Below are 72,089 nucleotides of genomic sequence, written 5' to 3' on the forward strand. Positions count from 1 at the left end.
CAGTTGAGAATTCTTTTTTCATTTCTGGAACCCAATTTTAATAGGGTTATTTGTGTCTCTGAGTTTAATTTCTTGAGGTCTTTGTATCTATTGATTTATAGCCCTCTATCATGTGTAGGATTGGTATAGACCTTTTCCCAATCTGTTGGTTGCTCTTTTGTCCTAATGACAGTGTCCTTTGGCAGGCAGGTTTCTATGACAGTGAAGAACTCTCAGTTAGTGAACTAGAACAGTCACTGGCTCCTTACTGACTTCCTTACTTGTCCTTTACAGTAATTGGGGGAACTGAACAACCATGTTCTATCCCTGCAAGGCATGTCTATCTACAGTCATGGTTCTAGAGAGACCTATCAGTGATTCGGGTGATCTTCCCAGCAACTGTATGCTGATGGTGTTTGTAGTTTAAATCCTGGCTTCTGTAACTACAGGCTATGGTGTTGTGAAGCCGAAATACACCATTTGCAGCTCTGAATAGGCCTGAGGAGACTGCCTCCATGGATTTCTGTCTCATTTCTAAGGGAGAGAGAGGACATCAGCACCCCCTGCTAACCAGAGCTCTGGGAATGCTGACACTCTTGCTTTATCTCTATATAAAGCTAGGTCAAAAAATCACCTGTCAGGTATGTTCTTGAATATACTTCAGTGTGCTAGCATTGGAGTAAAATGAAATATGTTGCAGGAGATGTGAGTGAAACACATGAACTCTTCCTTTAAAGATCAGAAAGATGAGTTATTCACATTCAATTGACTGTGTATGTTTCTTGTCTTTGGCTTTGACCATGCAGATCTACTGTCTCATAGTTCATTGTTCATATGTCCAAATGGGGGGAAAGCACCACTCACAATTGTTCCCCATCCTTCATCCTATAGTGTTAGATTTAAGTGCAATCCTCCACATCTTATATTCTAAATCAACTGCCCTAAATTTCTTCAAAATGCACATCTCTATTATCCGTACACTCTGTGTGTTTGTGTGTATGTCTGTGTGTGTATGTGTGTCTATGTTTGTGTATGTTTGTGTGTATGTTTGTGTGTTTGTCTATGTTTGTGTGTATGTTTGTGTGTGTGTGTGTGTGTGTATGTGTGTGTGTGTGTGTGTGTGTGTGTGTGTGTATGTGTGCTTAAATGGTTAGTTCATACAAGTTTACAGAATCCTTGTGACGGAAAAAAAGTCAATGTAAGAAAACTATAAACTGTGGATGGATCAGAAACCATATGCTCTCCGAAAACATGACCTTCTAGAAAGAGTAGTATAATCAGAAATAAGAGAATAAACTTGAAATTAAAACTTGGAAGAAATACCATGTCATGTCTGCATTATCATTGTGAACTGTGACATTGTTTTCTTTGTTCTGTGGCCAAACAGAACGGCTCTGAGGCGAAGTTGCATCCTGTGGATCTGAGAATATACTGAAGGTGACTGCCAATTCAGTCACATGAAGAATGTGAAAGGAATCAGAAGGCAGTATCAGGCCATTGTGACATTGCCCTCCCAATGGAAACATGGAAGTGTTGACAATCACAGAGTGGGAGTCTCATGTCTGAACTTTGACACCCAGTTAGGCAAAGTGTAACCTGTCAGTTCACTTCCTGAGTACCATGACAAGCCAAGGGTAGGCTCAGATGAAGCACCATTGAAGATAGATTTTGTCCCTTGTGAGCTGCATCTCAGGGTATGTGGAAGATCATTCAACATCCTGTGACATGGGAGATCAGAGTAATAAGAGACAGACAGAGGGGAAAATCAGAGTCTGTTTTTCTGGACCATCATAACTGCATTATCCAGACTAAGGATTTGCTCATGGAAGTCTAGTATCTCACATTGGTATAGGCCAATCTGTATGGTGTCTCAATAAGACAACTGACCCCAGGCTTCTTTCTTAGTTGCTAGAATTTATAGGCAGTCCTATATAATTTGTCTTCTAGATTCACAAATTCTTTTATGGCTTCATATTCACAAGGCATATACTTTCATTTTCTCCCTCTGTATGTATGTTTCTCTGTCTCTCTGTCTCATCTCTCTCTGTGTTTGTCTACACCTCTGTCCTATTTTTCCTCTTTCCTACAACAGTCTTTACAAATGGTAACATATTTTAAGCCAGTTTACGTGCTTGCTTCTCTCATAAACACCAGTGAGATCTGAACTTGTTGTCCTCTGGAAAAGCAGAATTAGAAATATAGTTGACATCCAACTCTACTAGACTAGAACTTAAACAACTGAGAAGATGCAAAATATTCAACAACTCACCACAAGCCTAGTGTCCAAGGGGCATGTATAGAAGTAAAATTTACAGAGATCCAAGAAATGCATGTCAGGCTGCCCATGAGCTGGCTTCTCTTTCCTGGGACTGCCAGCATCAGGATAAAGGTAGCTTGGGGCTTTAATAAACATGTATAGTTTAAGAATACCTGGTCTCTTCCCTTCCCTTCCCTTCCCTGTCTGGATGTTCCTTATGGATATTGTACATAAATGTAGTAATGACACCCTTCCAAGTATATAGAAGTTGTCACATGTGGCACCCAACAGAAGAATATGACATTTCTTCCCTGGTTGAAGCTCCTTATCAGTGATCTACAACATCTTTTTCCCCATGACTGATGTTTTGTGAGTGTGTGTGTTTGTGTGTGTGTGTGTGTGTGTGTGTGTGTGTCTGTCTGTCTGTCTGTGTGCCTGCCTGCCTGTCTTTGTCTGTCTGTCTGTTTCTTCCCCATGATACCTCTCCACAGTTCAGCTTGACCTCTTACTCGTACATTCCATGGTTGACCCATCATGCGTTCTGTGAATGTTTGCTTTTGCTCTCTCAAATTACACCTGCATTAAGCAATGCATCTGTAGCCATACCTGTGAACAGCGGGTCACATCACAATAGCTGCATTGCTAAAACATTTTATTATTGAGGGTCTGAGCAAAGTTTTTATCTGAATATATGTAATTTTCATTACTTTTCACTCCCCCACCCAAACTGTACTACTCTGGATCTTCCCCATGTCTTTGCTTACTTGTGTTTATCTTTGAACCTGGTCTACTATGAAGGCATCATCCCAACCCTACACCATTACTTATAAGGAGCAATGGATGAGGATATTGGAGAAACTGATCATTTAGCTACAGAAGATGTTTCTTTAGAGGGTTTAACTGTGTGGAATCATTGCTTCATTGACAATCATCCTGACCTAAGTTCTCAACCTCCTTTCTTCCTTGTCATTTTGAGTGTGCTACCTACGGTGGGGAAGAACCATTTCGGGGCTTTGTTTCAAAATTGAGTATTCAATATCCATACGTGAAGGAGGGAAATAATTCAATAAATCAGTGACATCTCTGTCTTTAGAAGGGAGACTGATTAAAAGTCTTCCCTTGTGTCTTAGATAAAGCTATTCAAAAATTTTACAGAGGCAGTTTGCAACCTATATTTAGCACAAAGAGATTGATTCCCCAATTCACAGATTCTGATCAGAAGCATTGAGTATTAAGAAAACTATATTAGAACTCACTTGTGTATCACATGACTGTATAACTAGGTAGACACAGCGAACATGACATTCAGGAAGCATATCCTGAACTCGCCAAGAATGAAGGGAGTCTATTTAAGTGATGAAGTCTGGGCATGAATCTCAAATGTCCAAAATAGCAGGTGGATTTGCATTTACATAACAATAAATACTTGATGAGAATTCGGACAAAATTCGAATCTAAATACTCCAAAAAATTTTTATCATTCAGCTCTGAAACCCCAAGGAGAGGTTAATGGTGGATATTAAGAATTAAGACTGTATCCCAGAGGTATAAGTAAATGGTACAATTTGAAATGATTAGATATATTAAAGAGGCATGCAAAACAAAGTGGTTCATGCTATCTTTGAACGAGTGTGCTTCTCAAAAATGTAGCACAAGTTACTGTGAAGTGATCTAGACACACACACACACAAACACACACACACACACACACACACACACACACACACACACACACACACACTACAAATAATTGACTCACACTGTCCTGTGTGTGGCAGGCTGGATTTATCCAAGATACCAGGTGTGTACTCCACAAGTAAGTTAAACCCTTAATCATTGAAAAAATTTCATAGGCAAATGGGTGGACACGCATAGTACACACTCATTGATAGGTAGATATTAGCCCAAATGACCAAATTACCTAAGATATAATGCAAGACCACATGAAACTCAAGAAGGAGGACCAAAATGCAGATGCTTCAATCCTTCCTTAAAAGAGGAACTAAAATATCCATAAGAGGGTTAGGGAGGCAATGTTTTTAGGAGACAGAAGGAATGGCCATTCAAAGTCTGCCAGACGGGGCTGGGGATTTAGCTCAGTGGTAGAGCGCTTACCTAGGAAGCGCAAGGCCCTGGGTTCGGTCCCCAGCTCCGAAAATAAGAACCAAAAAAAAAAAAAAGTATGCCAGACATGTTGCGCATTTTATATATATATATGTGTGTGTATGTATATATGTGTGTGTATATATGTATATAATATATATGTATATATGTGTGTGTATGTATGTATGTATGTATGTATGTGTTTATGTATATACCAAAACACGATAAGATGGATGAAGCTAAGAAGTTCATGCTGACAGTAACTGGATATAGTTCTCTCCTGAGATACGCAGCCAGAACATGTGAAACACAGAGGAGAATGCCAGCCTCAAATCACTGAACTAAGAACGGGACCCCCTTTTGAGGAATTAAGGAAGGGACTGAAGGAGCTGAAGGAGCTTGCAACCTCATAAGATAAACTGCCAATCAACCAGAGCTTCCACATACTAAAGCACTACCCAAAGACTTACTTGGACTGACCAAAGGCTCCAACTGCATATGCTGCAGTGAATAGACTTATTGGGGAACCATTGGAAAGGGAAGTCCTTGGTCCTCTTAAGGTTGGACGCTTTGTGAAGGGAAAGTACAGAGGGGTGCTTTAAGGAAGGGGAATGGCTGTGGAGGGGACAACCATTATGGAAGGGGAAGGCCAGAATTTAGGGCTGGTGGACAGGAATCCCAGAAAGGAAATAACATTTGAAATGTAAATAATAAATGCCTAATTTAATAAAAATTGAAAAAGTTTAATATTACAGTTCTAAAATCTTACTGTTCAATAAATATGGCTTTTGAGATATTAAAACATTTATTTCCTATGAAAATTAATATTGAATATGCACATGGAAGAAAAGTGTTTCACCACTATATTAATTAGTTATTTGGAGCCTAAGAATGGAACTCAAATATTCTAGAACTATTTTTCAGAATCATTTTAAAAAGTTTTTGAATTATTTCTAGCTCCTATCTGAGCAAGACACTTCTTATTGACTTTGTCCAATTGCTTTTAAAAAAGATAAAGAAAAGTTACTTATTCTTTTTGCAAATATTGTTACACATATTCCAGCATGGGCCCAATATGAATTAGGGTGGTTATTATAAAGGTATTATTAACCTATTGTCTTCATATAAAAGAAAATTTTGTAACTATTTATTTATTGGTTCTTTTGATTTGTTTTATTGTATGAAATATCAAAATATACATTTGCATCCCATTATCATTTACTTAAAATATTAATTTCATTGATTCTAATATGGCCCAGATGCAGTGGACAATGGTAGAAATGTAAGGACTGTTGAGAAATGTACAGTCTCCTCTTTGTTAAACTTGGCATGTATCAAAACAGAAAGGTAGAGTGACTAATATTGATATGTGTAAATGAATAAATTACATATGGTATCCTATACTGTGAAAATGATAAGAAAGTTCAATATTTTAGATTTTTAATATTTAAAGGAAACAAAGTTATTTTAGATTGCTTTTAATGGACATCCTTCTGAGGAGATAATTGGGCCATAGTAATCACGGCCAAAAATATGATACACTGCTCTGCCAATTATTTGAAATTAATAATACCTGGAGTAGGCAAATCCTGGAATAAGTTTCATCAACAATTCTCCTATCTGTTTAGAGATTGGATATGCCAAAGATGAAAAGGGTTATCTTTGGTTTCTTATTGAATTTTATTTAATTAAAAGAATGTTTTCAAAAAGAAATATTAAAGAATTTAGCCATACCTGAACAGATTTTTGTAACAGGTTATTGTTAGTGTTCTCACTCTGTGTAATTTTGCTATAGAGTCATGCAATATTGTTAATGTATCTGAGACATTCATCCCATTAAATCGTCCAATAATCTTCAGAATGTTCAAATTACCAACATCCATATTGAAACCTGTACCAACTTTTAACTTATTTCCTTTTCTGCTCTTTTACAATTTGATGCCATTTTTCTAGTATTTACCATGGATTTATAAATAACCCTGTTTCTGTAACCCACTCAGAATCACTTGTGAGTATTCTTCAACAACTTTCACTCAATATGAAAGTTCAGGTCTTTTACACTTTTTGTTTACAATTGCATGAAGCACTTCCCTGCCCAAGGTCGTCTTCTACAACTCTGCTTTCTCTTCCAGAAGTGTTCTTCCTATGATTCCTGTCACATAGCCAGGTTTCTGTTTTAGGTCTGAGTAGAACTAGCACTTTGTAACAACTTTGTTTTTCTTGTCTAAAATTTCAATGGAAAAAACTCTTGGTACATAATTTATTAGGGGAAAAATAGATCATTTTATTTTCTCAAATAAAGAGCAAGTATAAAATGTTTGATGTTGAAAATGGTCCTGAAAACATCGAAAGGGATAGTGATCACATTGGTGACAGAGAAATAATAGATATCTGTATGAGAACAATGTTAGTAATAAAAAATGATGGATCATGATTAATTTTCATGAGAGCACATGAGGATTTGTTAGAGACTAAAACATTGTAGTAGGATTTGAGGTAGAATGCAGAACAGGGTGGAAAGTAACTGAAGATTTGAACTTGGCGACAAAGTATGATGTTTTGCATTTAAGTAACAAAGACAAGATGATGGGAATATTTGACAGATTAATGTAAAGTATTTAATGTTTCTTAATTACCTTAGCGGAATTTTCAAATAGACATTTTATTTCAAAGATTATGTCTGATATATCTCCCTTTAGGTATTAAAATATGAACATAATTCACATTTAAAATTTTGCTTCATATAAGAAGATATTTTCACATTTTAATACTAGTTATTTCATTATCGATGATTCTGAGTATGTGTTATTTGTTTACTTTTCATCTGTGATCTTTCACCTTTGTAACTATGTATGTATGTATGCATGTATGTATGTATGTATGTACGTATGTATGTATCTAGTTATCTATTATCTATCTATCTATCTATCTAACTATCTATCTATCTATCTATTGCTCTAATCTATCATATATAGCAATCCATTTGACATATTTTCTACCTTACGTAGGTCTAGTATCCTGAAATTTTATCACATGCTGGACAAACTAGTTAGATATGTCACATGCTAAAACATATATACAGTGACATTACTAAATTAAATCTTTGTGTTTTATGAAATAGATGAGGAAATTTGATAGTATAATAATTAACTATTTACATTGAATCTATTTTCTGATCTGTGATTTTAAAATGAATCAAAATTTATAAAGCAGCTTTTAAAATTCTTGAGTACTAATGCATTTAGCAAAAACGTTTCATAAAATTAGAGAATAGTGTATTTGTACGTTACTAATTTATATGTATATACTGTACATATACACATACAAACAAATATATATAAACATATATATACACACATATGTTTATTTGTGTCCACATACACATATATATATGCATATACACATACACACATATAATAAGATATATACATATGTCCTTATGTACACATACATGAATAGACATATATACACATATACATACATACATGCTTTTTCAAAGTAAAAATCTTGATTTTGGAAGAATTTGCATAGGCATGACGTATATTGTTTAGCCAAAGAGGGGAACAATAATGTTATTGCTAAATGGTCCTGTCTGAGAACTCATTTTTGCTTGTATAATATGATGATTGTTTTAGCAATCTGACTTCTATGTACTTGGGGATTGATATGATGTCCTTTGCTTCTCTAATTCACTCATACACTTACTCCAAAAATAAGTGATTTCCTATTATGTTTCCAGTACATGTCTAGAGAATAGACTTATAAAAATAAATTTATAGTTTCTGCTTTCCTTCAATGGCTTCACCATCTAATGAGGATATAATCAAATACCATTATTTATTAAGTACATAATCTGCACAAATTATTTTATTCCTATTATATCAACTTACACCTCCAAAAATTCATTTAGTAATCAGTACACATCTTTTTTTAAATACAAGAAACAACAGTGTGAAAAAGTCCTCTTTAAAATAAGAGAGTAATGGAGTTAAAATTCAAGTTCACATAATATATTGCTCCAAGTCATTTTTAAAAATGTATTATATTGCTGCGTTGAGTCACCAAGATAAATTAATTGTAACTATTTTGTTAGTAAAATATAAAACAAAATAAAATATAAGGGAAATATAATAATAATATACAATTACAAATTGTTTTTCCACTCACATATTCCCTTGTATATCTTTACATTTAACATAGAACTAGAGGGATGTGGATTTAGCTCAGTGGTAGAGTTCTTGCCTAGCACGCACAAGGCCCTGGGTTTGGTTCTCAGCTCCAGAAAAAAAAAGAACAAACAAACATAGAACAAAAAAAAAATTAAAACCTCTACCACAACTTCCCCCTACCCTGAGATCATTGTTTGGAATGAAATTTTATAGATGGAAGGTGAAAAAAAATGAATGTATGTAACACTTCTAGTAGGTACTTGAAAAAACATGTATACTTAGGTTCAGGTTCTAAAATATAAAACTTACTTATCCCTACAACTAGATGGCATGTGCTTTTGGCCAAACAGAAGAGGAAAATTAACAGATGAGTTCCATGTCTTACACACATTATTTTGTAAATTTGCTTGAAATCTTAGTTTTGATAATTATCATCTTAACCAAAGGCAGCGTCATGCTTACATATTCAAAAGCACCTTGTTGTCACCTTTTGTTAACTAACTGTATTTTATTTCATAAAGAGTAAGAATATTGATGTGGTTTTAAGGGTTTGTAGTATCATTACAGTTCGTAAGTTGTGTTTTTAAACTTTTTATATTGGAAACATGGTCAAAGCATCTAAACTATCTTAATTTTTCTTATCTGATCACATATTGGATTACTCACTTCAACATTAGCTTCAATAGCTATAAATGATTGAAATAATTTCTATCCCTTTGAGAAGAAAATGATGTACAGATTACTCAGCTACAGTAATGTATTTGTAGCAGCAGCAAACATTTCAAGCATCTTATATTTTTCCAAGGGAAAGTTGACTACACAGACTATGGTAAACAAATAAAGCAGCAGCCACAATGTTTGTGCATCTTGAGTCTTTGCTGATTTCATTTCCCTGAGATGGGCACAGCATAGAACTTCTCCCTGTCTATGCTACTTACAAAAGCCCGGCTGTTTTTGCTAAGTTGTGCTACTGCTGCTGTTTCCTGTTTTTTATGACAATTCTACAATATTGAACTACTAGTTTATTCATGAAATGTTTGCTAATGGAACAAGCTGCCTCTGCTAACCTGTGAAATGAAATTCTGCTTTCCAGACGAAACAGATGGGAGTTGCTCCAATGAACCTTTTTAAACAGGTCCACCACCACTATCCCCAATTCCCCCATCTTTTTTTTTAACCTTGGGTGGGAGGAGGGCTACAAAGGATGTTAACGCTTTTCAGAGTCATCATCAAACGTTTCTCTTTGGAAAAAATAAAGTTTTAATTTGAAAATTTATCAGCTGTGGTCTGTCTTTTGAGTGTAATATCACTCAGGCATTTGATGTATGCTGCATGGAAGGACCCTGAGAATGCCAAATAAATGAAAAAAGACAGGTATTTTCTGGTCCTGCATATATCAGTGTATATAAAGTTTTTGTCAGCAGTGGTTAGAAGCAGGAGGTTTGGGGTCTGTGGGGAGGGAGAAGGAAGATGTTTACTATGTTTAAAATGCATGGCATCTCACCTTCATAAATTCAAAGATATCTGGGTCAGAGAGGTAGTGAGAGATACACACCAGAGATGCTGAGTACTATACCAAAAATGGTAAAGTGGTAAGATTTGTGCTGGATATATTTTGATACCAAACCAAAGCAAAGAAACAAAAACAAATAAAGAACCAACTATGAGTATGTATAAAGATCTGACTGGACAAACTTTGATTGAGGCACTCAATGTTCAATACTAAATAAGCAATCTAAAATAAGTGATAAGCCACTAATTCATGGAGCTGGCCAACAAGTAATATTGGCAATAGTATTTTGAAACAGCATTGAATGCCATGGCAAGTGTTCATTGCAAAATATATGGAAAATATTTGCATGCTTTTTTTATTCAGTGGGAGCCAAGCTCAGGGTATATATATTGAGGCATTTGTATATACATTCAGCTTCCTGAGGTCCAGGCTCACTGACCATTGTATACCTGCTGCAAGGATAGCACAGACAGCAGTGAGTCATAATAAGCTACTGTCCAGTGAATGAAGAAGGAAGTGAGGGACTAAATACCAATCAAAGAATACACATGGAGGCATCCATGGCTTCAGCCTCATATAAAGAATTGGATGGCATGGTATGGCATCAATAGGATGAAAGGCCTTGGTCCTATGAAGTATGGTTTACCTAGTGTAGAGGATTCTAGAGTGTTGAGGTGTGGGTGGGCATGCAGGATTGGTAGCAACTCAGAGAAGCATGGGGAGATGGGAACTAGGAAAATGTATAAAATTCGAAATGTAAATACATAAAATATCCAATTAAAAAAGAAGGAAATAAGTGAGAAAGGAACAGGAGGTTTACCTCAAAGGAATGAGAGAGCTTCTAGATGCTGGTATAAGTTAAAAGATTCAAGAATCTTTGTTATGTATGGAATGTAAGGGTCAGCACACTGTAGTATTTCATGTTTTTAAAGAAAAGTAATTGAAATAATAATTCCATATTCTTATATGAACACACAGAATAATTGGAAAGAAAAAGTGACAGCTGGTTTTATTGGTTAAAGAATCATTGGGATATCTTCCAATATAGCTTAAATCACTCTAAGAAAGATATTTATGGGATAAGACAGCAATAGAGAGTTTTGGGTCAGTGTTGTGATACAGGTATGTTACATGTATTTTCAGTCACATACACACATCCTTTTAAACTGTGAAAATATAAAATTATTAATTGACTGAATGAAATCCTAAGAATATAATTCCTTACATGAATCAGTACTGTCTGTGTATATGACTTTCACACTTAGAATAATATTAGGAGATAAATTCATTTAAAAAATTGATAAAAGTGCTGTGCTATAGTGCTGGAATACGGCATCTAAAGTCTTACTGTCTGAGATGTAATCCTGGCTCTCCATTACCTAATCCTAAAGCAAATAAGAATGTAAAGAGACAAGTGGCTCTGAGAAAACACTCACTATAAAATATAAAATGTCCTTTTACATTCAAAAGGATACTATAAATAATTTAGATCTTTTTTTTTTTTGTTCTTTTTTTTCGGAGCTGGGGACCGAACCCAGGGCCTTGTGCTTCCTAGGTAAGCACTCTACCACTGAGCTAAATCCCCAGCCCCATAATTTAGATCTTCTTAAAGGACATAGGATGATGATTTTAGAATGGGTTCATATTGCCATACAATATATTTTATTTAAAATTTAAAGCTCACACGTGTAAAGTTTTGTTTGGTCAGAACTGTTTTCCAGCTAGCCTGCATTAATTTTCTACCTGACTTACCGCTTTAATTCTAATTCACTGATTTTTTTTGCAACCTTCTAAGTTTCCAAATTTTTGTCTCCTCTATGATAGCCCCAACCATATGTGTGTGTGCGTATTTGTCAAACATGTAGAGCCAGAATAAATCTGATGTGTCATGATGAATGGAATTGCAACAATAGATAAAGTTTAAAGGATATATTTTGATATTAAGTACATGCATAAAGGAATCTCTGTAGTACATATATTTTTGCAAAATTTGTTTATAGATAATTTGAGATAAAAATGTAAAAGCATGTTATTTGAGAAAATGAGAATACTGATTGCTAAAATGCCAGAAAATATAAGATACTTATTCTGAATTGGAATGGAATGCAAAATAAAAATTCACAAGAGTAATTTGATGTGACGGCTACTGTGTATGCAATATTTCTATGTCCCAGAATTATACCCTTATGTTAGTTCTCCTTGGTACATTAAAAAGCAAAATGAACAAACTTCATTTTATTTCTTGTAGGACAGTTAAAAAAGAACCCAAAAGCTAACCTTTTAAAGTCTTTTAAAACTTATTGTGCATTAGATAAATATCTTTTTTAATAAGAGTAGAATGACCTTTTTCTAAAGTACTTTTGCTACCTTGAGACACTCAAAAATGAATTATTCTTTCTTTTTCCAAAAGCCAATACCAACGTACATGAAGAATGTCCATCATTAGTGAGAAAGATAATTGCTGCATTTCTACAATAATCCTTTCCTATGGTAAGTGAAATTTTATCCAGGTGTTTCAGAATTAATCTAACTATTGTCATTTCCATCAGTAGATGTAGAAGAAACCAGGATATAAACAAATGGAATTCACTGCTACAGTAAAAACTCATTAAAGGAACACCATATCTGCAAGCTATAGGATCTTATCCAAGCAATTCCAATTGACATTCTTACACAAATTATTTTCATAATAAATGTAGTAAACAAAATACTCCCATAAAACAGTAATAACTTTGTAATTAAGTTCACATTAAATTCAAACTTTCTCTCTTGAAATAGAGTGTTATTAATTAAGCTATTATTACTTTGGAAGGAATAAAAGAGAAAATAGATTGTATTGGGTAGCAGGCAACAATCAGAAACATCACCTACTTTGTGGTAATAAAATAGATATGACATTAATTTCTTCCAAGAATATTTAAACAAGATTCTCTCCTTTTAATATTCCCAGTCTCTTGATTACTTTCTGGATATCACAGATCCTGTAACAGTTGGGTTAAAAAGTGTTCACTATGTCATGATAATAATCTTAGCCTTAGAAATTCCCTCTTGGTTGCTACCTCTGAATAAGGAAGTTTGAATCAGATTATGGAACTTAACTCCACAGAGATGTCATCCTTCTCTAAATAGCATTTGCACACTTTTGTCCATAATACTGTGTCTTAGCCAGAGTGTCCATTACTTTTATGAAATACCATGGCCAAAGAGAAAAAACCCAAGTTGGGGAAGAAAGTGATTATTATAGTTTATATTTTCTATTTTAAAAAAAATAATATAATTATAGAGTCCAGATTTCATTCCTCTCAAAGCCCATACTCTGTTCTACATCCCATACCTACTCCCCACATGCCCATCTGAATGAAGCTGTCTCCCACACCACCCCCAGTCTACCAGACCTCTACACTCCCTGGGGACTCCAATCTCTTGATAGTTAAGTTCATCTTCTCTTGTTGTGTCCAGAACAGCACTTCAGTCTTAGAGGCCTCATATCAGGTGGTGCATGATTCTGCATTGATGACTCAATGTCTGAAAAAACATTGGGCCAGGTTAGATAACAGTGCTGGTCATTCTCCAGGGTTGCCCCCCTACTCAGCTTTCTCCAGCTTTTTCCTAGTTTGACCACAGAGCTTAGCAGCTTCTGTTTATTGGCTGAGTGTAATTGTCTGCATCTGACTGTTTCACATGCTTGTTGGGTATTTCAGAAGGCAGTCATGTCAGGTCCATTTTATGAACATGACAAAGAATGAATAATGTCCGGTCTTGGGAGCCTCTACTTAATCTGGTTCCCAGATGGGGCAGGTCACTGGAATTCCTTTTACTCAGGCTCTTCTTTGGTTTTGTCCATGAAGTTCTTTCAGACAGCAACAAATATGGGTCAGAGTTTTGATTTGTGGATGGCAACCTTATACCTCACATGACGCTCTCTCTTCTGCATGGAGGTAGTCTCTACATGTTCCCTCTACCCACTCCTGGACATTTCTCTAAGTCCTGACAGTCGCTTACCTCTCAGGTATCTGGAATATTCTAGAGCCACGCCCCACCTCCAACCTTTTATCTCCTGAGGTTGCCTGTTTCCATTCATTCTGCTGGCACTCAGGGCTTCAGTCCTACTCCCAACCAATACCTGACCATGTTCCCCTCTTTCTCTTACTGTCTTCTTTATCACCCAGGTCCCTCATTCTTCCCTCCTGTGGTTCATTTCTTCTCCCTCTCAAGTGGGATTGAGATTCCTCACTTTGGCTGTTCAGCTTGTTAAACTTTTATTTTTCCTTTTATAAAAAATGAATATTTTTGTTCACATTTCAAATATAATTCATTTTCCCAGTTATCCAATCATAAGACTCCTTTCCCTTCCCCCACCAGTTCTTCTATAAAGGTGTTAACCCTCAACAACCATCCCTTTCCCAGCACCCCCTGACATTCCCCTACACTGGGGGTTCCAGCTTTGGTAGACCTAAGAGCTTCTCCTCACATTATTGTCCAACAAGAACATTATCTGCTACATATGCTGTTGGAGCCATAGTTCTGTCCATGTACAGTCTTTGAATATTGGTTTAGTACCAGAAAGCTATGGGTCATTGTCATTGTAGTTTTTATGGTCTTGAAAGCCCATTCAATCCTGGAAATTCTTACTCCAAATTTACTAACAAGAGGTTCCTTTGCATTCCACAGGTTTGCCAATAACCCTCTCTTCTATAATTGGCATGCTCTACCTGGGTCTTTCAAGAAAGATCTATATCCGTTTCTTGTCAGCATGTACTTCTTAGCGTCATCAATCTCATGTAGTTTTGTGGCAGATCTATCTATCTATCTATCTATCTATCTATCTATCTATCTATCTATCTATCTCTATCCCTATCCCGATCTCTCTCTCTCTCTCTCTCTCTCTATATATATATATATATATATATATATATACATATATATATATATATATATATATATATCTCCATCCTGCTATTATGAATATTGAAGTTGAGGTTTCTCTGAATATCAAGACATTCCTCTTCCTGCCCATCTTCCTGAATCTTGTGTTTGGACTGAAGAAAGAATCATTGTAAAACCTCCATAACACTTAAGTCTGGCCATGGGAACACAGGAAGGTAGATATTATAGAACATATATCAAATGGGACTAGACATCAGCATTCTACAGTCCGGTGTCCTTTGCTTTACTGATGTCTCATAATTTTTGAATAACATAATTATTTTTTACTTTATCATTTCAAGTATGTACACAACCTTTACACTGATATATTCACTCTATAGCTGGGCACGCCTTGTTGCTAATTCATTGCAAAAATGGATTGCAAAACAGAAGTTTTGAGTACATATTCAGAAATATATACATATAAAGTCTCCTATAAAGAAAAGTACAATACAAAAATGAAGTACAATATTCAATCAATTAAAGATATGTAGGGAAAATATTGACCTTTCAGGAACAGATACCTAGGAAATTGAAGTGTATGTCACAGGAATGGACCTGGGAATTGAATTATTATCCAGAATAAACTCCTCCAACCCATGTTCCTAAATCTTTCTACCCATGCCACGTGCCTGACTAACTTTCTCCATTCAGAGCAAGAAACCAATAATGAAGGAAAAAGAAGTCTCTAGCTTTAGAGAGATGGTTTCCCCTGTGTCACAGGAGACATACCTGGAAAAAGGCACTCTCAAATCTGTTCAATGTAAGGAAAGCTGTTCAGCAGGTAGGACATGGCAGTTCTCAGAGAAATCATCATTAGGCCCTGTCTGAAAAATATCATGTAACCTGGAGATCCCTATCTTCTTCTGTGTAGTCACAAGTGTCTGCAACTTCCTCTCAGATATTCTTTCAGTACCTCTAGGATTTACTAATTGGCCTCTAATTCAGAGTAAACAGCCATTTGGGAAGGAGAACAAAGAGGATGAAATGATCAGATATGGGGAGCTCGAAGGAAGGTGGCCTTCTGTCTTGGTATAAAAAAGGAAGAAATATATGGTCCTTGGTATAGCTCAGTGAGTACTTGGTAGGGATTTAGTGGGATTGTTAAAGAGATAGTCTTGATCTGAGCCTCCCACCTACAGGAATCAGGAGCTGGGAGCCTCTCTGACGCATCTGGACTTCGCTGTTCTTATGGTTACTGGAAATCAGAGAGTCTATATCACTAATTTCTTATTCAAAAAGCCAAGTGTTGGGAAGGGCACAGTTGTTTTCCTGAGAGCTCATGGTCCTACTCGTTTTGAGAAGAAGAAAAAGGTCCTAAGGAAAAAGGGAGAGACAGGTATTGTGCCCCTAGCTCAGAGTAAACTACTCCATGTTTTGGATATCTGTAGTGCTGTCTGGGAAGCAGCAGTGCTATTAGTTGAGACTTCATCATCTCAGTATTTCTACTAATATTTCCACTGACTACCACTTTACTTTTCTGAGTCAATAGGTATGATTAGCTGTCAGTTGTCTCTTCTTTTATTTCTTTCATTTTTTATGTTTTAGCAATTTTTATTGCTTTTTTTAACTTGATGTTTCTATATTTACATTTAATGTTATTTCGTTTCCCATTTTCCTGCCAATAAAATTCCTACCCGCATCCTTCCCCTTCTTCTCTAACACCCCTGACTGCGCCTTCACTTTCCCTTGAACTGGGTGACAAACCTAGAGAGGAACAATAGCTTCTGGTTCCATTCGTGATGAACAAGGCCATCTTCTGCCACATGCATTTTGAACCATAGCTCTGTCCGTGTACATTCATTGAATATGGGTCTAATACCAGAAAGCTCTGGTTCATTGACATTATTGTTCTTGTGGCACTGAAAGCTCCTTCAGCTCTTGTAATCCTTTTTCAAAATCTGTCAACAAGAGGTCTATTTCACTTCACTGGTTTGCCACTAGCATTCACTTCTATAGTTGACATGATCTACCTGTGTCTCTTAGGAAATATAGATATCCGGTTGCTGACAGAATGAACTTTTTAGCTACATCTATCTTCTCTAGGTTTGTTGGCTGATTATATATATATACTTTTGGTGGCTCCTACAGCTATGTGGTTTGGTAAAATGGTAACATGGATTCTGAGCAACTAGGGCAAGAATGTAGAGTTCAGAAATGACAATGCCAAATAGATTCCCTCCTGTTCTTATGAACCTATTGAAGTTGAGGTTTTACTGGTTTTCTAACCATTCTCTCTCCCAATCCTCCACTGTCTTATTATTGGCCTTCAGAGAGAATCATGGTAAAACATCTGACACTCAAATATAGCAATGGGAATGTAGGAAGGTAGATATTGTAGTACTGACATCAAATAGGACTAGAGAACTGAATTCTATAGTAATTTTGTCATTTACTTTGTTGAAAATGGAATTGGAAACAATTTTTAAGTACACATACAGGAATATTAATAAAGTCTCTTATCACGGAATGTACAATGAGAAAGTGAAATACAATATTCATTCAATTAAGGTCTGTAGGCATAATATTGTCCTTAGCGAAATAGAAAAATCTGGGATATTGAACTGTATGTCACAGGAATGAATCTGGAAATAAAATATATCTAGAAGAATCTCCTCCACTCTATGTTCCTAAATCTTTTCTAGGCATGCTAAGCCCCTGACTAACTTTGTCCATTCAGAGAATGTAACCACTAATGAAGAAAAGAGAGATTTAGAGAGATGTAGTATGTAAAGGTTTCCACTGTGTCACAGGAGACACTCCTGGAAAGGGCACAAATCTGGTCAATGTAAGGAAAGCTGTTTAGCAGGTAGGCCATGGCGGTTCTCAGTGACATCATCATTGGGTCTCCCTGAAAAATCTTTTCTATACTAGAGAGACTTCGCTTCTTCTGTGATGTCACAATTGTTTCCTGACTGAAACTGCCTCTCCGATATTCCTTGAGTAACTCTAGGGTTTACAAATTGGCCTCTAATGCATTGTAAACAGCCATTTGGGTGTGAGAACAAAGAGGAAGAAGTGATCAGACATGGGGAGTAGGAAGTTGGCCTCCTGTCTTGGTATAAAAAATAAGAAATACATGGTCAATGGGAATGCTTCTTGAGTCTTGGAAGGGGTTGAGTAGGTTCACTGAAGAGAGAGCCTTGATCTGAGCCTTCCACATATGGAAATCAGGAGCTGGGAGCCTCACAGAAGCATTCGGACTTCCCTGCTTGTTATTTTTCTTGGAAGTCAGATAATTTATATAATTCTTTTCTTTATCCCAAAAGCCAGTTGTTGGGAAGGGCACTATACTTTCCCTGAGAGTTCATAGCTTTTATCCCATTGCCAAGAAGGAAAAGGTCCTAAGGAAGAAAGGTAAGGCAAGTATTGTGTCCTCAGCACAGAGGAAACTCCTCCATGCATTGGATTCTAATAATGCAGTTTGTGTCTGGCACTGATATCTGGGAGGGAGAAGTGCTTCTAGATGAGACTTCATCATCTCAGTCTTTACACTAGTATTACTCTGACGACTGTTCCCTGAAAATGAACCCTAAAAATTCTGAGTCAATAGGTGTGATTAGCTGGCAGATTTCTTTTCTTTTATTTCTTTCATTTAAAACAAATAACAAATTTTATCACTTTTTAAATTGGATATTTCTAAATTTACATTTAAAATATTATTTCCTTTCTCAGTTTCCTGACTATAAGATACCTTTACCCTTTACCCTTCTCCTATAACCCCCCTTACTGGGTCATTCCCTTGAACTGGGAGTCAAACCTAGGAGAACCACGGGTTCACCTTCCATTGTTGTTCAACAAAGCCTTCTTCTGCAACATATGTATTAGGAGCCACAGGTCTCTTCATGTACATTCTTTGAATATTGATTTACTACCAGGAAGCTCTATTTCATTGGCATTGTTGTTCTTATGGGGTTGAAAGCACCTTCACCTCTTCTAATCCTTTCTCAAAATCGACCAACAAGAAGTCCGTTTTCAGTTCAGTGGTGTGCCACAAGGTTTCATGTTGTGGTTTGCCCTGAAGTTATCTGTGTTTGATGCTAATTCCACTGCCCCAAGTTCAGCTGCATAGTCCGGTACTCAGAACTCAGGTTACTCCACAGAACCACCTCCCCATTGAATTTGTAAAGTATATGTGAGTAGCACGAGCAGGATAGAAGAAGGGATATCATGGGAGGAAAAGGAAGAATGGGCAGGAGAGAAGTTTGAAAGAAGAGGAGGAGATTAGAGGATAAAAGAGAGACAGGAAGATAACAGAGTGAGAAGCCATGGTAGGTGAATTTAAGATTCTGCTCTTTGTATTTACATGCCGTTATTAATGTTCCTAAGGGATGTATGGTACCCAGCATTGTATGTTTAAGTGGGCAATTATATCTAATGAACTGGATTAAAGATTATTGCGTTGTGTGTTTTTTATGTGAGTGTTTGAGTATAGGAAACTGTGTGGCGGCACGAAAAACTGTACAGCCGAGGAGTGGGAAGATGTTTCTTCCAAGATATCTAGCAGAGAATTTCAGACACTTCGGGGCCAGAGTTAGCATGGTAAAAGAAAATTTTACTTTTTTATTTTTTATATTTTTACAAGAACACATTCACTTCTGCATATAACATGCCTTAGCTGTGTCTCTAAGGAAATATCAATATCTGGTTCCTGGCAGAATGCACTTCTTAGCTTCATCAATCTTATCTAGTTTTGGTATATATATATATATATATATATATATATATATATATATATATATATATATATATATATATATCTCCTTTGGGTATCTCCTACCGCTACTTTGTTAGTGAGAATTTTCACACGGATTCTGAGCACATAAGTTAAGAATGTAGAATCCACAAGGACAATGTCAAATAGACTCCCTCCTGTTCTTATGAACATTTTGAAGTTGAGGTTTCACTGGAGCTCAAGTTATTCGTCTCCCTGTCCTTCCTCTTGCATCTTATTGTTCCTGAAAAATGAATCATGGTAAAACATCCACAAACCTCAAGTCTGGCTATGGGAACACAGTAAGGTAGATAATACAGAACTGATATCAAATGGGACTCGAGAACCTAATTCTATAATGCATGTTGTCATTTGCTTTTCTGATGTCTGGTAATTTTGGGATAAAATAAGTATTTGGGAGTTTATTATTTCAAGTAGGTAAACAATATTTACACTGTTATACCCATTCTATAGCTGGGCCACAATTGTTGCCAAAATCATTGCAGAAAATGGAATTGGAAACAGAGTTTTTGAGTACACATTCAGCAATATTTTTAAAGTCCCATATGGAGGAATATACAATAAGAAAATGAAATACAATATTCATTCAATCAAAAGTCTGTAGGGAAAAGACTGGCCTTTAGGAAACAGAGAAAACCTACAAAATTGAAATGTATTTCACAAAATGTACCTGGGAATAAAATTAATTCCAGAAGAATCTCTTACACTCCATGGTACCAGATATTTTCTACCAATTTTAAGCCATTTTTTCCATTCAGTGCATGCAGTCACTAGTAAAGCAAAGAGAAGTCACTTGCTTTAGAGAGATGGAGTATATAAAGATTTACACTGAATCACAGGGGACATACCAGGAATGGGCACCCTCAAATCTGGTCAATGTAAGGAAAGCAGTTCAACAGGTAGGCCATGGCAGTTCTCAGTGACATCATCATTAGCCCTTGCCTGAAAAATCTCTTGTAATCTGGAGAGCTTTATCTTCTTCTGTGATGTCACAATTGTTGTCATGACTGCATCTGCCTTTCAAATGTTCCTTCAGTACTTCTAGGGTTTAGTTATTGCATCTAATTCAGAGTAAACAGCCATTTGGGATTGAGAACAAAGAGGATGAAAAGATCAGAAATGGGGAGAAGGAAGCTGCCTTTCTCTCGTGGTCTAAAAAATGGAAGAAATATGTGTGCTCGGGAAAGCTAAGTGACTCCTTGGTAGGGGATGTGTGGTTTTGCTGAACAGATAGCATTGATCTGAGCCTTCAACCTATGGGAATCAGGAGTTGGGGTCCTATTAGAAGCATCTGGACTACTCTGTTCTTATGGTTCCTGGAAGTCAGAGAGTTTATATCATTCATTACTTTATTCCAAAGCCAAGTGATGGGAAGGGCATAGTTGTTTTCTTGAGAGCACATGGCCTTTATTCTTTTTGGCAAGAAGAAAACAGACCTAAGGAAGAAAGAAAGGCCAAGTATTGTGTGTGTAGCTCAGAGTAAACTCATCCACGCTTTAGATATCTATTGTGCAGTTTGTGTCTGACACTGATATCTGGGAGAGAGAAGTGCTTCTATTTGAGACTTCACCATCTCAATCTTTGCACTATTATGTCTCTGACTACCATTCCGTGACAGTGACACATTAGATTTCTGAGTCACCAGCTGTGTTTTGGTGGCAGTTTTCTTTTCATTTACTTCATATATATATATATATATATATATATATATATATATATATATATGTATATCCATATATATTATATATATTATTATATATTATATATATATTATTTTTACAAATTTTATTTGTTTTTTTAAACGAATAAATTTCTATATTTACATTTAAAATATTATTTCCTTTGAGAGTTTCCTCCCACAAGATCCCTAACTGAACCCTCTCCATTTCTTCTATTATCCACCTTACTGTACCTTCACATTTCCTTTAACTGTGAGTCAATCCAAGGAAGGACCAAGGCCTTCTACTTCCACTGGTGCCCAACAAGGCCATCCTCTGCTACATATGAAGTTGGATGCATAGGTCTGTGAAAGTACAGTCTTTGAAAAATGGTTTAGTACCAGAAAGCTCTGGTTCGTAGGCATTGTTATTCTTATGGTGTTGACAGCTCCTTCAGCTCTTGTTATTCTTTCTCAGAATCTACCAACAAGAGGTCCTTTTCAGTTCACTGGTTTGCCACTAGCATTCCCTTCTCTATTTGACATGCTCTAGCTGTGTCTCTCAGGACATATTTATATCTGTTTCCTGGCAGAATGTACTTCTTAGCTTCCTCACTCTTATCTAGTTTTGGTGGCTCCTACATCTCTTTGCTTAGGCGGTTAGGTAGATTTTTAACATGGATTCTGTGCACCTAGGCCAGGAATGTAGAATTTACAAATGATGATGTCAAATATCATCCCTCCTGTACTTTTGAAGGTATTGAAGTTGAGGTTTCACTGTTCCTCAAGCCTTTTTTCTCCATGCCCATCCTCCTCTTTCTTATATTTCGCCTAAGAAAGAATCATGGTAATGCATCTAAAACCTTCAAGCTGACCATAAGAATACATGAAGGTAGATAGTGTAGTAAAAATATCAAATGTGTCATGAGAACTGAAATATATTTCAAATATCTTATATTTTTCAAAGGGAAATCTGGCTACACAGACGATGACAAACAAATAAAGCAGCAGCAACAATATTTGTGCATCTTGAGTCTCTGCTGATCTTCAATTCACTGAGAGAATCACAGCATAGAACTTCTCTCTATCCAGGCTACTGACAGAAGACTGCCTGTTTTACTAGGTTGTGCCAGTGCTGCTGTTTCCTGTTTGTTATGACAACTCTACAGAACTGAACTACTACTGTATTCATGAAATGTTGATAATGGAACAAACTGCCTATTCCAACTTGAGAACTAAAATTCTGCTTTTCAGACAACACAGATGGGAGTTTCTCCAATGTACCTTTATAAAAACGGCCACCACCCCTACGCCACAATGCTCCCCATCCTTTCTTTTACCTCAGGTGCCTGGAGGGCTACAGGGAGGTTAAAGCTTTTAAGAATCATCAGCAAATATTGATATTTGGAAAAAATAAAGTTTTAGTTTGAAGAGTTATCAGTTTTGGGCACTCCTTGGGGTGTAATATCACTCAGGCATTTGACGTATGCTGCATGGAATGACCACGAGGATGCCAATTTAACAGCAAAAGACAAGTATTTTCTGGTCCTGCATATATCAGTGTATATATAGTTTTTATCAACAGTGGTAAAAAGCAGGAGGTTTGGGGTCTGGAAGGAGAGAAGGAAGATGGTTACTATGTGTAAAATGCATGGCTTTTCAGCTACATATATTCAAAGAGATCTGGGTCAGAGAAGAAGTGACAGGAACACCCCAGAGATGCTGAGCACTATACCAAAAATGGTAAAGTGCTACATTTTGTGCTGTATATATTTTGATACCAAACCAAACCAATGAAAACAAAGAAAGAAAGAAAGAAAGAAAGAAAGAAAGAAAGAACCATGAGTGTATATAAAGATCTGCTGAAAGAATTTGTCTGAGGCTCTCAATATTCAACAGTAAACAAATATTCTAAAATAAATGATGACCACTCACACATGGAACTGGCCATCAAATAATATTGGCAATAGCATTTAATCCCATGGCAAGTGTTCATGGCACAATATGTGGAAAATATTTGTATGCATTTTTGTCAGAGGAACCAAGCGCTGCTAACAATTGTTCATGCATTTGTGTGAACATTAAGCTTCCTGAGGTCCAGACTCAATGACCATTGATTTCCTGCTGCATGGACAGCACTGACAGCAGTGAATCATAATAAGCTGCTGTCCAGTGAATGAAGAAGGAAGTGAGGGACTAAATACCAATCAAAGAGTACACATGGAGGTATCCATGGCTTCAGCCTCATAGATAGAAGAGGATGGCATTATCCGGCATCAATAGGATGAAAGGCCTTGGTCCTATGAAGTCTGGTTTCCCTAGAGTAGGGGATGCCAGAGTGTTGAGGTGTGAGTGGGCAGGCAGGATTGGTAACAAACTCACAGTAGCATGGTGAGGGTGGATGGGAGAGAGGGGAACCAGGAAAGGGTATAACACTTGAAATATAAAAACATAAAATATCCAATTAAAAAAGAAGGGAATGAGGGAGATAGGAAAAGGAGGTTTACCTCAAAGGAATGAGACAGCTTCTAGATGCTGGTTTAAGTTAAAAGATTCAAGAATCTTTGTTATGTATGAAATGTAAGGGTCAGCAGAATATACTGTTTCATATTTTATAAAAAATGTTATTAAAATAATAATTGCATCTTATATTAACACACATAATCATTGGAAAAAATAGACAGCTGGTTTTATTGGTTAAAGAATCATTGGCAGATCTTCCAACATAGCTTAAACCACTCTAAGAAAGTTTTTTATGGGATAAGACAGCAATAGAGAATATTGGGTCAGTGTTGGGATTCAGGTATCTTACATGTATTTTCAGTCACATACAAACATCCTTTTAAACTGTGAAAATATAAAATTATTAATTGACTGAATGAAATCCTAAGATATAATTCCTTACATGAATCAGTACTGTCTGTGTATATGTCTTTCATACTTAGAATAATATTAGGAGATGAATTCATTTAAAAAAATGTTAAATGTGCTGTGGTACAGTGGTGAAATAGAGCATCTAAGTCTTACAGACTGGGATTGAATATTGGCTGTCCATTATCTAATCATAAAGCAAATAAGAATGTAAAAAGATATGTGACACTATGAAAACATTCACTATAAAATATAAAATGCCCTTATACATTCAAAAGAATACTATAAATACTTTAGATCTTCTAAAAGGACATAAGGTTGATCATTTTAGAATGGGTACACATTGCCATACAATACATTTTATTTAAATTTAAAGCTCACATTTGTGATATTTCGTTTGTTCCGAACTGTTTTCCAGCTAGCATGCATTAATCTTCTACCTGACTTACCGTTTTAATTCTAATTGACTGATTTTTATTGGAACCTTCTAAGTTTCCAAATTTTTGTCTGCCTATGATAGCCACAACCATTTGTGTGCGGGTGTATTTGTGAAACATGTAAAACCAGAATAAATATGATGTGTCATGATGAATGTAATTGCAACAATAGCTAAAGTTTACAGGATATATATGTTGATATTAAGTACAGACATAAAGGAAACTCTATAGTACATTTATTCTTGCAAAATTTGTTTGTAAATATTTCAAGATAAAAAGTAAAAGCATGTTATTTGAGAAAATGAGAATACCCAATTGCTAAAATGCCAGAAAATATAAGATACTTATTCTGAATTACAAGGGAATGCAATATCAAAATTAGCAAGAGTAATTTGATAGGATGGCTATTGTGTATGCAATATTTCTATGTCAAGAATTATACCCTTACATTAGTACTCCTTGGTACATTAAAATGCAAAATTACCTAACTGCATTTTTTTCTTTTAGGACATTTAAAATGTAGCCAAACACTATATTTTTACAATCTTTTAAAACTTATTGTGCATTAGATAAATATCTCCTTTAATAACAGTAGAATGACTTTTTTCTAAAATATTATGCTAACTTGAGACATTCAAAATGTATTTTGATTTCCTTTCCCAAAAGCCAATACCAATGTATATGAAGGAAGTCCATCAATAGTGAGAAAGATAATTGCTGCAGTTCTTCAATAATCATTTCCTTTGGTAAGTGTAATTTTATCCAGGTGTTTCTGAATTAATCTAACTATTGTCATTTCCATCAGTAGATGTACAAGAAACCATGATTTAACCAAATGGAATTCACTGCTACAGTAAAATCTCTTTAAAGTAAAATCAAGTCTGCAAGCTATAGGATCTTATCCAAGCATTTCCAATTGACATTCTTACACAAATTCTTTTTATAATAAATGTAGTGAACAAAATACACCCATACAAACTATAATATCTTTGTAGTTAAATTCACATTAAATTCAAACTTTCGCTCTAGATATAGAGACTTATAAATTAATCTATTATTACTTTGGAAGGAATAAAAGAGAATATGCATTGTGTTGGTTAGCTGGCAGCAATCAGAAGCATCATCCTCTTTGTGGTAATCTAATAGATATGAATTTCATTTCTTCAATGAATGTTTAAACAAGATTCTACCCTTTTAATATTCCCAGAATCTTGTTTTGTTTCCGGATAGCACAGATCCATAAGGAATGGAATAAAAAGTGCTCACTATGTCATGATAATAAACTTAGTCTTAGAAATTCCCTTTTACTTGCTACCTCTGAATAAGGACGTTTGAATCAGATCATGCAACTTGACTACACAGAGTTGTCATCCTTCTCTAATTAGCATTTGGACACTTCTGTCCATAATGTTATGCCTTAGCCAGGGTTTCTATTGCTGTTATGAAATTCCATGACCAAAAGGGAAAAAAGATAGATGGGGTAGAAAGTGTTTATTTTAGTTTACGTTTTCTTTTTTAAATTTTATTTAATAGAATTTTACAATCCAGATTTCATCCCTCTCCCAGCCGTTAGTCTCACAGTTCTACATACCATACCTGCTCCCCTCATGCCCATCTGAATGAAGCTGTCTTCTACTCCACTCCAGTCTACCAGACCTCTCCACTCCCTGGGAACTCAAGTCTCTTGACGGTTAAGTGCTTCTTCTCTTGTGACCAGAACCAGCAATCCAGTCTTAGAGGCCTCATATTAGCTGGTGCATGATGCCACATTGATGGATCAGAGTCTGAAAAATACACTGGAGTCCAGGTTAGTTAACACTGCTGGTCCTCCTACAGGGTTGCTCCCCTCCTCAGCTTCCTCTAGCTTTCCTTAGTTCAACCACAGGGCTTACCAGCTTCTGTTCATTGGCTGAGTGTAATTGTCTGTATCTGACTGTTTCAGCTCCATGTTGGGTCATGTCACGTCTGTTTTGTGAACATGAAAAAGCATGAGTAATCGTGTCAGGTCTTGGAGAACTCTACTTAATCTGGTTCCCATATATGGCGGGTCACTGGAATTCCTTTTACTCCGGCTCTTCTCTGGTTTTGTCCCTGAAGTTCTTTCAGAGAGGAACAAATATGGGTCAGAGTTTTGATGTGTGTTTTGCAACCTTATCCCTCACTTGATGCTGTCTCTTCCTCATGGAAGTAGTCTCTACCAGTTCCCTCTACCCACTCCTGGACATTTCACTGAATCCTGATATTCTCTTACCTCTCAGGTCTCTGGAATATTCTAGAGCCTCCCCCCACCTCCAACCTTTTAACTCCTGAGGTTGCCTATTTCCGTTCATTCTGCAGGCACTCAGGGCTTCAATCCTACCCCCACCAATAACTGTCCATGTTCCCCTCTTTCCCTTACTGTCTCCTTTCTCACCCACGTCCTTCACTCTTACCTCCCATGTGAGATTGAGATTTCTCACTTTGGCTGTTCAGCTTGTTAAACTTTTATTTTTCCTTTTATAAAAATAGGATATTTTTGTTTAATTTCAAATATTACTCACTTTCCTAGTTTTCCAGTCATAAGACTCCTATCCCTTCCCCATCCAGTTCTTCTATAAAGGTGTTCACCCTCAGCAACCACTGCCTACCCCAGCACACCCTGACATTTCCCTACAATGGGGGTTCCAGCTTTGGTAGGCCTAAGAGCTTCTCCTCCCATTGATGTCCAACAAGGCCATTCTCTGCTACATATGCAGTTGGAGCCATAGGTCTGTCCATGTACAGTCTTCGAATATTGATTTAGTACCAGACAGCTATGGGTCGTTGGCATTGTTGTTCTTATAGGCTTGAAAGCCCATTCAGTTGTGGTAATTCTTTCTCCAAATTTACTAACAAGATGTTCGGTTACAGTCCACTGGTTTGCCAATAACCTTCACTTTGGTAATTGGCATGCTCTACCTGGGTCTCTCAGGAAATATCTATATCTGTTTCCTGGCAGCATGCATTTCTTAGCATCATCAATCTTATGTAGTTTTGTGGCAGATCTATCTATCTATCTATCTATCTATCTATCTATCTATCTATCTATCTATCTATCTATGTATCTATACCTCTATCTAATATATATATAATATTATATAATATATAATATATATAATATATAATATATATAATATATAATATATATAATATATAATATATATATATATATATATATATATATATATATATATATATATATATATATAGTGGCTCCTACCGCTATGTGGTTAGGTGGAATTTTAGCAAGGATTCTGTGCAACTAAGTCAAAAATGTAAAATCACCAAAGGCCAATGCCAATCAGACTCCCTCCTGTTATTATGGAACTATTGAAGTTGAGATATATCTGAACTTGAAGCCATTCCTCTTCCAGCCCATCCTCCCGAGTCTTGTGTTTGACCTGAAGAAAGAATCATGGTAAAAACTCAAAAACGCTTACATCTGACCCTGGGAATACAGGAAGGTAGATATTATAGAACAGATATCTAATGGAACCTGAGATCCTCATTCTATAATCCATGATGTTCTTTGCTTTACTGATGTCTCATAATTTTTGGATGAAATAAGGATTTGGAAGTTTATCATTTGAATGAGTTACACAATATTTACAGTGTTATATTCACTCTATAGCTGGGCAGGCTTTTTTGCTAATTCATTGCAAAAAATGGAATTGCAAAACAGAAGTTTTGAGTACATATTCAGAAATATATACATATAAAGTCTCCTATAAAGAAAAGTACAATACAAAAATGAAGTACAATATTCAATCAATTAAAGATATGTTGGGAAAATATTGGCCTTTCAGGAACAGAGAAAACCTGGGAAATTGAAGTGTATGTCACAGGACTGGACCTGGGAATGGAATTATTTTCCAGAATAAACTCCTCCAACCCATTTTCCTTGATCTTTTCTACCAATGCCACGTGCCTGAATATCTTTCTCCATTCACAGCAAGAAACCAATAATGGATGAAAAAGAATTCTCTAGCTTTAGAGAGATGGAGTAAATAAAGGTTTCCCCTGTGTCACAGGAGAGATACCTGGAAAAGGCACTCTCGAATCTGGTCAATGAAAGGAAAGCTGTTCAGCAGGTAGGACATGGCAGTTCTCAAGACATCATCATTAGGCCCTGTCTGAAAAATATCATGTAACCTGGAGAAACCTATCTTCTTCTGTGAAGTCACAGGTGTTGTCGTGTCTGCAACTGCCTCTGAGATATTCCGTAAGTACCTCTAGGGTTTACTAATTGGCCTCTAGTTCAGAGTAAACATCAATATGGGAAGGAGAACAAAAAGAATGAAAAGACCTGATATGAGACGAATGAAGGAAGGTGGCCTTTGTCTTGGTATAAAAAAAGGAAGATATACATGGTCCTTGGTACAGCTCAGTGAGTACATGGTAGGGATTTAGTGGTATTACTAAAGAGATAACCTTGATCTGAGCCTTCCATCTATGGGAATCAGGAGCTGAGAGCCTCTCAGGAGCATCTGGACTTCCCTGTTCTTATGGTTCCTGGAAATCAGACAGTTTATATCATTAATTACTTTATTCCAAAAGCCAAGAGTTGGGAAGGGCACAGTTGTTTTCCTGAGAGCTCATGGCCTTTACTCTTTTTGACAAGAAGAAAAAGGATCTAAGGATAATGGGTGAGACAGGTATTATGTCCCTAACTCAGAGTAAACTCCTCCATGTTTTGAATAGCTATAGTGCAGTCTGGGAAGCAGCATTGCTATTAGTTGAGACTTCCTCATCTCAGTCTTTCCACTAATATTTCCACTGACTGCCACTTTACTTTTCTGAGTCAATAGGTATGATTCGCTGTGAGTTTTCTCTTCTTTTATTTCTTTCATTTTTTTATTTTTTAGCAAATTTTATTGCTTTTATTAACTTGATGTTTCTATATTTACATTAAATGTTATTTCGCTCCTCATTTTCCTGCCCATAAGATTCCTACCCGTTTCCTTCCCCTTCTTCTCTGACCCCCATGACTGCACCTTCACATTCCCTTGAACTAGGAGACAAACCTAGAGAGGAACAATAGCTTCTGCTTCCATTCGCGATTTAGGAGATTGCGGAGGTTGAGCATCTCCCGATGATAACTAGTGGGCACCTCATCTGGTTCTCCTCAGCTGCTATGGCCTTACCACCAAGGTCCATAGTCAACACACTCCTATAATAAAATTTAAAATTCCCAATTGTTAGCAACTACTCCAGAAAGTTCATTAACTGTGCTTCCACACAATAGAATGGGGGAGGGTAACCTCAGACACTGCAGACACAATGGCTGCAGCAGTAATGGCTGCTACAATAGCAGCGAAAATGCCAAGGTCTTTCCAAGGACAGTTCAGGATCAGTCATTCTTCTCTGGAACAACCAGCAGGCAATGGAACCATGTCTGAGATCTGCAGAACCAGGGCAGAGTTCCCCAGTCCACAGCAGCTTCACCCAGATGGCATTCCTGTGAGGCTACAGACTGCAATTTGACAACACCTGTCATGGCAGCAAGAGTATCCAGGGGAATGTGGGGGGTAAGGGTAACAGCTGGAGTCCAGTCTTCTCCAGAAAGCAGTAGTGCACATGGGGTCAGAGCGCAGGCCGTGGTGGGATGGGACACAATAACTGCAGCAACACCAAAATCTCTGTGATGACAAAAGATGAGAGGGAATCCTCCGTCTTCCTCTAAGGGCACAGGAATGACTCCAGGGACCCAAACCACGAGAGCTGAATCTTCATGCTCCCAGGATCAGCAAGTCTCACCAGACACTCAGGCAGCTGTCACATTCCTGCAGCATCGTGTAGAAAAAACACAAACATTCCCTCTTCCCCATATAAAATACCTGGACAGGATCATGCCAATATTTGGCTATTTCTATTTCACCTAGGCAGAAGTATGCCTAATTGTAGGGTGCCATAAACCTTGGCATACAAATTTTAAAATTGAAATTAAAAGAGTATTACTTAGCATACAGGGTTAACTCCCCCTTTTTATTTATTGAAATTTTTTAAAATATTATTTATTAAGATAAGTCCTAGAGGATTAAGTTGAGGAAACTGAGCACTGGTATTTATAAATTGACTTGTATACCAAATTGTTGTTTCTAGCATTATTGTTTTGGTGATATAAAGAATGAGATTTTTGACTAATTGTTTCTATGTAAGGCCTATAATCATTGTCCTCCGTTGCTAAGGGGTCCAGGCAATCCAGTTTGAGTTCTTAAATGGCCTATAAAGGAACAGTACTTAGTGCTCTTAACCACTAAGCTATCTCTCCAGCCCCTCACCAGCTTTATTTACCTAAACATAAGCATTAACTTGAAATACCAAATCCTGTAAACAAGGTCCAGATTTAGCCTTCTTTAGAAATCCCAGAGTTGGCAGGGTGAGGCTGGGCATTGAAAGTAAGCAAATGGTGTCTTCCTCTTTTCGTGAGGGTGTGTTATCAACTCCATTACCACTTTCAAAGAGCTGGTTCTATGGTTATGTTTAGTTGTCTGAGCCAGAGCACTGAAAGGACAGTGAGTTGTCAGATATTCACACTGAAATCATCACTCACTGATTTCCAGTAGAAAAAGTGTCTCTAATAAAGCATTAAGTAATTGTAAAATTTGAGGCTAGCAGTACCTAAAAAAAAGTGAAAACTTTATAATCAATTGTAAAACCACAAGCCACACATTGGCTATCAGTATATGAATTGAAAGCTTGATTTTTAACATTTAAAAACAGTGGCTACAGCACGTAATTTAGTAGTCTGTGTTGAAGCAGGGGAAACTCAAGAGAATAAACAAGTGATCCAATCATACATGTAGACATTTCATTAGATGACCCACCTATAAATACACTAAGCCCATTTTCTATGGGTTGAAGGCACAAATTTACAGTAAATCTAAAAGCATGCAAAGAGTAAAATTATCAATTTTGCCTGAAATTTGTATATGTAATAGGTCAAATATCAGTATTTTGTAATAACCAATTTGATTGCTGTTTGGAATAATGTGTGTTTCACCAGGTTTCTTTTGAAAATACTTCCATGACTCTAGCCTACAATTTTGTACTAATATGACAAAAGCTTTATCTCCAATGAGAATAACAGAGACTTAAGTGCACTGGTAAGATGAGGTATTTTGGCAATTAACATATCCTTGGAAGCTTAAATTTAGTTTCAAATATTCTTTTCTGGAATAGTGTAACAGCTAAACCCCAAATATTAAAGCTCATTTTGAGAGCAAATGTTTGTAGTAAAATTTTCCATATACACTGAAAGATTCAAAGTTCTAACTTCTTACATTGAAGAAGCAACAAAATTACATAATACAAGGCTATTAGCCATTCTTTTGTAAAATTTTTAATGATATCACTTAATGGGCTCTCTAAAATTATAAGGAAGCTCATGAAATGAAAACTAACAATCGCCAGGACGTAAACAAAGTGCATAAAATCAATCATCTAAATCACTGTTGAAGTGGCAGTTGGAGTAAGCAAACTGGCTGTAATGCTCTCACAAGTTCTAAAACCTCATCAATCCTTTTTAAATCCTGTACCAATCTCTACCTGTTTGATTTTTTCTCAATTGTAAATAAGTTTGAGTTAGTCAATGCAACACTGGCAATCCTTAATCACAATCCTTAAGTTCTCCTTATAACAATAGAGCACAACCACAAGGTCACCTGAGTTCTGAGTAGTGACTAGGCAGCTGTCCTTGGGGCAGTGGAATTAGCATCAAAATACAGATAACTTCAGGGCAAACCACAACTTTGTAAAGCAAAACTCAATCTCCAACAAGCTAGTCTCCAAAATCCAGTCTCCAAAACGCCAAGTCTGTCCTTCATGGTACAAAGTTTTACTGCTATTCCTACATATGAATGCATTATGGTGCGGTCTCCGATACCTCAAAGACATTGCCCTAAATTCTTTTAGAAGCCTGGTTTCTAGAGTAAGAATTCCATAAAAATATTTTCACAATTTAGACCTGTTTCCCTAGGTTGGCTCATGCAACATGTTGTTTAGAATGACTCTGTCCAAAATACCAGCTTTATGTCAACTTTCTGTTACCAATATTATACATTTTTAACCATATCCAATAACTTAAAGTCAATAGTCCATAACCAAGGCATGTAGAGCATATTTATACATTTAAAACCAATCAGAAACAAAATTGAATGGCTACACAAATCTTTAATATTTAGACCAAGCACCATTTTTACTTTTCTAGCTATGATTTTAAGAGAAGCAATTTGTCACCTGATAAGTCTAATAATAAGTCAGGGTTTTTTCTAAGAGAAACAGCCATCAGCTCCTGTACCAAAGAAGCTGAGGAGCTGCTGGTGCCTTTAAGATAAGCTCGTGCAGACGCTCAGCTCCCCTCCCCCCGGGCAGCTTCTCCAGCTGACCTAGACTCCTGGCTACAGTTACAGGGCTCCAAGGACTGATTGAAACTGCTTTTTATTCATTTGTACCTTTTTTGAAATAAGTTAAAACCAAATCAAGGTGTGAACGACCAGCAGATAAAGCTTTTTTTTTCCATATTCTCTTTTGAACATGAAACATAAAACATTTAAGCAACAAGAAACAAAAACCACAGACATAAACTAAAATACATGAACAGCTTGGTGCACCAAGGACAGACAATAGACAGAGGGGAAAAACTAGATGGTGTCCAACCAATGGGACCCAGATTCCAATAGGAGTCAGCAGAGAGGTAGGATTTTCCCTTTCCCACCACTTCCACGGTGACCATCCACTGTAGTGGAGTTGATATGGACGATGGACTGTCTCAATTCCTGGACTAGTCCATCAATGTGTTGAAACCAAATTCATGTAAGATACTGAGATATAATAAGGGATATCTGAGCAGCACGACTGACATTAACAAATGGTATGGAAGTGAAACACAGTCCTGAATATTTCCACTCACAACCGAATTACATTAACTCCATCAAGCTGTGCATGGGCGTTGAGATGTACTTGGGGGTAGGGAGTAGGGAAAATGAAACTAATGCTGCAGCTGAAGTGTACTGACTGGTCCCAGCTAAAAGTCCTTGAGACCAGCAATACAAGTAGGCACATTCTGTAAAATATAACTCTGAAGACAAAAGTTTAGATTTGAGATATCTTTTTGTTTGATTCTCCTGAATAAATGTTTCAGGTGGTCTACCTCTATCAAATCTGTTGAGTATGACTCTGTGAAGTTTCGAGAGCCTAATCACACCTTTTACAAGCACGAAGACAAAATTTTTCTCCCAAAATACTATGTTCCTTTTATCTCCTTCCTGTTTCTCTCCCAGGGTGTCCTTTCCCTTATTTCTCGCTTCCTCGGATCCAAGGTCCTTAGAAGGGCCTCTTTTCTTAGGTGCACCTTTCCTTCTTAAAGCTTCTAATCTTTCACCTCGCACTGTTTCTGACATGCTGTTCTGTAACTCCTCTAACGCCTCTTGTCCTGCTATTACTGTTGGGCGGCATTTCTCATCTTCTAGGCACGACTTCTGACTGTGCCTAGCAGCAGCCATAAAATCAAAAGCCAAAAGAAAACGAATGAGCGCTGCCAAAACAATAACAAGAGCTTCCACTGCATCTTCTGAGATGAGAGAGATCAAGACCAAAATGCCTCTCAGAGCCTACCTTCTTCCTGCAGATCTGGACCCTCTCTGAGAACGGAGGGTTTTCCTCCTCGCCAGCGATGGTGTGGCGTTTTTCCCAGATTTCGGCACCAGATGTCTCATGCCCAATGTCTCGCCAGCAAGAACGAGGCGTGGACACCAGGTTCCTTCTGCAGCAAAGCGTTTATTGCATCTTGAAGAGGAGATGACACTGACCCAGGAAGTGTTAGCTTTATATCCCCCAAAGCAATGTGTTCCATCCTGATAGGCTGCATAGCTGTGATCTCATTGGCATGCCCCGGGGTGGGCAAAGACTCGGCGTGAACACACCCTTGTACATGTACCCACAGTTTGTTTACAGGGAGGAGCCAGGCTGACGCAAGGGATGCCAGAGCCATCTTGTGGCAGTGGAAGCTATTACAGCTTTCCACAAGTACACATTCAGTAATATTTATAAAGTCCCGTATCAAGGAATGTACAATAAGAAAGTGAAATACAATATTCATTCACCTAAAGGTCTGTAGGGAATATACTGACCTTTAGAAACAGAGAAAACCTAGAAATTGAACTGTATATCACAGGAATGAACCTGGAAATAAAGATATTATCCAGAAGAATCTCCTCCACTACAAGTTCCTAGATCATTTCTACCAATGCCAGGACTCTGACTAACTTTCTCCATTCAGAGCATGTATCCACTATTGAAGCAAAGAGAAGACTCTAGCTTTAGGGAGATGGAATACATAAAGGTTTCCCATGTGTCACAGGAGACATATCTGGACAAGGAACTCTCAAAAGTGGTCAATGTAAGGAAGTTGTTTAGAGGTAGGCCATGGCAGTTCTCAGTTACATCATGATTAGTACCTCCATGAAAAATCTCTTGTATCATGGGGTGCCCTAGCTAATCCTGTGGTGTCACGATTGTTTTCGTGTCTGCAAATGCCTCCCGGATATTCCATCAGTACCTATAGGTTTTACTAATTGACCTCTAGTTCAGAGTAAAGAACAATTTGGAAGTGAGAACAAAGAGGATGAAAAGATCAGAGATGGGGAAAACGAAGATGGCCTTCTGCCTTGGTATAAAAAAAAGGAAGAAATATGTCGACCCTGGGAAATCTCACTGAGTCCTTGGTAGGTGTGGAGTAGGTATGTTGAAGAGATAGAATTGATCTGATCCTTCCACACATGGGATCAGCAGCTCAGTGCCTGTCAGAAGCATCTGGACTTCCCTGCTTCTAGTGGTTCCTGGAAGTCAGAGAGTTTATATCATTAATATATTAATGTTGGGAAGAGCACTGTTCTTTTCCTTAGAGCTAAAGGCTTTTATTTTTTAGCCCAGAAGTAAAAGGTCCTAAGGAAGAAGTGAAAGACAAATATTGTGTCCTCAGCTCAGAGTAAAATCCTCGATTATTTGTATAACTATGGTGCAGTTTGTGTCTGATACTGGTATTTGGGAGAGAGACGTTTTTCTAGTTGATCATATCAGTCTTTCCGATAGTATTTCTCTGACTCCCATTGCCTGATAGTGACCCTTTATATTTCTCAGTCAGTATGTGTTTATATGGCAGTTTTCTTATCTTTAACATAATTAATTTATTTATTTTTAGCAAATTTTTTGCTTTATTAATTTGTTTTGTCCATATTTACATTTCAAATACGATCCCTGTTTCCTGCCCATAAGTAACCTAACCGGTCCCCCTACCCCTACTGTATAATTGCTCTTACTGCCTTTTGACATTCCCTTGAATTGGTAATAAAACCTCGTTTAGACCAAGGGCATCTGGTTCCATTGGTGCCCAACACGGCCATTCACTGCTACATATGCAGTTCAAGCCATAGGTCTATCAATGTACAGTCTTTGAATATCCGTATAGTACCAGAGAACTAAGGTTCGTTTGCATTGATTTTCTTATCTGATTGAAAGTACCTTCAGCTCTTGTAATCCTTTCTCAAAATCTACCAACAAGAGAACTGTTTTCAGTTCACTGGTTTGCCACTTCCATTCACTTCTGTATTTGACATGCTCTAGCTGTGTCTATCAGGATAGACCTATATCCGTTTTTTCGAATCATGTAATTATAAGCTTCATCAATCTTATCTAGTTTTGGTGGCAGATATATATATATATATATATATATATATATATATATATATATATATGTGTATATATATAATGTGTGTGTTTGTGTGTGTATGTATCTATTTATGTATGTCTATATCTTTATATCTATATCTATATATCTATATATCTATATCTATATCTATATCTATCTATCTATATAGATAGATAGATAGATAGATAGATAGATAGATATATACAGCTATGTGGTTAGATGGGATTTTAACTTGGATTCTGGGAAACAAAGTCAAGAGAGTAGAATCCATAAATGCCAGTGCCAAATAGATTCTCTTCCGTTCTTATGAATCTAATGAAGCTGAGATTTCACTGTACCTCAAGACATTCCTAATCCTGTACATCCTCCTGAATCTTGTTTGGCCAGAAGAAAGAATCATGCTAAAAAATCCAAACCCCTCAATTCTTTTCCTGGGAACACATGAAGGCAGATATTAGAGAACTGATATCTAATGGGACTACAAAAAACATTCTATAGCTCATGCTGTCCTTTCCTTTAATGATGTCTTGTATTTTTTGGATAAAATAAAAATATGGAAGTTTATCATGTGAAGAAGATACACAATATTTACACTTTTATGTTCACTCTATAGCTGAGTCCCTTTTGTTGCCAAAATTACTGCAAAAAATCAATTGGAAAACAGAATTTTTCAGTACACATTCAGGAATATATATAATGTCAGAAGAAAGAATCATGGTAAAATATCCAAAGGCCTCAAGTCTAGCCCTGGGACAACAGGAAGGTAAATATTAGAGAACTGATATCTAATAGAACTACAGAACCATATTCTATAGTTAAAGTTCTCCTTTGCTTTAGTGATGTCTCATAATTTTTGGATAAAATAAGGATTTTGGAGTTCATCATTTGAAGGAGGTACAAAATATTTACACTGTTATATTCACTCTATAGCTGGGCCCTGTTTGTTGCCAAATTCATTGCAAAAAATGGAATTATAAAATTAAATTTTTGAATACACATGCAGGAACATATATAATGTGCCCTTTTAATGAATCTACAGTCAGAAATTGTAGCACAATGTTCACTCAATTAAATTCTGTGGGGAAAATACTGGCACCTGGTAAACAAACAAAACCTAGGGAAATGAAATTATTGTCACAGGATTGGACTTGGGAAAAAATTAATCTCCAGAAGAATCTCTTTCCTTCCGTGTTCCTACATCTTTTATACCCATGACGAGCCCCTGACTATCTTTCTTCATTCAGAGCATTTAATCACTAATGAAGCAGAAAGAAGTCTCTAGATTTAGAGAGATGTAGTATATGAAGGTTTCTACTGTGTACAGGAGACACTTCTGGAAATGTCACCCTTGAATCTGGTCAAAGTACGGAAATCTGTTCAGCGGGTAGGCCAGGGCAGTTCTCAGTGACATCATCATTAGGACCTGCCTGAAAAATCTCTGGTATCCTGGAGAGCCCTAGCTAATTCTCTTATGTCACAAGAGTTGTCTTGTTAGCCACTGCCTCTCAGATATTCCTTCCATATATCTATGGTTTAGTAATTGGCATCCAATTCAGAGTAAAGAGCCATTTGGTAGGGAGGACAAATTGGATGAAGAGATCAGAGATGGGGAGAAGGAAGATGGACGTCTGTCTTGGTATAAAAGAAAAGAAGAAATGTGTGGTTCTAGCGAAAACACGTTGGGTAGATATCTTTAGTTCTTTTGTTCTCTGGGTTCACCGAGCTCTTGGAGAAGGTGCTGAACATCCTAAAGACCTTTGGGCAGATTGCAAAGTTTCTAGATTCCCCTTTTTATATTTCGATGGTCCTGGGTATTGTATGGCTGATGGTAAATGTTTCCCAGGAAGAGTGCTAAACCCAGATTAATTTTTAGATGCTTTAGAAGACATGGAATTTTTCTGATATACTTTGGTTAATGTCACAAGGTCTAAATGATTTTTTTTCGATGTGGACTTTCCTTCAGACTTTTGGAAATATAAAAATGGTTTTATATTTTTGAAGTCTAATTTGCACAATGAAAAAACACTTTGAGCATGGAGAAAACTTTTTGGAGCCCTAGAGAATGGTGAAGAAATTCCCTGAAAGCCTGGGTATACCTTTTTGTTAGACAGAGGAGTTACTTGAGCATATTTGGATGATATAGAATATCCAGCATGTCCTTGTTAGCGGTGGCAACTTTACACATTTCCTTGGTTATTTTTGGGAAATTCCAAGGCCCTTGGAAAGATGGAGAAGGTGTGGGACTCACCTGAGAAATAGTTGTAGGTTTTTGTGTCTCTTTGGCAGCAGAAATTGGCACAAGATCCCTTTTGGCAATAGTGGATGATTGAAACTGTCTTCCGTATAGGAGAAATTTCTCAAGACTCCATCAGAAGGATCAGATCTCAACCCTTTGTTTCTAGAAACTGGATGTCTGTGGTCAGCTTTGGAAGAGAGAGAATGTTGACTATTTCTCCACAGACTGGACAGGTGAAATAAATCTACTTGGGTAGATGGGAATAGCTGTAAAGCATGCTGTTCAGATGCAGTAGATCCTAAGACATCCTTCTCAGATGAGGAAGGTCATTATGTACCATGTATATGTGTAGAAATCCTGAATGTGACAACAGAATGGGGGGAAGGTATTAGAGCTACCTCTGAAGATGTGACCTCTCCTAGAGCATTATGGACATATCTGAGAGAGGTCTCAGAGACTCCTGAGCAGATAAGGATATTTCTATATATCGTTGTGTAATTTTGGAAATTCCAAGAACAATTTCTTCTGCTGGAGAAGTGAAAACAGACTTTCGAATAAAAGTGTCAGGTTTCCTATCCTTCTTGATAGGCAAAACAGGTACCAAGGCCACTTCAGAAGATGAGGTAAAATCCAGAGCCTTTGATGTATTTGTCAGATTTTCTGGGCCCACTTTTGGATATAAAGAAGGACTGGCAACCCTTTGTGTATATTTGGAAGAGTATGTAGCATCTTCTGGAGTTGGGGAAGATGGCCTGATCTTGAGGAGATAAGGAAGTACAAATAGCCTCCTGTGAAGTTTGTGGAGGACGTATGCATTCTTCTGCACAAATGGAGAATGAGGAATCCCTTTCCTCAGATATCGAGGATGCTACAGACACTGGTGTTTGCATATCATATTCCCCCACTCCTCGGTCACATATGGTTGGATCAATAACCTTCTCCACAGATGTAATATGTCCTAGAACATCTTTTGTACATGTGTCACATCCACTAGCCATTTCTAAAGATGTGGCTGTGGGAAGAACTCATTTTGTAGATGTTTCTTGTCCCACAGTCTCTTTATGAGATAGAGTACTTCTCAGAGAATCCTGCTCAGTTTGGGAAATTCTAGCATCTCTGTTGTATATGTGGAAAATTTTGGAGCCTCTCCTTTCAGGACAGAATGACCTAGAGTCCCCTGAGGAGGAAGGGGGTGTTTAGTCTTCTCTATACATTGTATAAGTATGGACTGTCCATGACTGTTTGACTGTGGTAGAGGATACTGAATAATTCTCTGTTGTATATGGACATTGGAAGTACTGGGAGAGATGGTGAGGGTGCTAGATTCCATTTGTTATGTGGAGAAGGCACAAGAGTTCGTGGGTGAACTCAGAATTTTCAACCACATCTTGTGTGGGTGGGGAACTCTCAAGAGTCCCTTCTGAAACTGGTAATGGTTCTTGATCTAATAGTTTACAAGCAGAAAGTTTTGTCTCTGATGTGTGTTATGAGGTTCACTTGGGGAATTGTGACTGCATTTTGTACCACTTGGCCCATAAGAGATGATTTAAGCCCATTTTTTAATAGTGGAGGACTTTGAAGGTTCTCTTAGTTTAATAGGAAAGTTCTGAAATCCCCTTTGTCAGCAGAATCAGGTTTCTTACTAACTTTACTGGAAGCAGATTGCATAAGGCACTGTGGTGGAGATGGAGCACATCTTTGACTGTCTTTGTGAATAGACATAGCTATCTGCCCTCCTTTGTCAGATGTCGAAGGTATTAAATTATCTCGTGGAGAGGGGGCATGACTTAATTCATTTCTGGAATATGAGAAATCTCTAAGATTGCCTTAAAGAGAAGAAGTTTTGCAGCCCTCTTTGTCTGATGGGGCCTGTTGTACTTTCCCTTGACCAGAGGTTTCTTCTCCAACACACTTTGGAGGAGAATTGGAAAGATTGGAGACCTGTAGGATAGGGAATGAACATTTGAAACTCCATTGGAAACTCTGTGGGACAGAGAGCTGATCACCCAGAAGAGTGGGCAATACTGAGACCTCAGGGAGAGAAACTGTCACTTCTGCCCACCTGGGCACAAATCCCTAGCCCAAGAGGAAACTGCATAGTGCTTCTGGACACATGAATATAGGAGCAGTCAAGCTGCAGGAGCCTTGCAGTACAAGCTGGATCTGAACTGGTACAAAGAGCAACCTACCCCCAAATCTCATGTGGCATGGGGAAGACTGAGACCATTAGAGGAGCATAAACCCCTGACACCTCTGCTCACATTTCTGACTCAAGAAAAAACCACCTAGCTACATCTGGGCCTCCTGTGCATAGTGCCATAGTAGCAGTAGGGGCTGATCATTTCTGATTGCAGCCGTCATGGAGAGCTGAAAGTCACCCCGAGGAGCGACTTCATCCCTGAGACCAGAGGTGAATCCAACTTTTCTGCTCAAAGTCACCTATCTGGTGGACTCAGGACACACAAAGGCAGACCTCCTCCAGGTTCAGGAACGTCCAGTTTCTAGCTGTCTCCAGAACCATGCTGATCCTTGCCCAGAGCTCCGCGCTCCTAGATGCCTTGGGAGAGAGAGAGAGTTGATCACGTAGGAGTGGAAAATACTGAGCCTACAAGGCACCGAGACTGTCACTTCTGCCCACCGTTGCTTACATCTTTGCCCCAAGATAAACTGCAAATTACCTCTGGAGACAGGAATATTGGAGGAGTAAAGCAGCAGGAGCATGATGTTCCAGACTGTGCCTGGATCTGAGCTGATCTGTTCAAACAGCTCCCTGCACCCGAATCCTGAGGGTGGGGCACTAGACCTTCAGAGAAGCAGACACTCCTGGGAAACCAGAGAAGATTACTCTTTGCCCATATTACTGACTCAAGAGGAAAATATGTTGTGCAATCTGTGCCCCCGCCCCACACAGAGGGATCTAGGAGAAGTATGGCAAGTTCCTTCTGGTTCTTGCCTACAGGGACCGCTGAAAACCAGTGGACAGGATCAACCTCATGCTTGAGAGCAGAATACTCTGTTAACATAACTGGGTAAAAAAAAAAAAAAACAGGAAAACAGGTCTATAGCAGTCCTGACACACGAGCCTACAGGACGGTCAACCATTGTCAGAAAGAGCAAGACAAGCTAACTCCAGAGACAACCTGATGGCTAGAGGCAAGCACAGGAACAAAAGCAACAGAAATCAATACTACTTGGGCTCATCAGAACCAAATTCTCCCATTAAAACAAACACTGGATATCTAAACACACCAGAAAAGCAAGATATATATTTAAATTCCCATTTTATCATGACGATGGAGGATGTTAAGAAGGACATAAATAACTCCCTTAAGAAAATACAGGAAAACATAATATACAGAAGTAAACAATTAGAATCCCATAAAGAGGGAACACAAAAAGTATCTTAAAGAACTACTGGAAAAACAACAAAACAGGAGAAGGAAATGAACAAAACCATCCAGGAGTTAAAAATGGAATTAGAAACAATAAAGAAAGCACAAAGGACGACGACCCTGGATATGGAAAACCTAGTAAAGAGACAAGGAGTCATAGATGTGAGCATCACCAACAGGAAAAAAGAGATAGAAGAGAGAATCTAATGAGCAGAAGATTCCATAGAAATCATTGACACAACTTTCAAAGATAATGTAAAACAGAAAAAGCTCCTAGCCCAAAACTTACAGAAAATCCAGAACATAATGAGAATATCAAACCTAATGATTACAGGTATAGAAGAGAGTAAAGACTGCCATCATCAAGGGACAGTAATATCTTCAACAAAATTATGGAACAAAACTTCCCTAATCTAAAGAAAGAAATGCCCGTAAATGCACACAAACCCTACGAAACTCCAAATAGAATGGACCAGAAGTGGAAATCCTCTCATCACATAATATTCAAAACACCAAATGCACAAAACAATTTAAAATATTAAAAGCAGTAAGGGAAATGTTTAAGTAACATATAAATGCAGAACTATCAGAATCACACCAGGATTCCCACCACAGACTATGAAAGCCAAAAGATCCTGGACAGATGTCATCCAGAAAATAAGAGAACACAAATGCCAGCCCAGGCTACTGTATCCTGCAAAACTCTCAATTTACATAGATGGAGGAACTAAGATATTCCATGACAAAACCAAATTTACACCATATCTTTCTACATATCCAGTCTTACAAAGGACACTAACTGGCAAACCCCAACACAAGGAGGCAAGTAATATCATAGATAAAGCAAGAAATTAATCTTTTCACAACAAAACAAAGAGAAGCACACAGACATAAACTAACCTCCAATTATGAAAATACAAGAAAGTGACCATCACTATTCCTTAGTATCTCTCAACTTCAATGGACTCAATTCCCCACTAAAAGAACCCACATTGACACACTGGATATGTAATGAGTACCCAGCGTTTTGCACTACAGGAAACATAAGTCATAGACAAAGACAGACACTACCTCAGAGTAAAAGTCTAGAAAACAACTTTCCAAGCAAATTGTCTGAAGATCTAATATCATATAAAATCGACTTTCAACCAAAAGTCATCAAAAAGCATAAGTAAGGATACTTCACATTCATCAAAGGAAAGATCCAGCAAAATGAACTCGAAATCATGAATATCTATGCTCCTAATACTAGGGCACCTACATACAAAACAAAACAAAAAATCAAACAAACAAACAAACAAAAAAAAAAAACTTACTAAAACTCAAAGAACATATCGCACCGCAAACAATAGTAGGAGATTTCAACAACCCATTCTCATCACTGGATAGATCACGGAAACAGAAATTAAACAGAGACATAAACAGTTAACAGAAGGTAAAAACCAAATGGACTTAACTGACTTTTAGAGAATATTCTATTGTAAAACAATAGGATATACCTTCTTCTCACCACCTCATGGCACTTTCTCCAACTCATTCCATTGTTTCCAGCAAGGCCATCCTTTGGAAACATCCAGTTGGAACCATGTGTCAGTCCATGTATAGTCTTTCTGTTGTGGTTTGGTTCCTGGCAGATCTGGTTGGTTGATATTGTTATTATTGTGGGTTTGCAAAACCCTTCAGCTCTTTCAATCCTTTCTCTAATTCCTGCAACAGCGGTCTGGTTCTTGATTCAATGGTTTTCTGATGGTGTTTTCTTCTGTATTTGACATATTCTGCCTGTGTCTCTCAGGAGAAATAAACATCCAGTCATTATCAGCCTGCACTTCTTAGCTTCATCCATGTCATCTAGTTTTGGTGTCTGTACATATATGGGCATCATGTGGTCCAGGCTCTGAATGGCCGGTCCTTCAGCATCTGCAATAAACTTTGCCTCCTTTTACCCTCCTATGGGTACTTTGATTCCCCTTTTAAGGAAAGAGTGAACCATCTGCATTTTGGTCATCCTTCTTGTGTTTCATGTGATCTGTGGATTGCATGATGAATAATCAGATTTTTGGCTAAAATCTACTTATCAATGAGTGCATATCAAGTGTGTTTTTCGGTTTTTGAGTAACCTCACTCCAGATGATATTTTCTAGTTCATTCCATTTGCCTATGTATTTCATAAAGTCATTGTTTTTGATAGCTGAATAATATTCCATTTTGTAGATGTACCACATTTACTGTATCCATTCCTCTGTTGAAGGGCATCTGGGTTCTTTCAAGCTTCCAGCTATTATAAATAAGGCTGCTATGAATATAGTGGAGCATGTGTCTTTGTTATGTTGGGGCTTATTTTGGGTATATCCCCAAGAGTGTTATAGTTGGGTCATCAGGTAGTTCAATGTCCAATTTTCTAAGGAACCTCCATACTGGTTTCCAGAATGGTTGTACCATTCTGCAATCCCACCACCAATGGAGGTGTTTTCCTCTTTCTCCACATCCTCACCAGCATCTTTTATCACCTGAGTTTTCATCTTAGTCATTCTGACTGTTGTGAGGTGGAATAACACGGTTATTTTGATTTGCATTTCCCTGATGACTAAGGATGTTGAACATTTATTAGGTTATTTCTGGCCAATCAATTATCTTCAGCTAAGATTCTTTTGTTTCTCACTGTACCCCATTTTTAATAGGGTATTTTGGCTCTCTATAGTCAAACAGCTTAAGTTCTTTGTATATTTTGAATATTACCCACTATCAGATGTAGGGTTGGTAAAGATCTTTTCCCAATCTGTTGTTTGCAGATTTGTCCTAATGACAGCTTCTTTTGCCTTTCAGAAGCTTTGCAGTTTTATGAGATCCCATTTGTCAATTCTTGATCTTAGAAAACGACGCCTTGATGTTTTGTCCAGGAAATTTTCTCCAGTCCCCATGTGTTCAATACTCTTCCCCACTTTCTCCTCTGTGAGTGTGAGTGTATCTGGTTTGATGTGGAGGTCCTTGATCCACTTGGACTTAAGCTTTGTATATGGTGATAAGCATGGATCTATCTGCATTTTTCTATATGCTGACCTCCAGTTGAACCAGCACCATTTGCTGAAAATGCTATGTTTCTTCCTTTGGATGTTTTTATCTCCTTTGCCAAAGATCAAGTGAACTTAGGTGTGTGGTTTCTTTTCTAGGTCTTCAATTCTATTCCACTGACCTATCTGTCTGTCTCTGTATGAGTACCTTAAACTTTTTATGACTATTGCTCTGTAATACTACTTGAGTTCAGGGATAGTGAATCCACCTGAAGTTCTTTCATTGTGGAGGATACTTTTAGTTATCCTGGGTTTATTATTCCAAATGAATTTGCAAATTGCTCTTTCTCTCTATATTAAAGAATTGAGTAGGAATTTTGATGGGGATTTCACTGAATCGGTAGATTGCTTTTGGCAAAATATCCATATTTACTATATTTATCCTGCCAATCCATAAGCATGGAAGATCTTCCCATCTTCTGAGATCTTCCACAATTTCTTTCTTCTGAGACTTGATCTTCTTTTTTTGTTGTTGTTCTTTTTTTCGGAACTGGGGACCGAACCCAGGGCCTTGCGCTTCCTAGGCAAATGCTCTATTACTGAGCTAAATCCCCAACCTCAAGACTTGAACTTCTTGTCATACAGTTCTTTCACTTGCTTGGTTAAACTCACACCAAGTTATTTTCTATTATTTGGGACTATTGTGAAGTGTGTGATTTCATTATTTTTTTCTCAGCCTGTTTTTCCACTGAGTAGAGGCAGGCTACTAGTATGTTTGAGGTAATTTCATATGCTGTCTCTTTGCTGAAGTTGTTTATCAGGTTAAGAAGTTCTCTATTGGAAATTTTGGGGTCACTTAAGTAGACTATCATACAATCTGCAAATAGTGATATTTTGATTTCTTCCCTTCCAATTTGAACCCATTTGACCTCTTTTTGCAGTCTGCTTGCTCTGGCTATGACATGGAGTCCTGTATTGAATAAGCAGAGAGAGAGTAGGCAGACTTGTCTCGTCTCTGATTTTACTGGGATTGCTTCAAATTTCTCTCCATTTAGTTTGGTGTTAGCTAGAGGTTTGCTGTATATTTCTGTCACTATGTTTAGATATTGGCCTTTAATTCATGATCTTCCAGGACTTGTATCCTGAAGGGTTGTTGAATTTTGTCAAATGTTTTCTCAGCAACTAATGAAATGATCATGCGGTTTTTTGTTTCGATTTGTTTATATAATGTATTACGTTGATGGATTTTCCTATATTAAAACATCCCTGCATCCCTGGGATGAAGCCTACTTGATCATAATGGATGATTTTTTTGATGTGTTCTTAGATTTGGTTTGCAAGAATTTTATTGAGTATTTTTGCCTCAATATTCATAAGGGAAATTGATCTGAAGCTCGATTTCTTTATTGGGTCTTCGTGTTGTTTAGGTATAAGAGTAAATGTGGCTTCATAGAAGGAATTCGGTATCGCTCCAACTGTTTAAATTTTGTGGACTAGTTTGGATAGTATTGGTATGAGGTCTTCTATGAAGGTCTGATAGAATTCTGCACTAAACTTGTCTGGACCTGGGCACTTTTTGGTTGAGAGACCTTTAATGACTTCTATTTCTTTAGGAGTTGTGAGGTTGTTTTTATTTGTTACTTATTTGACTTTGCTACCTGGTATCTTTCTTCAAAATTGTCCATTTCCTCCAGATTTTGCAGTTTTATGGACTATAGGCTTTTATACTAGAATCTGCTGATTTTTTTTTAATTTCTTCAGATTCTGTTGTTATGTCTCCCTTTTCATTTCTGATTTTGTTAATTTGGATACAGTCTCTGTGACCTCTAGTTATTCAGTCTAAGAGTTTATCTATATTGTTGTTTTTCTCAAAGAAACAGCTCCTTGTTATGTTGATTCTTTGTATAGATCTTTTCATTTCTACTTGGTTGATTTCAGCCCTGAGTTTGATGATTTCCTGCCTTCTACTTATCTTGAGTTTACTTATTTCTTTTGGTTCTAGAGTTTTTACATGTGTTCTCAAGCTGCTTACATATGCTCTCTGCTGTTTCTTATTTCTTTTTTTTTTTTTTTCGCAAGCACTCAGAGCTTAAAGTTTTCCTCTTCGCTTCTCTTTCATTGTTCTCACATACGTTTGGGTATGTTGTATCTTCATTTTCATTAAGTTCTAAGAAGTCTTTAATTTCTTTCTTTATTTCTTTCTTGGCAAGTTGTCATGGAGTAGAGCATTTTTTAACATCCATGTATATATGGTCTTTCTGTGATTTTTTTTTTATTGTTGAAGACCAGTCTTAGTGTGTTGTGATCTGATAGAATGCATGGGATTATTTCTATCTTCCTGTATCTGTTAAGGCCTGCAGATTGACTGATTATATGGTCAATTTTTAAGAAGATTCCTTGAGGTTCTGAGAAGAAGTTATATCCTTTTGTTTTAGGATGGAATGTTCTCTAAATATTTGTTAAATCCGTTTGGTTCACAACTTCTATTACTTTCTCTACATCTCCGTTTAATTTCCATTTCCATGATCTCTCCAGTGATGAGAGTGGGGTGTTGAAATCTCCTACTATTATCATGTCAGGTGCAATGTCAGGTGCTTTGAGCTTTAGTAAGGCTTCTTTTATGAATTTAAGTGTCCATGCATTTGGAGCATAGATACCTATGATTGAGAGTTCAGATTTGTGGATTTTTCCTTTGATGAATAAGAAGTGTTCTCCCTTATCTTTTAATGACTTTTGTTTGAAAGTCAATTTTATTTGATATAAGAATGACAACTTCAAGTTGTTACTTCATGCAATTTGCTTGGAAAATTGTTTTCAAGCCATGTACTCTGAGGTAGTATCCATCTTTGTCTTTGTTGTATCCTTTTTGCATGCAATAAAATACTGTATCCTCTTTAAGTACGCATTGTGTTAGTTTGTGTCTTTTCATTGGGGAACTGAGTCCATAAATTTTGAGAGATATTAAGTAAAAATGTTGGACACTTCCTGTAATTTCTGCTGATAGAGATAGAATTATGTTTGTCTTTCTTTTGGTTTCATTCCTGGGAAATTATATTCTTGCTTTCGGTATGGTGTATTTTCTCCCCTTGTGTTGGAGTTTTAAATCTATTACCTTTTGTAGGCATAGATTTGCTGAAAGATATTGCACAAATTGGTTTTGTCATGGAATATATTGGTTTCTCCATTAAATGAAAATTTTGCTGGATACAATACCCTGGGCTGGCATTTGTGTTCTCTTAGGGTCTGTTTGACATCTGTCCAGGATCTTGTGACTTTCATAGTCTTTGGTGAGAAGTGTGGTGTAATTCTTATAGGTCTGACTATATATGTCACTTGACCTTTTTCCCTTACTGCTTTTAATATTCTTTCTTTTGTGCATTTGTTGTTTTAACTATCATGTGATGGGGGGAATGTCTGTTCTGGTCCCATTAATTTGGAGTTCTGTAGGCTTCTTGTTTGTTTATGGGCATCTCTATTTTTAGAATAGGGGATTTTTTTTTTTTATAATTTTGTTCAAGATATTTACTGGCCCATTATGTTGGGAGAGTCATCTCTTTCTTCTATTCCTATTATCTTTAGGTTTGATCTTTTCATTGTGTCTTGAATTTCCTCTATGTTTTGGGTCAGGAGCAATTAGTATTACATTATCTTCATCAGTACAGTGTTTTCTATGGTATATTCTGCCCCTGAGATTCTCTCTTCTGTCTCTTGTATGCTTTTGGTGATGCTTGTTTCTACATTTCTTTGTCTCTTCCTTAGGTTTTCTGTCTCCAAAGACATTTATTTGTTGTTTCTATTATTGTTTCTATTTCTTTATTGTTTCTATTTCTTTTTCAAGTCGTCCACCTGTTTGATCATGTTTCTTGTAATTCTTTCATGGATGTTTTGTTTCCTCTCGAAGGGCTTCTACTTGTTTACTTGTGTTTTCCTGTATTTTTCTAAGGGAATTATTTAGGTTTCTCTTAAATTCCTCCATCATTATCAACAAATGTGATTTTAAATCAAATCTTGCTTTTCTGGTGTGTTTAGATATCCAGTATTTCCTTTGGTGGGATAACTGGGCCCTGCTGATGCCAGGTAGTATTGGTTGTTGTTACTTACGCTTCTTCACTTACTCCTAGTCATTGGGATGTCTCTGGTGTTCGCTTGTCTTGCTGCTTCTGAGAGTGAACTGACCTGTTTTAGTCCTCTGTGTCAACACTGTTTTAGAACTTTTTTCTTCTTTTCTTTCACCATTTCATGCGAACAGGTGTTCTGCTCTCATGTGTATAGGCACTCCTGGAGAACTTCTTTCAGTTCTAGCCACAGGCAGGAATCAAATGATCATGACCCTGATTTTTCCTGTAAGTCCTTGCCCTCCATGGGCAAAGTTGGCACTGTGTGAAACCCTCTTGGGTCTGTGCGGTGAGAAAGTGGGTATTCTCCTTTGACTTCTCAGGAATATCCACACGCTTGAGTGTGCAGCTCTCTCCTCTATGGGATTTGAGTACAGGGAACTGTTTGCCAATCAGGACAGTCCTTGTTGCAGACCATAATTGTGTGTACCCGTGGCTGACTGTTCCTATATCCCCATGTCCAGAAGCACTGTTCAATTTCTCCTTGCATCAGGGATGTGGGCTGAGGTGCGTAGATGTGTCAATCTGTCCTGCAGCCTCAGGATTTCTTCCGAATCATTTTTTTTTTATTAACTTGAGTATTTCTTATATACATTTCGAGTGTTATTCCCTTTCCCGGTTTCCGGGCAAACATCACCCTCCCCCCTCCCCTTCCTTATGGGTGTTCCCCTCCAAACCCTCCCCCCATTGCTGCCCTCCCCCCATAGACTAGTTCACTGGGGGTTCAGTCTTAGCAGGACCCAGGGCTTCCCCTTCCACTGGTGCTCTTACTAGGATATTCATTGCTACCTATGGGGTCAGAGTCCAGGGTCAGTCCATGTATAGTCTTTAGGTAGTGGCTTAGTCCCTGGAAGCTCTGGTTGCTTGGCATTGTTGTACTTTTGGGGTCTCGAGCCCCTTCAAGCTCTTCCAGTTCTTTCTCTGATTCCTTCAATAGGGGACCTATTCTCAGTTCAGTGGTTTGCTGCTGACATTCGCCTCTGTATTTGCTGTATTCTGGCTGTGTCTCTCAGGAGCGATCTACAACCGGCTCCTGTCGGTCTGCACTTCTTTGCTTCATCCATCTTGTCTAATTGGGTGGCTGTATATGTATGGGCCACATGTGGGGCAGGCTCTGAATGGGTGTTCCTTCAGTCTCTGTTTTAATCTTTGCCTCTCCCTTCCCTGCCAAGGGTATTCTTTTTCCTCATTTAAAGAAGGAGTGAAGCATTCACATTTTGATCATCCGTCTTGAGTTTCGTTTGTCCTAGGGATATAGGGTAATTCAAGCATTTGGGCTAATAGCCACTTATCAATGAGTGCATACCATGTATGTCTTTCTGTGATTGGGTTAGCTCACTCAGGATGATATTTTCCAGTTCCAACCATTTGCCTACGAATTTCATAAACTCGTTGTTTTTGATAGCTGAGTAATATTCCATTGTGTAGATGTACCACATTTTCTTTATCCATTCCTCTGTTGAAGGGCATCTGGGTTCTTTCCATTTTCTGGCTATTATAAATAAGGCTGCGATGAACATAATGGAGCATGTGTCTCTTTTATATGTTGAGGCATCTTTTCAGTATATGCCCAAGAGAGGTATAGCTGGATCCTCAGGCAGTTCAATGTCCAATTTTCTGAGGAACCTCCAGACTGATTTCCAGAATGGTTTTACCAGTCTGCAATCCCACCAACAATAGAGGAGTGTTCCTCTTTCTCCACATCCTCGCCAGCATCTGCTGTCACCTGAGTTTTTGATCTTAGCCAATCGCACTGGTGTGAGGTGAAATCTCAGGGTTGTTTTGATTTGCATTTCCCTTATGACTAAAGATGTTGAACATTTCTTTAGGTGTTTCTCAGCCATTCGGCATTCCTCAGCTGTGAATTCTTTGTTTAGCTCTGAACCCCATTTTTTAATAGGGTTATTTGTTTCCCTGCGGTCTAACTTCTTGAGTTCTTTGTATATTTTGGATATAAGGCTTCTATCTGTTGTAGGATTGGTAAAGATCTTTTCCCAATCTGTTGGTTGCCGTTTTGTCCTAACCACAGTGTCCTTTGCCTTACAGAAGCTTTGCAGTTTTATGAGATCCCATTTGTCGATTCTTGATCTTAGAGCATAAGCCATTGGTGTTTTGTTCAGGAAATTTTTTCCAGTGCCCATGTGTTCCAGATGCTTCCCTAGTTTTTCTTCTATTAGTTTGAGTGTGTCTGGTTTGATGTGGAGGTCCTTGATCCACTTGGTCTTAAGCTTTGTACAGGGTGATAAGCATGGATCGATCTGCATTCTTCTACATGTTGCCCTCCAGTTGAACCAGCACCATTTGCTGAAAATGCTATCTTTTTTCCATTGGATGGTTTTGGCTCCTTTGTCAAAGATCAAGTGACTATAGGTGTGTGGGTTCATTTCTGGGTCTTCAATTCTATTCCATTGGTCTATCTGTCTGTCTCTGTACCAATACCATGCAGTTTTTATCACTATTGCTCTGTAATACTGCTTGAGTTCAGGGATAGTGATTCCCCCTGAAGTCCTTTTATTGTTGAGGATAGCTTTAGCTCTCCTGGGTTTTTTGTTATTCCAGATGAATTTGCAAATTGTTCTGTCTAACTCTTTGAAGAATTGGATTGGTATATTGATGGGGATTGCATTGAATCTGTAGATTGCTTTTGGTAAAATGGCCATTTTTACTATATTAATCCTGCCAATCCATGAGCATGGGAGATCTTTCAGAATCATTTTTATTGCACAAATTTAAGTGTAAATATAACATTCTGGTTCTTGAGTTGATTTTCTGGAAATTTCACTGGGAGAGGAAATATCTCATTCTCTAACTAGAGAGCTACCTATACAAATGCAGAAACTACTAATGAAAAGGTAGTTTCTTTAAAAATATTTCAAATTTAATAAAGTATTCATTTTCTGTGTTAGCTGTGGGAAGGTTTTTATTTGTTTTTGTTTCCTTGTTTGTTTTAATTTAATATGGAGAAATATTTACTACCTCAAAATAAGTGTGAAATGCATCACAATAGAATCCTCTGCATTCCAGCAATTTTTCTACAAGAGCAGAGTCTAAGAGGTCAAGTATGTACAATAGACCTCCTGCTTCATAATTGCCAGAGCTTTAAGTCTGTCTCATGTTCTTTACACTTAGATTTTTATAACTTTTGCATGAATGAGTGCAGATCTAATCTAATAGATCTAATAAGCTAGTATCCCTGACTAAGTCTCCTGCCCCCATGAGGAACTATGTATCGTTTTGCTTTTTTGTTGTTGTTGTTTGGGGAGCTGAGTTTTTCATTATCCCCAATAGAAAATTAATCTAGTGATGAATTAGTGAATAGAAACGAAAATTATGTATGATGACGAGAAATTCCCCAATACAGAGTGTACACTAAGGTAAATATGAAATATGTGTGGGTAAACATGCACACATGCTCATGACCCATGTACCTGACAAGCATTCAACACCAGATCAACTTAAGTGATTTGGGAAATTAACTTATTTCACACAGAAACAAACTCATGGGGAATATTTTTTTTCTTAGTCCTGTCTTTACGTGACCAAAAGGTGAAACATGATGTAAACAAATACTGTTACCCTGCATTGTTGTATATACTAAAATTTTAATTCATGTACAATCTCCATGTGCTCTTTCTCTATTCTGTTTCTCTGTGTCTGTGTTTCTGCATGAATATGTAGGCAAACATGTGTATGTGGCATACATGTGAGTGTGTGTGCATTAGTGTGTGTATGTATGTGTGTGTGTGTGTCTTATATGGTATTTGTAAACAAATGTAATGTGTATTTATAATTTGGAAATACTGTAACTCACATTTGATTTGTGGATCAACCATGCGACTGATATACTCACATATCTCTGAAATCCCATTATATCAAGTGAACAGAGAGAGAACCTAATAGGCTGGTGGTATCTCCTATTCTACCCTAGTCACGAAAAAGTATTTTTTGGCAGAAAACCCAAACTTCAGGAAAGACATATTAACCCCACAAAACAGGAAAGGTTATGTGATTTGAAGGGAAAAGATATCAGACTAAAAGAAAAATGAGTTTGCCACATCTCCAATACATGAGAGACATGAGATTGAACTTCAGAAGACATAATGGGAAGGGACATGCAGACTCCCTAAGGAGCCAAAATAAGCTAAACACTAGAGCTTCTCGTTACATGAGAGCTCATGGATTGGTAAGGATGGTAAACATAAAGATAAAAACTTTCAGACCATACTCAGTCTCCATATAAGGCTACAATGTGAACAAGATGAAAAGTAGTCACCACCACAGTGCTAACAGCTACTTTACAAGTTACAGTGTGAAAAACAGAATGTAACAGTAGAAAGAAGAGAAGGAATCTATCTGAAAACAGACAAGGCTGTGCTGGAATTGAACAGCTTTCCATGTAAGTAACCAAGCAAGCACACAGCAGCTGCCCGATGCAAAAGTGAGCAAAGAGGAATGAACTGTGTAGATACTATGTTTACAGAAATACAGGCAATTTGGTAGAATTTTAAGATGTTGAGGTGAAAGAATAGGAGGAAATTTCTATCAAGCCAGGCACCATGTCTTTCTCTTAGAATACTTACATTTAAGAGACTGAGGGAGAGGAATTGGGATTTTCAGGTTAGCCTGGAATATATATCAAGACCACACCTCTTTTTTTTTCTTTTTTTTCAAATTTAAATCATTAGTCTGATTGATAGAATATCATGAACAATTTTAAGAAAACAGAAATTTAATGCCTACGCAGTGATACTCTCACAAAAAAACACGTACTATAAAGATACGGGAACTATTAAGTTACAGATAACAGCTTCCATACGGAAGGATGCAGCATGAAGGGTTATGATCCTGTTTGGTTGATCATCCTTCACTGTGATGGCTCAGATGAGTCTCTGACCACATCATTATTGTGCAGACATCTAGATGTTCCCTGGATTTAAATTTATGTATGTAAACCAGTAATCATTTATTTATCCAATGTTGATTTGATTTTACTTTATCTTCCAAAACGATGAGTCTTGAGGAAATGATACCTTTATTGTGTGGGTTTGAATATTCATAATTGCAATCAGAGAATAATCTGGGCCCAACACACACACACACACACACAGGGTGTTTGGAGAGACTATACCTGTGGCATCAGGATAGCATAGAGATGAGTGGGTTGATCAATTTTTCTGTATAATCTAGTTAATGATAAGAATGGGTGAAAATTGAGATACAGTCACGGTTTTCTCTTGCTTCGTTTGAATGATAGCTTATACAGCATGTGAAACTGAACTTAAACCCAAAGTAAATCTTCTGCCTAAGCTTCATTAGTGCCAGGATTACATGTTTCCACCTTCTATTGTAAATATGTGGACACTTGGCTCAATGATTATCATACTTTGAAAAATCCCCTGTTGTTAAGAGAGAAAGTATTAGATATGAAATTATGTGAGAAAAAATCTTTTCTAAGCTTTGATTTTTTTGACTCCAGAAAAAGAATTTGACTCTGATGGAATTGAGGCTCTAAAATACTAAAAAATTAATATCTCTCATCTGCACGAATCCTACTAATTGCTTACTGCTCTGTGTTTCTGGAGATGAGTGTCAATTGTTTCAATTGCTCTTTGTGGCAGGAGAAGTGCTTGTCTGTAAAATGCTTTGCAATTGCCAAGATCTATGAGGTCCCTGGGGGATGCTTTCTACTGTTTACCCTTATCCTGCTCTCGTTGCCTTTGCTATCTGCACCAGTCCATCTCTACACACATCTGCGTACTTCTTTCTGGTGAAATTATGTATCCTGGAAATTGGTTACATGGGATTTGTCATACCCAAGATGTGGAGAGCCTTGTAAGTGAGATAAGTGCTCTCTCAGGAGGGTTGTACCACACAGATGTTTTTCTCCACACTTTTATAACTGAGTGATGCCTATTGTTAGCCATGGCCTTTGCCTGCTGTATGGCCCAGCTTCACTATGAAACCAAAATGAGTCATGGTGTATATGTCCATTTGGCAAATATTTCATGGGGAATGGGTAGCCTTGTATGGTTGGGACAAAACTACTTGAGGCTCAAATCTAACCACCCTTCAGGAGTTGATAATCTCTTGGTCTATACAGCAGTGACATACATGCTGAACACCATCATCTAAAGTCTAAGTAACCAAGAAGTCAAGGCAGCACTGAGAAAAACTCTGGGTCTGCAGAAAGTTCTGATAATAAATAGGTAATTGAGGATCCCAAAGTGCTCTATCAAAAAGGTGCATAGTCTGTGAAAGAAATAAAACAAAACCACTGGGCTCTTTCTGGCTGTCTTGAAACAAACTTTAAGAAACATAACTTTGTTGTAGAGTGTTCTCTATATTCACCACCATTCTTACTTGTAAACAATGGTAAAGTTTGCTTGCTATTAAGTAATTTAAGTAGATTAGCCCAGTACTTAAAGATTTTGATCTGGGCAGAGTTTTAACCACATGCTAAAGTCTCAGGGGCCTTGAAAGTTCTCTGTATGCATTCTTAGCTATTTGGAGATCTTCCAAAAAATTACTTCCAAGTGATCTCAGCTCATTATGCTACAATTCCATATTCCTCAGTACATGTAAATTCATTTCACTGGACTGGAACTCATAAATAGTTCTCAGGGCAGTGAATTGTTAGCCTTTTCCTTATGTACCATTAGATCGGTCCACATGTCAGATTTGGGCACCCAGGGTCTATGATTTTGGAGCAGGAGTAATCTTTTTTCCCTTTTATGATTTTTAAAAGGGTGGTGGAAAAGAATTTCAGCCAGGTGATTCTCAAAATCAACATCATAGTTTCAGATAAACACAAACATACACACACACACACACACACACACACACATATGCATGAATGCACACGTTAGACAGGAAAATAAGTGGGTTTATGAGTGACAGAAGACTAATATTAAAAGTCAGCTAATGTTAGATAATTAGATTCCGTTTGTTATTCCCCAATAAAATAAAATAAAATTAGAATCTTGGGTCTTTATGTGTATAATGAAAGAAATATAGAATTCCATTTAGGTGTGCAGACAATATGGAAGACTTTAAAATACAAATTACAGTGAAACTAAAACTAGAGTATTGTTTTAGCCATGAGTCACTCAAACATTAAGACAATGATTATATTCTCCTCAGACTCACTGTTTTGAGTCTACTTACAAGTAGGAAGGACCATTAAGGCCAAAGTGTTGGAAAAAAAATGACCGAGAAACTGAAAACAAAGCCTAAAGTTTTGAAGATACACAGTCTCTCCATAGTCTTTAAGTAATTCTTCTAAAACTTCTATTACTTTAAAAGGAAATCCAATAGAAAAATACATTAAAATATTTTTAACTATGAAAAGAAAATAATTTAAAATAATTTCATTGCTACTTAATGGAGTGTTATTATGATGCCAGGTGTCCAAGCGCAAGGCCCTGGGTTCGGTCCCCAGCTCCGAAAAAAAAAAAAAAAAGATGCCAGGTTTCCACCTAATGCTGAACTGAGACAAACAAAGCAGGAAACATTTTTTGGTATCTGCATCAAGTACATACAATCTCAACCTAAAAGAGAAAAAACGCCAGGCAAATCCAAACTCAGAGACATTCTAGCAAAATAATTATTTCTCTTCAAAGTTCTGGTCACAGAAGCGAAAAATAGTAATGAATTATCACAGAATAGAATAACGGAGAATATGTAATAATTGAATGTCAATGGATTTCTGGATTGGATATGGGCATAGAATATAAAAAGTGTACAGTAGTACAAACATTGCTTTTATGATTTGGTCAACCTTCTGCGGTCCTTGTAATATGTTAATTTTTTTCACTTATCTGATTTTTGAGAATTAGTTATTAGATGGATTATGGAATATAAAATTCAGTAGTGGGTACGATATAAGAGAGTACTGTTTCCTATCAATTAAATCTGTTTTTTCTGTATATTTTGACTTCTGCTTATTTTTTGTATTTATTCGTTTTATTAACTTCTTTATGTCTCAAATGCTGCCCTCCTTCCTATTTTCCCACTCAGAGTCCCTTATCTCAACCCCCATCCCTCTCTGACTTCTTCTTTTAAAAAGACAAAACAACATTAACTAAGGCATATTTAGTCCCTGAATAGCTATTCATTTGGACATGCATTAGAAAATCTACAACATTGATAGTGCAGACATCAGGAAATAGTTCCAAAAATGATCTTCAAAAATTATATATTCTCCAGTTATCAGCTATCAGCTATCATGTATAAGATTGACAAAACTGGAAGAATTCCAGAACATGAATATCCTTGTTCATATATACATAGAGAAAAATGATCAGATAAGAAGAAAAACAGATAGCAACATTCCTGGATTCAACAGAAGAGGACCTCAGTACCTGTAATAAATTCTGCATGAGTTAATAGAGTATGAGCTAATACCAGGAAATAAACACCTACAATATCCAACAACAAACTAAACACAAACTGCAATCTTTATAAAAGCTAAACAAATATGTGGAAAGTATAATTTTCAGCTATATGTGTATACTAATGTTTATTAATTTGTGTATTAATAAAATTTACATTTTTTAAATAAATAGATTTTAAGTGACTCAGGTGATTGGTAACTTTTTCTGGCTTTGATTGACTTATGGATCAATACAATGTTTATTTGATTGTGATTATCACTTTGAATATTCACGTAAATCAAATTATGTCAACCAGGAACAGCTTAGTACTTTTTGTTGTACATATGTAAGTGTATTACCTGCTTGTCTACATGTGAGACACATGCATGCCTTCTGCCCAGGAGGTTGAAGAGCATGTGAGATTCCGTGATGCTGAAATTACAGCCACCTGTAAGCTGTCACATGGGAGCTGGGGATTGGCCCCGGGTTCTCTGGAAGAACAGATAGTGGTATTAATCACCAATTCATTTATTCATCTTAAGCAAACACCATTTTTTGTAAATATAGTGCCTAAGCTGCCTGTCTTCTGCATAGACCACTGTTTTATCAAATGTGATAATCTAATATTAAACACACAGAATTGCTTCTTACCTTCATATACATATATATACTCACACAGACAACACATACACACACACACACACACACACACACACACACAACTGCATCTTTACTCCAAGTAGACTTAGTTATTTTCATAGTTAGTTTATTTATACACTTTACATGCTGCACAATGGCCCCCTCCAGTTCACCCTTCTCACAATCTTTCTCCCAGCCCTTTCTCCTCTAAGGAGTTTCAGACCCCACGGTGTTATCCCCTCACGATGCATATCCAGTCTCTGTGATGCTACTCACATCCTTTGCTACTGAGTCCAAAAACAGCAGTCTAGATGGATAGGGGTGGGGAGGTAGAGGTCATATCCAGAAAGAGGCATAGAGCTGGGGTAAGAGAGATGCCCATGAATCAGTGGGTGTTTCCTTAGCTGAGACTCACAGCCCCAGTGATATCTACCTGAGGAGCCCTCCTCCTGTAGCCAAAGAGCAATCAAAATGGAGTGATAGAGACACCAACTTTTGACACAAATTTTATTCTGACCACAGAAAATGCAGGGTCTGTGTATAGAGCAGAGAGTGAGGAATGGTCATCCAATGGTTAGTATAGATTGAGAAGTCCCCCATGAATCAGCACCAATCCCTGACACTATTAATGACACTCTGCTATGCTTGCAGGCAGGAGTCTAGCCTGACTTCTGTGTCAGTTTCAAGAAACAAAATATGGCCGTCCATCGGTTCCACATGAATCAAAATCTTCCTCCCATCAGTGAACATTAGCTCACTCTTAACAGCACAGACAATAGTATAATGGAATCATCCTGGAAAAATAGTAATATATTATGATGATGATTTTGATGATGATGATGATGATGATGATGATGATACTTTTACTACTACTACTACTACTACTACTACTACTACTAATAATAATAATAATAATAATAATAATAATAATAATGAAATAATCCCCTCAGGGGATCACAGACTAAGGAAAATAAATGTTGAGATGTGTTTTTCAAGGGTTATTGTATTCATGAAAGCTATTTTCACTAGGACAGACTCCTCATACATGAAAATCCCTCAACCTGTCATGACTTCACAGAGAGAGTTGAGAAACAGGGTGGTCTTTTCTTAGGACAAGAGAAAGATTTGCCAACCTTCCAAAAAGAAAAACAATCCAGACAGTCTGTGTGTGAGGATGGTTAACTTGTGCATGACTAACACACACACACACACACACACACACAAACACACACACAGGCACACATACATGCACACACAAACACACTCAGAAAGACACACACAGACAGACATAGACAGACAAATAGACAGACACATACACACATATATACACACATACACACAGAGAGACACACACAGACATACACACATACAAACACTCACAAACATAAAAATACACACACAGATACACACACACAGACACACACATACACAGAGAGACACACACAGACACACACACATAAAAAAAACTCACAAACATAAAAATAAACACATACAGACACACACACAGACACACAGGCAGACACAGACACACACTCACACACAGACACAGACACACACACACACACACACACACACACACACACACATCTCTGATGTATGCTTCCTAGAGTGTCCATGTGCAAAAGGATGAAGTGGCCCCAGGAACTAGTCGGTCAACCGAATATTCGTTTGCATGCAAGTGAGTTGGGGGTTGCTCCAAGATATTCAGTGTCACAACTCTGTTAGAAGGTATTCAGGGACGCGCTGTGTGCATATATTTTACTCAGGTTGAACAAAGGCTATAGGAACCTTGGAGAGCGGGAAGGGTTTTTCGGGTGCATTCTATAGTCATCTTTTGTGACATGACTTAGGGAGTCACTCAGGACCCAAAGAATATGGTTAAAAGTTAAAAAAAAGGTTAGATTTTGTAAAAAAAAATATTTGTCCGTAGTTCCCCCAGGAGGGAACAATTGATTCAAAAAATAGTACAGAGTTAGTGATTGTTTAATGGATGGGCTAACGCTTTTACTGAAGTCTACCCTCTGTAATGAATAAAAGTTACATGTATTTTGGGTACAAGGTTGACTCTCCTTGTGTGAATGAGCAACCCCACGTACGTGGATTAAAAACCTTATACCCTCTTCTACTGCACCAGTCACTTTGTCAATCTATGTTCCGTGGTTGCACACCAGAAGTGGTCCACTATGGGGTCTTACAACATTTTTGTGCATAACAGGGACTATGCTCCCTCCAGACCACAATTTGCTAAGAGATCGGAAGTAAGCTCGAGCAAGTCAGTGTTTTTTGTTCTGTGTTACTTTCTGTTTTGTCTCTGTGTCATGTTTCGTTTCTGTTTCATGTTGACTTGAGTTGTCTGCCTCTGCTGTCTGAAGGGTTTGAGTGCCCAGTGAAGAAGGTTTAGAGTCCACTCGGTGGTCGCTATTGGTCCTGTAAGGGGCTTACAGCTGTGGCAGGTTGACTTGCTAGTTGTCACAAGCCATTGGCCCTAGAGGATGCTCCAGGAGGAGAAAGGAATCTAGGGGACACTCTAGAATCCCATTGGGAGGTGGGATCAGATTGTCTGCCTCATACCAGAAGCAGCTAAGGTTAAGCTGCATTTTGGGCCATGTACTGAAGGTAACAGGCATCTGTGGAATTCGCTTATAGAATGATTTTTCTTTTTTTTTTCTGGTTTGTTTTCTTTGTTATGGTCGAGTGTCTTTTTTATCTTTTGTTTCATTTTTGGACTTGGGCTGATGATAGTGTTTGAAATCATGGAACTGTTTGCTTTGTTTCTCAAGAAGTTTTACTTGGACCTCTTGGTGCTTAACTTGGAAATAATTTGCTTGAGAGAAATTGCTTTCTGCCAGGGAGCCTGCCTTATCTGCTGGCCCTATTGCAAGTGAGGAGTTGGTCTTCAGCATTAAGTCACCTTCCTTGTTAGTCCTCATTGACATAGACAGTGCCTCTGATCCTATCTCTGCAGCTGTCAGTTCTTGCCCCTATGGTCAAAATTCTCCAGGTTGGGGGTCAGGGTAGTCCATAAAATAGTATCAGAAATTGTCTGCAGCAGAATGCGAGGATGTATGTTGTGCCAGACAAAACAAGGTTTACTCTAGGATGACAAGAGGAGAATGTCTTGGTACCTATTCTTCAGCTTCCTCCAACTGGAGGCTCTGGTCAAGGTCAGGATCAATGTTTTCTTTTCCTTGGCCCTCTAAATCAGTGAGAGGGCTTGGTAAAGGGCTACTACTGCAGTCCTGGGAGGACTATACTTCTATTAAAGATCAGTACTCCAGTGTTAGTAATCTATTTATTGGTTGTAAGAGGCAGGATATCCAACGCAATTGTGATCCCTGCCCAGAAATGGCAGCTGAAAGAGCCCTTAAAACCAATTGTCTATAACTATAGCTTATTCTCTGATATCTGAGCCTTCAGTCAGATAACACCCCCTTCAATTCTCAAATGCTATTTTCTCCTGATCTTTTGGTGCAAGGTCACCAGGCATGTCTGACAGCCTGGAAGAAACTTCCCCCCTAAAGCAGACGAACCATACAATTATTTTATCAGCCACTTGGCATCTCGCACTCAGGACCTAACTATCTCTCCATCCTTTTGTTATTAATTCTTACTGGAAGCCTAGTGTCCTTCAGCAGCTGAGAGGAAGAGACACTGAGCTGACTCTAGGGAGCTGAGCTGAGCTGAGGAGAATCTAAGTCCAGAGAGAGAGCTGGTAAAAGACCAGCTACCCCTCTGCTCTCCTTTTTGTTTAACAGGCACAAAGCTTGCCCTTGATTATGGGCTGGCCTTTTCTCCCCAAGAAAGGTGGCTCATTTAGCTGTGCGACTGAATGCTATTTGTCACCTGATCTGGTTGTTCCAACCACACTCACCAGGCCACCCCGTAGCATTCTTGCCTGGCCCCTTACCGGTGTCCTTAAGAATTACATCACCTAAGACACTGTGTTCTATGACTGAAAATTATTCCATCCTGCTAATATGCATGTCCCAGATTTATGTTCTGAAGGTCCTAATTCTAAAACAAGGGGATGGTGCATCCCCCTAAATATTAAATTTACCTCTACAGTCTGAAACAGGATTGATATACCTGGGGTCTTAGAATGTTTCAAACAGGTGATGGTATGGAAATTATATTTACTATAAATTTGTTAAAAGAGGCATTGCATTCCTACTGCCCCGCTTTTGGGCACTGATCCAAAGAAGGAGCCCAGGGAGGTATTGAACATGTCGCAAGGTACACACGACTTCATCTACAGCCTGCACTCCACTGACAGGACCTGCTTCCTCAAAGAACTGCACCTCCTCAAGAAGAATTAGAAGCCTACCACCCACACCAGGACAGCTAAAATATGTATTCTTCAACAATGCAATACCTTTCATAGGATTTGAATTTTTGGATAATCCAATTATGATTGTTACAGGAACACAAATTGTATTATCTATTTGATTTAATTTTAGAATTCAAAAAATGTCAATCAGCATGTTATTTTTCCTTCTACGTATCGACACATTATTTATTTTTCAGTTATTGATGCTTTATTTTAATGACATGGGGTTTGCTTATTTCTTATTTGACATAAATGGGATACCTATTTATCTCTTTGTCTTTTGCTTATATATTTTGGCCCTTGGACCTTTAATCATTTAACCAGCCTTGTTATATAACAGGGAGATAAAAGAACAAGAAAACCTATTCACTTATATCATCATAGGCGAAATATCGACGATGCTTTGATGAGGGTCAAGCTCACCTACAAATCTCCATCCCAGTCCAGGGAAGGACATTTTTGTCATTCAGTCAAATGAGGCCAACATTCTTTTTGGCCTACTGTCCTGATGCCTTTACTGAAAAACCAAAAAATTGTCACCCCTGCGTGCTGAGCTGGACAGTCAATGACGGATCAGTGAGTGATATATTCATGAATAAAAGGCCTAAGACAGGAGGGCCGACATTAGCTGCTGCCTAATGTCATGATGGGCCCTGGCTACAAGATTATCTTTGCCATTTGACAAGTAACACCCCAACCTAAGACAGACACAGTTTCCAAAGGGTTCATTGCAGGACATTCATGGCCATTGGTCACTTTTACATTTTAATATAAGTAGGGGGGGAGGATGGTTGTGATGCCCTTGAAGACCTCCAATGTAGATATTATTAATATGGTTAGAATTAAGTATGACTAGGTTCATGGAAAATCCCCATCCAGCTGCATAAAACTAATACAAATCTGGCGGTCAAGAAAAATAATAATATGGTAATGTTGTCATGCTGATTAATAATATGACAAACCTCTAAACTCTCTGACATCCTTTCAACATCAGTTCCATGACCAAATGAATCCTGTGTTGTTGTCCTGAATAAATGTTTCTTAGTTCCCCCCTCACTCTGTTACTCCTGTTATGGTATAAATTCAGCCTTGGAGAAAAATAAAATTGATGCCTTGTTCAGACTCTTGTCTTGGCATCCTTCTTTGTGTCCTTTGTCCCACATTCTCTTTCAGGTACTCTCAGAATCCTCATTTACACAGCATTTGTAGTCCCTTCTCAAAATCTACCAACAACAGATCCCTTGTCAGTAAACTAGTTTGTCACTAGCATTCTCTTCTGTATGTGATATGCTCTAGCTGTGTCTCTCAGGAAAGATCTATATCCTGTACCTGGAAGCATGCTCTTCTTAGCTTCATCAATCGTATCTAGTTTTGATGGCATATACATACATACATACATACATACATACATACATACATATACATATACATATACATATACATATACATCATATACATATACATCATATACATATACACATATACATATACATATACATATACCGGTCCCCCTCTCCTACTTCTATAGCCCCCTTACTGTGCCTTCACATTCCCTTTAACTGGGATCAAACCTAGGGAGAACCAAGGGCTTCTCCTTCCATTGGGACCCAAACAGGTCATCCTCTGCTACAGATGCAATTGAGGCCTAGGTATGCCCATGTATAGTCTTTGAATATTGGTATAGTAACATATATATATATATATATATATATATATATATATATATATATATATATATAACCCCTGCAGCTTTGACGTTATGTGGAATTTTAAATATGGATTCTGTGCAATTAGGTCAAGAATGTAGAATCCACAAATGACAATGTCAAATAGACTCCCTACTGTTCTTTTGAACCTATTGAAGATGAGATTTCACTGGTCCTCTAGCCATTTTTCTGCCTGCTCATCCTCCATTATCTTATGTTTAGTCTTAAGAAAGAATCATGGCAAAATATCTAACCCTCAAGTATTGCACAGGAACACATTAAGGTTGCTAATTGCAGTACTGATATCAAATGGGAATAGAGAATTGAATTCTATAAGCCATGTGGTCCTTTGCTGTATTGATGTCTGGTAATCTTTGGATAAATTAAGGATTGGGGAGTTTATCATTTGAAGTAGATACACAATGTTTACACTGTTATACTCACTCTAGAGCTGGGCCCACTTTGTTGCCAAAATCATTGCAGAAAATCCAATTGGAAAACTGAATTTCTCAGTGCACACTGCGAAATATTTATAAAGTACCCAATCAAGGAATGTTCAATAAGAAAGTGAAATACATATTCATTCAATTAAAGGTCTGTATGGAAAATACTGGCCTTTGGAAAACAGAAAAAACATAGAAATGTGTATTGTATGTCACAGTAATAAAACTGGGAATAAAAATATTATCTAGAAGAATCTCCTCCATGTTCCTAAATCATTTCTACCCATGCCAAGCCCCTGACTGACATTCTCCCTTCAGAGCATGTAACCACTAATGAAGCACAGAGAAGTCTCTAGCTTTAGAGAAATGTAATAAATGAAGATTTCCACTGTGTACGAGGAGTCACTCCTGGAAAGGGCAGCCTTGAATCTGTCAATGTAAGGAAACTTGTTCAGCAGGTAGGCAATGGCAGCTTTCAGTGACATCAGCATTAGGCCCTCCCTGAAAAATCTCTTGCATCTTGAGTAGCTTTTTCTTTTTTCTATGATGTCACAAGTGTTGTCTTGACAATTGCCTCTCAGATATTCTTTCTTTTCCTCAAGGATTTGCATATTGGCCTCTAATTCGGACTAAACAACCATTTGGGAGGTAGAACAAAGAGGATGAAGAGATCAGAGATGGGGAGAAGAACCCTTGCCTTCTGTCTTGGTATTAAAAATGGAAGAAATATGTGGTCCATGGGAAAGCTCAGTGAGTCCTGTGTAGGGGTTGAGTGAAATCGCTGAAGAGATAGCCTAGACCTGAGCCTTCCACATATGGGAATAAGGAGATTGGAGCCTCTCAGAAGCATCTTGACTTCCCTGCTTGTTATGGTTCCTGGAAATCAGAGAGCTTATATCATTTCTTTCTTTATTCCAAAAGACAGGTTTTCATCTTGTCACATTTGTTTTCCTGACAGTTCGTGGCTTTTATTCTTTTAGTCCAGAAGAAAAACCTCCTAATGAAAAAGAGAATGACAAGTATTGTGTCCTCAACTCAGAGTAAACTCCTCCATGCTTTGGATACCTATAGTGCAGTTTGTGTCTGACACCGATATCTGGGAGAGAGAAGTGCTTCTAGTTGAGACTTCATCATCTCAATCTTTTGACTAATATTACTCTGACTACATTTCCCTTAAAGTGATTTCTTAGTCCATAGATGTGGTTAACAGGAAATTCTGTTTTCTTTTATTTCATTTTTCTTTTAATTTTTAACAAAATTTATTGCTTTTTTAATTGGATATTTCTATATTTGCATTTCAAATGTTATTTCCTTTCACACTTTTCTGTCCATAAAATCCGTAACTGGTCCCCCTCCCCTTCTTCTCTAATCCCCCTTACTTTTCCTTGACATTGCATTGAACTATCAGTCAAACCTAGGAAGGACCAAGGTCTCCTCCTTCCATTGATGCCCAACAAGGCCATCTTTTGCTGCATATGCATTTGGAGCCATAGGTCTGTCCACGAACACTCTTTGATTATTGTTTTAGTACCAGAACGCTCTGGTTCATTGACATTGTTGTTCTTATGGGGTTGAATGCACCATCAGCTCATGTAATCCTTTCTCAAACTCTACTACCAATAGGTCCATTTTCAGTTCACTGGTTTGCCACTAGCATTCACTTCTGTATTTGACATTCTCTGGCTGTGTGTGCCAGGAAAATCTATATCTGGTTTCTGGCAGCATGCACTACTTCTTAGCTTCATCAATCTTATGTTGTATTGTGGTGCATATATATTCTCTTGTACTACTCTGACTATCATTCCCTTACAATGACATTTTAGATTTCTGAATCGATAGATATGATTAGCTGGCAGTTTTCTATTCAGGTATATTATCATAGGCTAGCTATGGAAGAGGCTTTGATGAGGGACAAGCTCACCTACACATCTCCCTCCCCAGGTAAGGTTATTTTTGTCCTTCAGTCAAATGAGGTCAACATTCTTTTCTGCCTACCGTCCTGATGCCTTGCTGAAAAATCAAGAAAGTGTAAACCCTGTGTGCTATCCTGGACAGTCAATGACGGGTAAGGGAGTGATATACTCACGAATAAAGGGCCAGAGACATGGGGCGGGGCCGTGCCATTAGTTGCTGCCTTATCCCATGAAGGACCCTGGCTAAAAGATTCTCTTGGCCATGTGACAAATATCACTCCAACCTAAGACAGACAAAGTTCTCAAGGGGTTCATTCCAGGACAAAAACGGCCATTTGACACGTAATCATTTGACTATAAGTAAGTGAGAGATGTCGGGAGTGATGCCATTGAAGCTCTATGTTGTTGTTGTTATTATTAGGCTTAGAATTAAGTATGACTGGGTTCATGGAAAATCCCCAGCCAGGAGAAGGAGACTATTACAAATCTGGTGGTCAAGAAAAATAATGTGATAAAGTCCTGACGACTAATAATATGACAAAACTGTGAATTTTCTGACATCCTGTCAACATCGGGTGATTCCTTTACCACCCAAATATTGTGTCCAGGACTGCATAAATGTTTCTTACTCACCCGTCCCTTTGTTACCCCTGTTATGGTATAAATTCAGCCATGGAGAAAAATAAAATTGGCGCGTGGTTCAGATTCTTGCCTTGGCATCCTTCTTCACGTTGCTTGTCCCCAATTCTCTTCCAGGTACCCTCAGACCCTTCTCTTACACAGCTCTTGTAAACCTTTCGCAAAATCTACCAACAAGAGGTGCTTTTAAAGGTCACTGGTTTGCCACTATCACTCACTTCTGTATTTGACATGCTCTAGCTGTGTCTCTCAGGGAAGATCTACATAAAGTTCTGGGCAGGGTGCACTTCTAAGCTTCATCAATCATACCTAGTTTGGTGACATATATATATATATATATATATATATATATATATATATATATATATATATATATATATGTGTGTGTGTGTGTGTGTATATGTATATATATATATAGTGATATATAGTGATATATATAGTTATATATGTATTTATAACATATATATAATGTTATACATATATTTATAACATATATATAGTGATACATAGTGATATATATATAGTTATATATGTATTTATAACATGTATATAATGTTATACATATATTTATAATATATATATATATATATATATATATATATATACACACACACACACACACATTTGGTGGCTCCTACAATTTAGAGGTTAAGTGGAATTTTAACATTGATTCTGAGCAAGTAGGTCAAGAATTTATAATCTACAAATGACAGTGCCAAATAGACTTCTTCCTTCTCTGATGAAACTGTTGATGTTGAGGTTTCCCTGGACCTCAACCATTCCTCTCCTATATCCTATGTTTGGCCTGAAGAAATAATTATGGTAAAACATCTAAAACCGTCAAGTCTGGCCATGGGAACACATGAAGGTAGATATTAGAGAACTGATATCTAATGGGACTACAGAACTGCACTCTGTAATCCATGTTGTTCTTTGCTTTACTGATGTCTGGTAATTGTTGTACAAAATAAGGATTTGGGATTTTATCATTTGGCAGAGTTACACTATATTTACACTGTTATATTCACTCTGTACCTGAGCCCCTTTTCTTGCCAAAATCATTGCAAAAACTTGGATTGGAAAACTGAATTTTTGAATAAACTCTCAGGAATATATATAAAGTCCCATATACAGGAATGTACAATAAGAAAATGTAATAAAATTACACTTAATGGTCTGTAGTGAAAACACTAGCCTATGGGAAACAAAGGAAACCTAATAAATTGAATCACATATCACAGGAATGGTCCACTGAATTAAATTATCCAGAATAATCTCCTCCACTCCACGTTCCTAGAACATTTCTACCCATGCCACGCCCCTGACTAACTTTCTCCATTCAGAGCATGTAACCTCTAGTGAAGCAAATGAACTCTCTACCTTTAGAGAGATGGAGTACATAAAGGTTTCCACTGTGTCACAGGAGACACTCCTGGAAATGACACCCTTGAATCTGGTCAATGTAAGGAAAGCTGTTCAGCAGGTAGGACATGGCAGTTCTCAGTGACATCATCATTAGGCCCTTCATCCTGGAGAGGTCTAGCATCTTCTGTGATGTCACAAGTGTTGTCGTGTCTTCAACTGCACCTCAGATATGGATGTTCCTTCAGCAACTCTAGGGTTTACGAATAACCTTCCATTCAGAGTAAACAGCCATGTGGGAGGGAGAACAAAGAGGACCAAATATCAGAGATGGGGAGAAAGAAGCTGGCCCACTGTCTTGGTATAAAAATGGAAGAAATATGTGGTCCTTGGGAAATCTCAGTTATTCCTGTGTAGGGGTTGAGTGGTTCCACTGAAGAGATAGCCTTGATCTGAGCCTTCCACATATGGGAATTGGGTGCTCTCATACTCTTAGAAGCATCTGGATTTCCCTCTTTGTAATGGTTCCTGAAAATCAGAGAGTTAAATCCAAAAACCAGGGTTTGGGATGGGCACAGTTGTTTTCCTGAGAGCTCATGGCGTTTATTATTTTTGCCGTGAAGAAAAAAGGTGCTAAGGAAGAAGGCAAAGACAAGTATTGTGTCCACCGCTCAGTGTAAACTCCTTCATGCTTTGGATTCAAATAGTGCAGATTGTGTCTGACACTGACATGTGCAAGAGTGAAGTGCTTCTAATTGAGACTTCATCATCTCAGTCTTTCTACTAGTATTACTCTGATTACCATTCCCTGACAGTGACCCATTTGATTTCTGAGTCAAAATGTGTAATTAGTTGGCAGGTTTCTTTTCTTCAATTTTATTCATTTTTTTAAAAGATTTTAGCAAATTTAATTGTTTTTTAATTGGATATTTCTATATTTGCATTTAAAATTTTATTTTCTTTCCCAGTTTTCTGTCCATAAGAGACCTAACTAGTGTCCCTACCCTTCTTCTATAACCTCCCTTAGTACATCCTGATATTCCCTTGAACTCTGAGTTAAACCTTGGTTGGACCAGAAAATTCTCCTTCCATTGGTTCCCAACAAGTTCATCCTCTGCTACATATGCAGTTGGAACAATAGGTCTGTCTATGTACAGTCTTTGAATATTGGTATAGTACCAGAATGCTCTGTTTATTGGCATTGTTGCTCTTATAGGTTTGAAAGCCCCTTTAACTCTTGTACTCCTTTTTCAAAATCTACCAACTAGAGGTCCATTTTCAGTTCACTGCTCTGCCACAAGCATTCACTTCCCTATTTGACAGATTCTAGCTCTGTCTCACAGGAAAATCTATATCTGGTTCCTGGCAGCATGCACTTCTTACCTTCTTCAATCTTATCTGGTTTTCATGGCATATGTAAATATATATATATATATATAATTTTCATTTTACATAACATATTATATATATTATATATATTTTCCATGTGGATGTAATGTACGGAATGGGATTCCTTCAATTTCTGCTCTAAATTCATAGATTTTTTTGTTCCCCCTTTAAAAAGGAGTGAAGCATGCACATTTTGGGTGTCCTTCTTGGGCGTCCAGTGGTCTGTAGTCTGCATTTTCAGTAATTTGAGATTTTTTGGCAATATCTATTTTCGGTGATTTCATACCATGTGTGTTTTACTGTGATTATGTTACCTCAGTAAGTATTATATTTTCTAGTACAATCCATTTGTCTATGAATTTCTTGAAATCATTGCTTTTGATAGCCAAATAGTACACCATTGTATCCATGTACCATATTTTCTGTACCCATTCCTCTGATGAATGCCATTAGGGTTCCTTCTAGCTCCTGATATCATGAAAAAGGCTGCTATGAACATAGTTGAGCATGTGTCTTTTTTACACTTTGGACAATCCTTTGGTTATATGCCCAGGATATGTATACCTGGGTCCTCAGGTAGTGCAATTTCCAATTTTCTGAGGAATCTCCAGACTCATTTCCAGAATGATTGAACCAGTTTGTAATCCCACCAACGAAGAAGGATCATTCCTCTTCCTTGACATCTTTATCAACATCTGCTGTCTACGGAGTTTTATATTTCAACCATTCTTACATGTGTGAAGTGGAATCTCAGGGTTGCTTTCATTTACATTCCCTTGATGACTAAGTATGTTGAACATTTCTTTAGATGGTTCTCAGATATTTGATTTTCCTCAGTTGAGAAATCTTTGTTTAGTTCTGGAACATAATTTTGATAGGGTTATTTGTCTCTCTGAAGTATAACTTCTTGTTTTCTTTTTATGTATTGGTATTAGCCCTCTATCAGATGGAGGATTTGTATAGACCTTTTCCAAATCTGTTCCTTCCTGTTTTGTCCTAACATTGTCCTTTGGCAGGCAGTTTTATACTACAGTTAAGAACTGTCAGTTATTAAACTAGTACATGGAGTGGCTCCACCCTGACTTCCCTATGTGTTCTGAATAGTAATTGTGGATATTAAACAACCATGTTATACCCCTACAAGGCATGGCTATCTATAGTCGTGGGTCTAGATAGACCTATCAGTGATCCTGGGCATCTGTCAAAGAAATGTAGCCTGGTGGAGTTTGCAGTTTTCATCTTGGCTTCTCTAATTACCGGGTATGGTGTTGTGAAGCCAAGAAACACCATGTGCAGCTGTGAATAAGCCTGAGAAGGCTGACTCCTTGGATTTCTGAAGTATTGCTAAGGGAGTGAGAGGAAATCAGCCACCCCGCTCAACAGAGCTCTGGGAATGCTGACACTCTTGCTTCATCTCTATATGAAGCTAGGTCAAAATATCACCTGTCAGGAATGTTCTTGAATGTCCTTCACTGTGCTAGCATTGGACTGCAATGAAATACTATGCAGGAGATGTGTGGGAAACACCTGAACTATTCTTACTTTCAGAATCAGAGACATGAATTGTATTCACATTCAATGGACTTTGTATGTTCCTGCTCTTTGACTTTGATCATGCAGATCTATTGTCTATACTTCATTGTTCATGTGGCCAAGTTGTGGTGGAACCATGACACACAATTCTTTCCCACTTTCCCATTTTTCATTCTAGGGTAATAGTTTTAGTGAAATGCTTCACAATTTATATTGTAGTCCAACTGACCTAACTTTTCTTCCATAAGCTCTTTTCTATTATCCCTACACCGTGTGTGTGTGTGTGTGTGTGTGTGTGTGTGTGTGTGTGTGTGTGTGTGCCCGTTTCTGTTTGTGTGCTTAAATGGTTAGTTTGTAATCAAGTTTACAGAAACCTAGTCACTGAAACGTGTCCATGTAAGAAATCTATAAAATGTGGATGGGGCAGCATCCAAATGTTCTCCCACAACATGACCTTCTCGAAACATTAGCATAATCTGCAATAAAATAGTACACTTGAAAGTAAAACTTGGAGGAAATGTCCTGGAATGGCTAAATTATCATTATTAACTGTGACATTTTCTCTTGGCTTCTGTGGCCAGACAGGAAGGGTCTGAAGCAAAGTTGCATCCTGTTGATCTGTGAACAAGCTGAAGGAGGCTGT

General features: G+C 37.6%; 1 long non-coding RNA gene across 1 annotated transcript; it reads left to right on the top strand.

Moving 5' to 3' along the window:
* Positions 1 to 20,689: 20,689 nt before the first annotated feature.
* On the top strand, positions 20,690 to 22,776 carry LOC134484466 (uncharacterized). The gene is made up of 2 exons (XR_010061925.1): positions 20,690 to 20,884; positions 22,307 to 22,776. It is a non-coding gene; the product is annotated as an uncharacterized LOC134484466 (long non-coding RNA).
* Positions 22,777 to 72,089: the final 49,313 nt, after the last annotated feature.

Source organism: Rattus norvegicus, chromosome Y, assembly GCF_036323735.1.
Source record: "Rattus norvegicus strain BN/NHsdMcwi chromosome Y, GRCr8, whole genome shotgun sequence".
NCBI classification, from domain to species: domain Eukaryota; kingdom Metazoa; phylum Chordata; class Mammalia; order Rodentia; family Muridae; genus Rattus; species Rattus norvegicus.